The sequence below is a fragment of the Pan troglodytes genome, chromosome 11 (genome assembly GCF_028858775.2).
Source record: "Pan troglodytes isolate AG18354 chromosome 11, NHGRI_mPanTro3-v2.0_pri, whole genome shotgun sequence".
NCBI lineage: Eukaryota > Metazoa > Chordata > Mammalia > Primates > Hominidae > Pan > Pan troglodytes.
Window position 1 is genome coordinate 19,693,804 of NC_072409.2, and position 72,089 is coordinate 19,765,892.

At 38.3% G+C, this 72,089-nt stretch overlaps 1 long non-coding RNA gene across 2 annotated transcripts; it reads left to right on the forward strand.

Annotated features, from left to right (window-relative positions):
• The first annotated feature begins 10,138 nt into the window (after window positions 1-10,138).
• LOC104007998 (uncharacterized) lies at window positions 10,139-54,587 on the forward strand. Of its 2 annotated transcripts, none has more exons than XR_682395.4 (6): window positions 10,139-10,200; window positions 11,653-11,926; window positions 27,295-27,381; window positions 30,852-30,947; window positions 36,372-36,502; window positions 54,341-54,587. It is a non-coding gene; the product is annotated as an uncharacterized LOC104007998 (long non-coding RNA). The 2 variants fall into 2 exon arrangements; XR_001720987.3 differs by having other exon boundaries at window positions 30,857-30,947.
• The last annotated feature ends 17,502 nt before the right edge of the window (window positions 54,588-72,089 follow it).

Sequence of the window (72,089 nt, forward strand, 5' to 3'; positions counted from 1 at the left end):
GTCTCCTGAGAGACATTGCTGACCAAACAATATCCCCTGCATGCACAGCTCTATGACATTACTTGTTTTTCGGCTATTTTAACGCACACATTTGTTGTTAAATGAAATGATGTCTTTGTAGAGGCAAGGGAAAAGATCGACTTGAAAACACAGTCTTTTCATTTTATCTAAGAATCTCCCTCAATCTTGTTTTGCCTACATCTATCTTCTTCCCGCTGGGTTTGTTTTCCTTTTCTCTCCGTATTTCTTTCTGCCGGCTATGTCTCTCACTGCTTTCTCAACTAGTTTGATTACTTCATTTTGCTTTTTCATCCCTTTCAGCCTAACTTCCTTCCTCCTCACCTCGGGTGTCTTTCCTTTACTATGTATAGATTTTACTATTTCTCAGCTTTTCTTTTTCCTCTCCCTTCACTTTTTGTATCTCCCCGCTTCTATTTACCCTCCCTTTCTCTCCCTCTCTCCTATGTGTTTTTACTTTCTACCTCTCATTTCGTCTTATGAATCTTCCTTTATCTTTGAAATACAGACTTTTCTATCTTTATTCTTTCCTTTTTTCCATCCTATTTTCCTCTCATTTTGCTTTATTTCTGTCATCTCCTTATTATATCTCCTGGCTTTTCTTTTTTCTTCTTCCTTGTTTCTGCCTCTTCACACCACCTACACTGGTTTCTCTCCCTGGGTCCTGTGTGGGGTAGAGGCTGCTCTGGCTTCCAGATGGCCAGTAGATCAACAAAAAGCTATTAGTCCCCTAGCAGAGGAAGAAGTCAAGCTGTTGAGATGCTTGGGGAGCATCTCAAGGCCAGGCAGAAAATGAAGTGGTCAGGAAGGAAGTGGAGGTGGTGTTTAATGGAACAAAAATAAAATAGGTGAGAAAAAATGAAATGGAAAAACAGAGATTTACGACACAAGAGAATTTAGTTGGAATGAGATTGTCATCAGATCAGCTGGGGGGAGAGAATGGAAAAACAAGCTTGTTAAAGTGAATTCTTTCTCATAACCACATGAGCTTTTTATATTCAGCTTGCCTGCTTGGCTTCTCAACACAGTTTTGTTCTTTGATAACCATTTTATTTGATCCTTCCCTTCTCACCATACTTCGCTATTTACCCAGCCCTGTCTGATTTCCATTTACTGACTGATTTTCTTGAGCACTTTTGATTTCTAACCAAGAGGTTAGAAAAAGATCTAGTTTTATAAAGGTTAGAAGTGCAGATTCAGGATTCAGACAGGACTTAGAATTGGGCTTCAAAAATCAGGCTGTTTTTGTTATGCAAGAATACTATGAAATTACTTGTATCTATTACTGAGCACAGGCCTTGGAACAGATTAACTTGAATTACAATCCTGTTTCTCCACTGACAGTTTTGTGATCTTGGTAATTAGTTAACTTTTCTAATCCTATGCATTTTTATCACAGTGATAACAATACTTACTTTCACAGATAGGTTTGAGGTGATAAATAAATGAAATAATTGAGGGCAAGTGCCAGGGACGGTGCCCAGCATACGGTCAAGCTCTTTTCGTGTTTGCTGGCTCATTATTACTATTTTAATAAATAGGCCCACCACTCCTTTATTATGAGTTGAGGCCAGCTTTTCTGGATTACCCTCCCGCTGCCACTCCAGATCAAATGCTCTTTGGTGCTGCACAGATCGCCTCATGATTAAGACTCACTTTCCTAGGTTGGTGCCCAGGAGACACCATGATTTGCTCAGCAGAAAGATGTGTGTTTTGGTAGACTTCAAAATTGTGTTAAACCTCACCCACCCGCCATTTCCATGCCCTCCCCTTCTTCTTGGTTCCTACTAGGGGAAGGACAAAGGAAAGGTTGAACCATCTTCCAAGAGACCCAGCATAGCCCATGAATTCACCACTTCCAGCTTAAATAGCTATCCAGAATTCAACACACATCACACACAACTCCCTCCTTCCACCGCATTGGATGATTTTAGCTACTGGTGAGAATCTCATCATAAAAACCATTTCTTTCCATTTCTCTCCTTTCCATCACCAACTCCACCATCCCCACAACCCACCCTTTGGAAACATTCTTTACACCCACCCTGTGCATTTAAACCTGGTATTAAGAGGGTACAACCCAGCTGGAAATTTCCAAAGGTAATTTCACTGAGTCCTCCTGCATGCTTCATTTCAATACAAAGGGGCAGCAGCCTGTAAACCAAAGGGACACAGCAAAGTTTACTGCACACCTCGCTGACCTGGGATGTTGCAGGTGACTCTCAGCAAGTCCCTCTGTTATACTTTACCTCAGTTTCCTCGACGGCACAATGCCAAAGGATCTTTGCAGTTGGTCCTGGCTCCAGCATCACACGTTTAGAATTCCAAGCTGTATTCTGGTGAATGCAGATATATCCAAAGAGACTTTGTTTTTACTTCCTGTGTCCATTACCTGGATACTAGTATACCTAAAAACTTCACCAATTTCTGTCCTGTTTCCCAACTTCAGGACATGCAAATTCCAAAAGCATGCATGTCCAAAGAGGGCTATAGAGAAGAACCACCTTCCTGGGAAATGGTAGCAGCATTGTGTGACGGTGAGTTACAACTGGCTCTCTCCAATGCCAAACCATTGAATTTGAAAAATAAAGATGTTGGGGCCTGGCACAGTGGCTCATGCCTGTAATCCCAGCACATTGAGGGGCCAAGACAGGATGATCACTTGAGACCAGGAGTTCAAGACCAGCCTGGCCGACATGGTGAAATCCTGTCTCTACAAAAATTAGCCGGGCAAGGTGGTAGACTCCTATAATCCCAGCTACCTTGGGAGGCTGAGGCACGAGAATAACTTGAACTCAGGAGGCAGAGGTTGCAGTGAGCTGAGATTGTGTCACTGTACTCCAGCCTGGGCCACAGAGTGAGACTCCTTTTAAAAATACAAAAAAGATGTTGGGGGCACCATTTCTTCAGATTTCAACTGTAAAACAAATTCTGAAAAATGATTTTGCAGAGAAAAAATGAGGGATGATCTGTAGTTTGGTTATTTGTCTCTGTCCAAATCTCATGTTTAAATATAACCCCCAGTGTTGCACTTGGGGCCTGGTGGGAGGTGTTTGGATCATGGGGGTTGATCCCTCATGAATCACTTGAGCTGCCCCCTTGGTAGTAAGTGGGATCTCACTCTGCATTCTCATAAAATCTGGTTGTTTAAAAGTGTATGGCACCTCTCCCTCCGCACCTTCTCACTTGCTCCTGCATTTGCTGTGTGACATGCATGCTCCCACTTTGCTTTCCACCTTGAGTAAAAGCTCCCTGAGGCCTCCCCAGAAGCCAAGTGACATCAGCACCATGCTTGTATGGCCTGCAAAACTGTGAGCCAATTAAACCTCTTTTCTTTCAAACTTACCGCTTCTCAGGTACTTCTTTATAGCAAAGCAAGAACAGTCTAAGACAGATGAAGAGATAAGAAAGGGAAAAAGGAGTTTGGGTAATAACGTTCTGACAAGCAACCAAGGTAATCCAGTGCAAGCATGGGTCTCTCTTCAGTGTATACTTTATTCTGAGTGCTTCTTTTAGCTAGGAATTGTAATTTCATCAGATGAGCGTCTCACATGTTGAAAAGTAGATACCTGTTGTAATGCTGGCTGCATATCTCCAAATGAAACAATAGGCAATGAAAGGGAAAACATGGTTGTAAACAAAGAGACTCAATTATAGCAAATAATTTTATGTTCTAGAAGGAAAAATACATTTAAGGTGATAAAGAGATGCCAAAGAGGGGTGGTTAATAAAATTTAAGAAAAGAAAGAAATAGGAGAGGGATCTTACAAGGTAAAAATTGTTGTATAATAGAAAAGAACATTGGATTGGGAATAAAGAGACCTGGCATCTAATCGAAATGGCACAAACTACCTCATGATGCTGTGAGCATCTATGAACCTCAGTAGACTCATGTGTGAAATAGGGAAACAAAAGCTTTTCCTATCCTTCCCATGATAAAAAGTTGCTGTGAGAATCAAATGACATCACAGCAATAAAGGTGCTTTGTTAACTGTACCCACCTAAGGGACATTTTTATTATAAAATGTCGAATTCATTCAAAGCTTATTAAGAGTGGTGCATCCCAGAGAGTCAGGTTCTCAGGTTTAAAATGAAATAACAACTTGTGAATGAGTCTTCTTAATCTTCTTCATGTGGCAGACTTCCTTTTGCCTGAGCAAAAGACTCTGGAGGACTAGAAGTCGCCAGGTTGGATGTGAACTAATGGAGAGACCTAAGGCACTCCCTCTGTTTTCTCTGCTTGACGGGCATTGCTCAGGAGGAGGCATGGGTTTGCTCTTCAGGCAATCTGAGCAATTGATCATCCTGCTTCTTTCTGTGCTGGTCTAGAGCCTTTATTGATAAACAGAAACATGGCCTTTTCTCCCATCTGACAGTAGAAAAATTCTTATAATACAGTCATAGTGTGATAAATACCATTTGAAGTAATGTTCTCCAGTAACCTCACTTTACTGGGAGTTCCTGCCAACCATTTTTAATTATGTGACTATATACACATATTTCTCATGCTGATTGGATTAAACAGAGATGCCTGATCAAAATTCGTCTAGTTACAGTTTCTTCCTGAGAGTTTGGGGTGGAGAGAGAGAGGGAGAGATAATTTTGGGTTATTAGAACTTAAATCCAGATTCTATGATGACATGGGTATCTCCCTCTTTCTTATTCTTTCTAAGTGGACTGAAAAAGTGAGGAAAGTTATTGGTCTGGGAGAAGATTAAACAGATCAAGATAAAATTAACATGGTTTTTTTCACCTGAGTCCCAGTATCAGGCTGTCTTAGTTGTATCTTTACCTCAAGGAAACATGACTCTCTCTTTTATGCTTATAATGAGGCTTCTTTTCCTTTAAGTTATCTAGAATTAGTTGCTGTGTCTTGAAGCCAAATATATAATTTATTCACAAATTCATATTGATTACATGCAAAGAGATCTGATATTAGGAGCTAAGCAGCAAGAGTTCCAGTCTTGACTCTCATGTAATATTTACTATGTGTGTTAGGCTGTTCTTGTATTGCTATAAACAAATACCTGAGACTGTGTAATTTACAAAGAACAGAAGTTTAATTGGGTTATGGTTTTGCAAGTTGTGCAAGCATGGCACAGGTATCTGCTCTGGTTCTTGGGAGGCTTCAGGGAGCTTTTACTTATGGCAGAAGATGAAGCAAGAGCAGGCATCTCACATGGCAGAGCAGGAGCAGGGGTTTGCGGGGAGCTGCCACACACTTTTAAATAACTGGACCTTGTGAAAACTCACTCACTTTGGTGAGGACTGCACCAAACTATAAGAGATCCTTCCCTATGACCCAAACTCCTCCCACCAGACCCCATGTCCAACACTGGGGATCACAATTTAACATGAGATTTGGGCAAGAGATATATCCAAACTATATCATTACACCCCCTGGACCCCCAAATCTCATCCTTCTCACATTATAAAATATAATCATACCTTCCTCCAAGTCTTAAATCATTCCAGAATTCATTTGAAAGTCCAAAGTCTCATCCAAGACAAGGTAAATTCCTTCCACTTATGAGCTTGTAAAATCAAAAACAAGTTAGTTACTTCCATGATGCATTGGTGGTATATGCATTAGGTAAACATTCCTGTGCCAAAAGGGAGAAATTGGCCACAAGAAAGGGGCTATAGTTCCCATGCAAGTTTGAAACCCAGGGTAGTCATTACATCTTAAAGCTCCAAAATAATCTCTTTTGACTTAATATCCCACATCCAGGGTACACTGGTGCAAAGGATGAGCTCTCAAGGCCTTGGGCAGCTCCATCCCTGTGGTTTTTCAGGGCTCAGCCCTTGCAGCTGCTCTCGCAGGTGCCTAAAGCTTTTTCCAAGCACAGGGTGCAAACTGCCAGTGGATCTACCATTTTGGGGTCTGGAGGACAGTGGCCCCCTTCTCACAGCTCTACTAGGCAGTGCCCCAGTGATGACTCTGTGTTGGGGTTCCAAGCTCACATGTCTCCTCCATACTGCCCTAATAGAGGTTCTCAGTGAGAGCCTGCATTTGCAGCAGGCTTCTGTTTGGGCATCCAGGGTTTCTCATACATCCTCTGATATCTAAACAGAGGTTGCCAAACCCCCTTCACTCTTGCACTTTGTGGGCTGGCAGACTTAATATCACATGGAAGCTGCCAAGGCTTATGGTGGCTTGCCTTTTCCAAAGCAGCAGCCCTAGCTGTACTGGAGCCCTTTGAGCCACAGCTGAAGCTGAAGCTGCCTGGATGCAGGGAGCAGTATCTCAAGGCTGTGTGGGACAGCACCATCCTGGCCCTGGCCCACAAAACCATTTAGTCCTCCTAGGCCTCCAGGCTTGTGATGGAAGGGAGTGCCTCCATCACACTTTGAAATGCCTTCAAGGCCTTTTTGCCATGTTTGCGGCTATCAGCACCTAGCTTTTTTATTACATAAATCTTATAGCAAGTGGTTGCTCCACAACCTGCCAGAATTCCTCTCCTGAAGAAGTTTTCCCTTTCTCTGCCATATGGCCAGGCTGCAAATTTTCCAAACTTGTACACTCTTCTTTTCCCTTAAATATACCTTCCAACTTTAAGTCATTTATTTGCTTCCACATCTGAGTATATGTTGTTAGAAGCAGCCTTGCCACTTCTTAAACACTTTGCTCCTTAGAAATTTCTTCCATCAGATACCGTAAATCATCACTTTCAAGTTCAAATTTTCACAGAAACCCTAGGGCATAAGCAGAATGCAGCCAAGCTCTTTGCTAGCCAAGCTCTTTGCTAAGCCATAACAAGGGTGACTTTTACTCCAGTTCCCAGTAACTTTCTTATTTTTTGTCCGAGATTTCATCAGCCTGGCCTTCACTGTCCATATGATTATCAGTATTTTGGTCACAACCATTTAACCAGTCTGTAAGAAGTTCCAAGCTTCCCCTCATCTTCCTATCTTCTTCTGAACCTTCCAAACTCTTCCAGTTTCCCATTTTCCAGTTCCAAAATTGTTTCCATATTTTTAGGTATCTTTATAGCAATGCCCCACTCCTCAATACTAATTTTCTGTGTTAGGCCATTCTTGCATTACTACAGAGAAATGCCTGAGACTGGGTAATTTATAAAGAAAAGAGATGTCATTGTTTCATGGTTCTGCAAGCTGTACTAGCATGGCACAGGCATCTGCTTGGTTTCTGAAGAGGCCTCAGAGAGCTTTTGCTCATAGTGAAAGGTAAGGCAGGGGTAAGCATGTCACATGGCAAAAGCAGGAGTAAGAGAGAAAGTGGGTGGGGAGGTGCCACACTTTACAACAAGCAGATCTTTCAAGAACTCATGCACTATCACAAGGACAGCGCCAAGCCATAAGGGATCCACACCCATGACCCAAACACCTCCCACCAGGCCCCACCTCCAACATTAGGGATTACATTTCAACATGAGATTTGGGTAGGGACAATTATGCAAACTCTGTCAGTATGCAATAGTTGGAAAGTTGATTACCTTTCTTGAGCCTCAGTGCCATCATGTACAATCAGCAAAAATAGTCTGAGTTATATCAAGGCTGGTTGGAGAATAATGGATTTAGAAGAGTTTTATGAATTATGCAAACATTAAAAAATTATTATAAATTATATGTGTTTTTGTTTTCTTTTAAAATGCACTCTTAGCCTAAATCAGAGGCCTTCTAACCTCAGGTTCTAAACTATATTTTGAATGTTATTCTGTACAATATTTAAACTAGATCTCTCTCTCTTTCTCTCTCTCTCTCTCACACACACACATGCCCTTCTTTAAAATGTCCTGCAGTTTCCTGTCATTGTTCATACCTATGCTCTCTCTCCCCTTTGCACTAGTGTCTCCAGCACTGCTTCCCCAATTATCACCATATCTTTTTTTGCCCATTTCATTTCTGTGCTCTTATTTTTGAAGAAATAACTCCAATGTCCTAGCCTTTATAATTGCTTCTTAGATACACCCAATGCAAACTCTTACCATTTTCATGAAGAACTTGGGCATGTTATGACACATCTTACAGCCTGCCTGCTATGGTAGTCTGTGTCATCAACTTAGGGTGGAAAACTTGGGCTTGACAGACTAGCAGACACAGATTTGAATCTTGGCTCAGCCTCTAATAAGCCATATAATTTGAGGAAGTTCTTTCGTTTTCTTTAACTGTTCCAAGGAAGTTTCCTCATTGAAAAAATAAGACTGATAATAGAACTTATCTCATGAGTCTGTTGGGAGGACGAGATAAAATGGGATGCAAAATATTTAGCATCCTCCTTTAGCACATAGTAAGTAAGAAATTGTAGCTATTATGACAGTTTCTGTCAGTCCTGCCTGGTTTTCATAAGCTTAATACTTTGTTCTTCCATATCTCTGTTCTGTAGAATATAGCCCTGTATACTGCATGGTCCAGAATCTCATATGAAGAGATACATAGATATTCAAACAACAGGAGCACTGAAATGGTATTGGAGGGTGAGAGGACGGGAGAATTCAGAGTATTTGTCCCTCAACACCCACCTCCACTTCCACCTTAGGTGATGTCTATACTCATGGCTGGTTCTCCTTTGTTTCTCTGTTTAGTCCATTGGACAAATTTCCTGTGGTTCTATGAGACCTTGTCTCAGAATCTAGCAATATCACGATTTGTCTCCTTTCCTTTTAAAAGTTAGGGATGGTTGTGTAGTTCAGCTGTTGATAGTCTTGGGGTGCCTCCCTGACCCTCATTGTCTTCTCATCTCTTCCATCACTTGTGTAATAAATTCCTTGTACTAGGTTTCCCCTCAGAATAGTTTTTATTTTCCTGGTTGAACCTTCATCAACACTGGCCACCCCTACCCACATTCCAGGTAGACTGGAAATTTATTTTAAATAGAACATATATCTACATTTACTAGATTTTCTTATAGAAAAATATGTACTTGAGTAATGCTAAACACATATTTATTGAATTCAATATTTGTACACAGTGATTTACCAACTTTTGCCTGTCCCTTTTGTCAATTGTATCACGCCACTTGTGAGGTTAGGTCTAAGCCTGGAAAACTGAATGAGCAATATCTCCGTCTATTCTCTGATGCCCATGTACTAATGACCAGGAGACAGGTTCAGGATGATCATGGGTTGTAGACTGTGTTCTATGCAGTTTGCTCCTTTTATTCCCTCCTAGATGTAATAAAGACTTTATGCATCAAATTCAGTTCCATCTCATTTCATTTGTCGTGTTAATTTTGTCTTAATTTTTTCATTTACTCTGCCAAGTCTATAGGCAAAAATTGCAGAATTGGAGAAGCCTATTAAGTAAACCCAACTTTTAGTAGTACAGGGTAATATGGTACAGATACAGGGCCAAATGCAGTCTGAAGGCTACCTAGCCATGCCTTGTCTTTTCTGGATTCTAAATAACTGGATTTCGAAAATCAGGCAACATATGTTTCTTCTTTTTAATATGCTTTTCTGCTAAGTCAAGAGTTGCAAACACATGGCATTCAGGCTGCCTTTTTCAGTGCCTATTGTACTCCAGTCAATCGAAGCTAGTTCTCAGGATAAACTGCATTGTCATTTCTTTTAAGTATTTGTTCTTGCTTTGTTTTGTCTTTTCATGATATAGCCATGATTGCTGTCTGCCAATACCCATGTTTCTCCTTTTTCATTGGGAAGCAGCCATGGGTTTAGAGGAGATTAAGTGTCCCAGCTCTTCTTGTACTATTTAAAATTTATCTAATCCCATAGGGAACCCCACCCCATTGTTATAGTGATTAATTCAGGTAACAGAGGCTTAAGCCAGTCAGAGGACAACATGCCCATGGTCAGTGGCATTGATATAAAAATGTGTATGTGATTAAAGTTGAATCAATGAGTCATGGGAGAAGATTTTCTAAGGGCTTTATAGAAATAGTTACTTGCCCTTCCAGGTAAGCTATCAAAAACCAACCCACTAGTAGTTACTGGGAAATTGTAGTACAAGAAGTAGCTTAACAATCTTGACCCCAGGAGTGAAGCCAGCCTTATAATGATGTTGAAATTGGCACAAAGGAAGGCAGAGTAGAGAGACAGAAGAAAGCTACTTGCTTAGAGAGACCACTGAGCTACTGAATGAAACATACTGAAGACCTTCCACTTTATGAGGTCATAAATAAGTCCTCTTTGTTGTTTGAGTCACTTTAAGAGGACTATTCCTAAAAGCCAAATTTAACAACACATCCAGCCTCAGACTCAGGTAAGTTCTGCTTCAGCCACCACTTTCTCCCTACATAGTCTCCAGCTCCATCTCTCAGATCACATTAGGCCCATTTTTCTTCTTCATTGTTCTTACTTTAATTGTCCCTTCTTACAGATCTCTACCACCTCGCAGCACCTGACTCACCTTCACAGCTGATTTTCATTTGTTTTACTGCTCTTCATAAGCCATCACTTATTACTCTCCCTCTTTTTGGTATTCTAATACTCAGTAGTGACATCCTTTGGAGAGGGGAAGAAGATAGTTTCATATAGGCTCTGATTTAAATTTCAGAGTTGCAGGCTCGGGGTCAAATTGACTGAACTGACAATTCATTATTTTGCTTTTCTTCTTTTGTGTGTTGTTTTAAATGAGTTTCGGAGAATTTTATAGATAAATGGGACCTTGAAAGATGTACTAGCCAAACCCCTTTATATAATAGCTAGAGAAATGGAGGTTTGAAAATGTTAAGTGGCTTGCCCCATATCACACAGCTGGGGATCTTGAGGAAAGATTATAGCTCAGGTATGCTGACTCCCAGCCAGTGCCTTCATTCTGACCTCATGCCCACTTTCTTTCATAACACAGCATTTTACTAGGGGCTTTAGTTGCAGATATCCTGCACAGAGCTCTGAGATTTGGCTGCTCCCAGACGGCACATCAAGTAGACACAGAAATGTTGCTGCTGTCATTCACCCACTGGACAAGGACCTGGTCAGGCAGCCTGACAGGTTCAAGATTCACCCATAATTCCCCAGATCAAGAACTGGCTGCTGTTGACAGCAGGGGAGGCCAGAGTGGTTCAGAGTTTCAATCCAGTCAGATCTATTTTCAGAATGATAATGTGAAGTGAATTTTCTTAGAAACTGGTGAAAGAGTAACAAAGAAAATTTAAAAGCTATCTTATTTTATCATAAAATCCAAAGCTCTCCAAAGATTCCGAAAATGCAGAAAAGATGGAAGGTCATATATAAATTTTTTTAAATGAGTGAAAAAGAGAGAAGAGGTGAATAAATGTGAGAACCAGGGAAAGCAGAATAAAAAGGATACAAGGAAAGATGAAGGGGAGAATAAGGAGAAATGGGAGGTAGGAGGCAGAAGTGAGTGACTCATTTGTTCTACTCACATACACTGAGGACCAGTATTTGACCCAGGTACAATGTTTGTTCCAGGAGTAAACCTTCTTCCTAACTGAACAAAAACAAAAAACAAAAACACAAGATTACTGTCTTTTGTCTTTATAAGAAAGACAAAAACTAAACACAAAAATATAATCATAACTTTCTGTAAAGGCTACATTATGTGGTCAAAGCAGGCTTTCCTGAGGAAGGGACATTCACCAAGAGTTTTCTATAACCTAAGTATCAGGCATATGCACATATATTATTACAATTCTATTTATACATTTAGTTTTTCATTTATTGCTTTATACACTCATCCTTCATTTTCTAGCAACTATACCCCGGACCATTTGCATCATGCTTGGAGTATACTGTTAGAATACAGAAAGGCAGCTGTGTAAAGAAATAAGGGTCATGAAATCTGATGAAGAGTTTTGAGGTCATGTACAAGAAGGTGGGAAAATAAGGAGATCATCAGAAAAAAAAAAAGACTCAGAAGAAAACTAGTGGTTTTTTGTTGCTGTTTTGTGTTGTTTTTATCAACTCTGTGCCAGCCACTCTGACAATTCACAGATGCCATCTCATTTGTAAAACCATCTCATCTGGTAAGTCATGAAGATTCTAAAATTCAACATAGAGAAAGGGCTGGAGTCCAGGCTCAGAGTCTTTCTCTTCTAGGATAGTACATGGCACTGGGCAGAGGAGGGTTTCAGTGGAAGACGCCTTGCTAATAAAAGGAGAGAGAATAGCACGCTTGGCTGCTGTAGGGAGAACCTGTCCAAGTTTGTCCCTAGAGAGGTGGTAGAACTCTGCCATTAGACAGAGTGGTGCAGAGAGCTTTACACTGTGCTGTCACCTCTCATGCCTACAGCAATCAGGCTCTCCTACTTCATTTCTTTCTTCTGGCTTCTCAGCCAAATCATACCCTCTCTTTTTCAAAGACAGTGTTCTAGCTCTTTATAAAGCTGATGTCAGATAATGCGGCTAGCATACTTACTGTTGAACAACTGCCATATTAGGCTTGTGGCGGGTGTCTGGACTAGAAAAGTAGAGTGAAACTGAATCTTAGTGGTGTGGACCCATTCATGGCTGGGTTGTAGGGAGTACACGCTTCTGCTGAAATTCAGGACTTATTGTGTGAGCATGTGTTCATGTGCATTTTTATAAAAAGTGAGGATTTGTAGCTATTCTCACATTTTCCAGGAATCAATGACAATAACATGCCTAGTAATTAAATACTGATTATGCATCCACCTTTTACAGACTAAGACCATTGATTGACTAATAGACCAGGTCATGTTTATAAAAAAGCAGAAATGAAAGAGAACACCTGTTCATCAATATATGAATTAGTGCTGTGCAAAACATATTATCATAGGTGAATATAAAAAATAAAAGCTTTATTTTCCTTATTTCCAAAACTTTGGAAATACCAACAGACAGATTGGGCAAGGTCGCACAGTACAAGGTTGAGTTTAAAGTAGTATACAGATGTCCAGGCTTTCAGGATTATATTTTTTTAAGTTTTTAACATTCTTTCATCTTCAAAGGATTAAAGTTATAAACAATTTTACCTATGGGAACTATAAAAATTGAGGGTTCTATGATTTTAGAGTAGCATGAATAAAGTATGAACATATTTCTCTCACTTAAATAGGTTGTATTCTGCTTCAAATACATTGTATTCTGCCACTTTATCAACACAATAAGTATGCTATATGTGTTGATAAAGAGCAAATTTTACTATAAAACTATGATATGAATATAAAGGAATCAATTTGAGCATGGCAATAAAGTACCATTACGCTACCCAGAAAGCTGGAGTATGACTAAACTTGGTAAATTCTGAAATTTTGGAAGTACTAATCTGGGCTACAGAGGGCTCTTCCTATAGTCTAATCAACATAATGAAGCCTGTTTTAAGGATGGAGAGAGCTTTTTAATATATTATTCTTGCCCTTTCTTTCTTACTCCTTTTATTTACTGACTTGTCCAGGCTTCATGATAGCATGGAAATAACATAGAATTCAAAGAGAAATAGGCTCACATTTAAATGTTGGAGCCATCATTTCATTTTGGTAGTAATAAGAATAAAACTGTAAAAGCTTGTTACATTTGCAGCGGTTGTTTTGTATCTGAAACTGGGCTAAAAACTTTATATCCATTATCTTATTTAATCCTCATAGTAAACCATCAGAGTTGATCTTCTATTATTCTCATTTTATATGCTTGGAAATTAATACTGAAAATTTGGACTGGGTATCCAAGGCAAGACGGCTAACTAGATGCCACCAGGAAGAACATCTCCCACAAAAACAGACCAAAATATCCAGTAAATCAGCATACTCAGAACAGATCATCTGAAGGAATGAACTAAAAGAGATTAGAAAGACAACCCAGACACCAGGATGAAAGGGAGAGGAAGCTGGGAATCCTTCTTGGGGTTGCTGAATATGGGACATGTTCCAGGCCCTGAATGGCTCTGAGTTACGTAAGTCACTAGACCTGGAGAGAGCAGGGCTGTCTGTCCTGCAGGTCCAGGATGAATCTCATCTGTGAACCCCACTGTCCACCAGCCCCTTTCGGAGTCCCTGCCTAGCCATGTCTGCATGGAGCACAGCCTTAACTACCCCACCAGAGCACTTTTGCCAATGTCCACCACCATAGTGGTTTTGTCCAAGCACCCCTGCTGCCCTACCAGAGCACTTTTGCTGACAGCCTCCCATCTGAATGTGTTCTCCTGCAACCCTATCACTACCCCCTTGGAGCACATTTGCCTATGGCACCCCTGATGCTCACGTTAAGCACTTCCTGCCTGTAGTACCCCTTCTGTCCCTGCTGGAGAGCTTCCTGCCCCCAGTGCACCTGCCACTGCTGCCATGCTTCGCATCTATGGTGCCCCTCCCACCCCTGCTGGAGCACTTACACCCATGACCCCCCACTCGCCCCTACAGAGTGCTGTTGCCAGCAGTCTGGGAGCATCCTAGCCCATCAAGCTCAGGCAACACTCAATCTTGATGGGCTAAAGGACAAAGCTGCAGACCCGGTCCCAGCCACCCAGGGTTAGAGCAGGCAACCCAGGAGTGCAGAGCTGAGCCTGAGCCCCCTGAAAACATCCAGAAATAAAGTCATTCAATTACACCAAGCTTGCACCACAGTCAAACTCTCAAGACTGGGCATGATGGCTCACACGTGTAATACTAGCACTTTGGGAAGTAGAGGTGGGAAAATCACTTGAGCTCAGGAGTTTGAGACTAGCCTGGGCAACACAGTGAGAATCGATCTCTACAAAATTTTGTTTTAAAAATCAGCCAGGCATGGTGGCACATGACTATAGTCCCAGCTACTTGGGAGGCTGAGGTGGGAGGATCAGTTGAGCCCAGGAAGTCAAGGCTTCGGTGAGCCATGATCATGCCACTGTACTACAGCATGGGTGTCAGAGTAAGACCCTGTCTCAAAAAGAAAATTCAAGGGAAATAAAGATCATAAAAACATAAAACCAAAAAGTCCCATTGGAAGAACAGCAACTTCAAAGGATAAAGGAACATCAGCCCTCATAGATGAAAAAGAACCAGCACAAGAACTTTGACAACTCTAAATGCTAGTGTCTTCTTATGTGCAAATGATCACACTAGCTCCCTAGCAATGGCTCTCAAGAAGATTGAAATGATTGAAATGACAGACATAGATTTTAGAATCTAGATGGCAATGAAGCTCATTAAGATAGATATAAGAAAAGATTGAAACCTAATCCAAAGGATCAGTGAAATGATCCAAAAGTTGAATAATGAGATAACCATTTTAAGAAAGAACAAAACTAAATTTCTGGAAATGAAAAATTTACTACAGGAATTTCAAAATACAATTGGAAACATTATCAAAAAAGTAGACCAAGCTCAGGAAAGACTCTTAGAAGCGGTAGGCTGCTCCTTCAAAGCAATACAGGCAGACAAAAATAAAATAAAAAAGAATTTAAAAGAAGAATAAAACCTCTGAAAAATTTGGGATTATGTAGAGACCACCAAATGACTCATTGACATTCCTAAAAGAAAAGGACAAAGAGCAAGCAACTTATAAAACATATTTGAAGATATAGTCCATGAAAATTTTCCCAATCCCACTAGAGGTCAACAAACAAATTTAGTAAATTCAGAACACCCTTGCAAGATACTATGCAAGATGACCATCTCCAAGACGCATAATCATCAGATCCCCCAAGGTCAAAGCAAAGGAAAAAATCTTAAAGGCAGCTAGAGAGAAGAGGCAGGTCACTCATAAAGGGAACCCCATTAGGCTAACAGTAGACCTTACAGCAGCAGCCTTGTAAGCCAGAAGAAATTGGGGGCCTATTTTTAACATCCTTATGGAAAAGAAATTCCAGCCAAAATTTCATATGCCATCAAATTAATCCTCATAAGTGAAGAAGAAATGAAGTTAATTTCAGACAAGCAAATGCTTAGGGGATAATTTACCACTAGACCTACCTTACAAGAAGTCATAAAGGGAGTGCTAAACATGGTAATGAAAGAATGATACTTGCCATCATAAAAACACACTTAAGCACAAAGCCCATTGACATAATAAAAGAGCTATACAATCAAGTCTACATAATAACCAGCTAACAGCACAATGACAGGATCAAATCTTTACATATCAATTTTGACCCTGAATGTAAATGGGCTAAATGCCCCCACTTAAAAGGCATATAGTGGCACATTGAACAAAGAAGCAAGACCCAACTCTCTACTGTCTTTGAGAGATTCATCTCACAAGTAATGACACCCATAGGCTCAAAGTAAAGGGATGGAGAAAGATCAGGTAAATGGAAAACAAAATAGATCAGGAGTTGCTATTTTTATACCAGATAAAACAGACTTTAAAACAATAATGATCAAAAAGGACAAAGGCATTACATAATGATAAAGGGCTCAACCCAACAAGAAGACTGAACTATACTACATATATATGCAACCAACATTAATGCACCAAGATTCATAAAACAAATTCTTAGACATCTATGAAGAAATATAGACAATCACACAATCCTGGGGGACTTCAACATCCCACTGACAGCATTAGACAGATAATCAAGGCAGAAAACTGACAAGGATATTCTGGACTTAAACTAAACACTTGACCAATTATATCTAATAGACAGCTACAGAATACTCCACTTGACAACAACAGAATATATATTCTCATCTGCACACGACACATATAAGACTCTAAAACTGATCACAGCTCAGCTATAAAGCAAGTCTCAATGAATTCAAAAATATCAAAATCATACCAACCACACTCTAAGATCACAGAGCAACAAAAATATAAATCAATACCAAAAAGATCTATTAATACCGTACAATAATTTATGGAAATTAAACAACTTGCTTCTCAATTACTCTTGGATAAAGAATGAAATTAAAGCAAAAATTAAAAAATTCTTTGAAACTAATGAAAACAGAGTCACAACATACCTGAATCTTTGGAACATAGGTAAAGCAATATTAAGAGGAATATTCATAGCACTAAACCCCAACATCAAGAAGTTAGACAAATCTCAAATTAACAACTTACTGTGCCACGTACAGGAGCTAGAAAAACAGGAGCAAACCAATCCCAAAGCTAGCAGAAGAAAAGAAATAAACAAAATCAGAGCTTAACTGAACAAAATTGAAATGTGAAAATCTATACAAAACATTAGTGAAATCAAAAGTAGGTTATTTGAAAGACTAAACAAGATTGATAGACTAGCTAGATTAATAAAAATATTAAGAGAAAAGATACAAATACACACAGTCAGAAATGATAAAGGGGACATTACCACCAACCACACAAAAATGCAACAACAACAAAAATTCTCAGACACTATTACAAACACTCTATGCACAAAAACTAGAAAACATAGAAGAAATGGAAGAATTCCTAGAAACACCCAACCTCCCAAGATAAAGCCAGGAAGAAATTAAAATCCTACACAGACAAATAACAAATTCCAAAATTGAATCAGTAACAAAAAGCCTACCAAATAAACAAAGTCCTGGATCAGATGGCTTCACAGCTGAATTCAACCAGAAATATAAGGAAGGCCCAGTACAAATCCTACTGAAATTATTCAAAAAAATCAAGATGATGGGAATCCTCCCTAACTCACTCTATGTAGCCATCATTATTCTGATACCAAATCCTGACAAAGAAACAGCAAAAAAAGAAAACTTTATGCTGCTATCTCTGGTGAACATAGTACCAAAAATTTTCAACAAAATACTAGCAAATCAAATCCAGCAACACATCAAAAAAGCTAATTCACCACAATCAAGTAGTTTTTATTCCTGGGATGCAGGATTGGTTATGTGATTCACTTCGTAAATAGAATTAACAACCAAAATCATGTGATCATCACAATAGATACAGAAAAATCCTTCAATGAAATTCAATACTGCTTCATCTTGAAAGCCATCAACAAATTAGGAATTGAATAAACATATCTCAAATAATAAGAGTCATCTATGACAAACCAGTGGCCAACATCACACCAAATGGACAAAAGCTGGAAGCATTCCCCTTGAGGATCAGAATGAGAGAAAGATATTCACTCTTACCACTCTTATTCAACATAGTACTGGAAGTGCTAGCCGGAGCAATAAGGCAAGAGAAAGAATACAAGGCATCCAAACAGGAAGAGAGGAAGTCAAAATATCTCTTTGCAGACAGTATGATTCTATACCAAGAAAACCCCATAGACTCCACCAGAAGGCTTCTAGAACTAATAAATGACTTCAGCAGTTTCATGATACAAAATTTACGTACAAAATCAGTAGCATTTCTATACACTAGTATTATCCAAGCTCAGTCAAGAACACAATCCCATTTATAATGGCCACAAAAGAGAATAAAATACCTCAGAATACAGTGAACAATAGAGGTAAAAGATTTCTACAACAAGAATTAGAAAAAACCGCTGAAAGAAATCAGACATGAGACAAACAAAAGAAAAACCATTTCATGCTCACTTAGGAAGAGTCAATATTGCTAAAATGGACATACTGCCCAAAGCTATTTATAAATTCAATGCTATTCCTATCAAACTACCAGTGATATTTCACAGAGAATTAGAAATACTATTCTAAAATTCATGCAGAACCGAAAAACCCTGATTCAACAAAGAAATCCTAAGCAAAAAGAACAAAACAGAGGGTATCACACTACTTGACTTCAAACTATTCTACAAGGCTACAGTAACTGAAACAGCATAGTACTGGTACAAAAACAAACACAAAATGGAACAGGATAGAGAACCCAGAAATAAAGTCACACATCTACAACCACCCGATCTTTGACAAGGTCAACAATAACAAACAATGAGGAAATGCCTCCCTATTCAATAAACGCTACTGGAATAACTGGCTAGCCATATACAGAAGACTGAAACTAGACCCCTTCTTTTCACTATATACAAAAATTAACTCAAGATAGATTAAATATTTAAATGTAAAGCCTAAAACAATACAAACTCTAGAAAAAAACCTAGAAAATACCATTCTGGACATCAGCCTCGACAAAGAATTTATGACTAAGTCCTCAATAGCAATTGCAACAAAAACAAAAATTGACAAGTGGTACCAAACTAAACTAAAGAGCTTCTGCACAGCAAAAGAAACTATCAACAGAGTAAAGAGGCAACCTACAGAGGGGTGAAAGTGTTTGCAAACTATGCATCTGACAAAGGTCTAATAGTCAGAATAAGGAACTAAAACAAATCAGCAAGCAAAAACAAATAGCCCCATTAATAAATGGGCAAAAGACATGAACAGACACTTCTCAAAAGAAGACATACGTGTGGCCAAAAAATACATGAGAAACTGTTCATAGTCACTAATCATTAGAGAAATGCAAATCAAAACCACAATACGATACCATCTCTCACCCATCAGAATGGCTGTTATGAAAGTCAAAATTCAACAAATACTGGTGAGGTTGCAGAGAAAGGGAAACACACACTGCTGGTTGGAATGTAAATTAGTTCCACCACTATGAAAAGCAGTGTGGGGATTTCTAAGAGAATTAAAACAGAGCTACCATTTGACCCAGTGATCCCACTATTGGGTATATACTCAAAGGAAAACAAATCATTCTACCAAAAAGACACATGCACTCATATGTTCATTACAGCAAAAGCATGGAATCATCTAAGATTCCCATTAACAGTGAACTGGATTACAAAAAATGATATATATACACTGTGGAATACTACATAGCCATAAAAAATAATGAAATCATGTCCTTTACAGCAACATGGATGCAGCTGGAGGCCATTATCCTAAATGAACTAACGAACTAACGCAGGATCAGAAAATGAAATACTGCATGCTCTCACTTATGAATGGGAACTAAAGGTTAAATACACGTGGACATAAACATGGGAACAATAAACAAAGTAGGGCGTAGGAGGCAGGTGTGGTGATGAGATTATTCACATACACGAAGTGTCAGCATCATGCAATTTACCCATGTAATAAGCCTGCACATTACCCCCTGAACCTAAGATAAAGTAGAAAAATTAAAAAACACAAAACTATAAGCCTTGGGGGGAAAAAAGGAATTTGCTAAATGTACATGCACACACACACACACACACACACACACACACATGCACACACACACAACTTGTTCAAGGTTACCTAATTCTATGGATAATGCCTGGATTCAAATCTTTTCTGGACAGTTCCAAATTTCAGGGACTTAGCATAATAACCAGTTTCTCTCACTTCTGTTTCTGTTCCTTTGAGCCAATCATTTGTCTCTGATCCTCAGTTTTTCTTCATTTAAGAAAAAAATCAAAAGGACTAGGCATAATCTCTTAGCATTGTTTTGAGAATTAAATAGGAGCATGCATGTAAAATGTCTGGGCCATAGAAACAGGCTTACAAAAACTTGTTCCCTTCCTGCTTCTGAATCATCAATCTTCTCTCTCCTTGGAGTTCTCCTCTGCTATCTCTGCTCCTCTATCCTTTCCTTGCCCTGCCCTGTTGCTTGGGCACAGATGGCAAAGAAGCCAAATGACACAGGCCGTGGTGACTGGTAGCTACATGTCTAGGGTCATGTAATTTCTTCATTATCTTTCTTGATTGAAAACAGCATTTGTAAGATAAAGTGTCCATTAGTAAATACTGATGCTGGCAGGCAGGGCGTATAAGCTGTCAAACAGCTAAAATGAAGGATTGTCAGTTCAGCAACAAGAACATGGGGAGCCAGTATAAAGTAAAAATGAATAAAAGAGTTTAATGTAACTAAAAGAACAAGCAAACACTCATCAATGATGAACAAAGGCCAAGGAGGTCTCAGGTTGTTTTGTATTTGGAGTGAGTGTACAGCTTCAAGAAAGCTTATGCTCTAAGGCGGAATTTAATTTAAATCAATTTGCAAAGGAATAAAAAAAAGCATGATGCCTGTCACGTGCAATGTGTAGGGAATCAAATATAAGCAAGATGCAGTTTTTGTTTTTATAACTTTACTAACAATAAGGAGATAGTATAGTGTGGTTATGGATTGAACACAGGTTTCACATTGAGAAATATCTGGATGTAAACCCAGGTGATATGACCTTGTGTTCCTTATGCAAATCTTAATTCCTTCTCATAAAATGAAAACGATAACGCCAGCACCATAGGATTGACGTGAAGGTTAGGAAAGCATGTGACATTATCTTTAGCCCCCAGTACATGCGCTCAAAATTACTGATTTTTAAGAGTGATAAGATATTATCGCATAACATTATAAAACAGAAAATTCTAGGAATAAAAAAGATAGGAGTTCAAAAATAACATCTGCTTGTTTAGATTAGAAATAAGGAAATGAAGCAGGGATGCTGAAATTGTTTGTTGAGGAAAGGTTAGTATTTGGCCATGATAATTTTGTAAAGACTATTAGATTCAGGGAGAGCAGCAAAAACAAAGGTTGTGAGGTTGGGGAGCTTGAAGCAGAGCAGCAAGCAGGAGACTTTTTTGTTTGTCTTTGAATATGGGGTGTGATGATGGGTACTGTCAGGGAATATGACTGTGAGAAAAATTTGGATCTAGATATTGAAGTCTTAGATGCTTGGCCAATAAATTAGGACTTCAATCTCTAGTAATAAAGTTACCAGAAGGTTTCCTTGAGCAGGTTGAAATGTCATCATTTATTTTTATCAGGCCCTAGTTCCATGTCCAATCTTAAATTTGTGTAGCATGCTTGCAATGGACTGACCACATCCTGTTTTCTCCATGCAAGGATACAATGAGAAGATGGCAGTGTGTAACCCAGAATAGGGCCCTCACCAGAACCTGACCATGTTGGCACTATGATCTCAGCCTTCCAGCTTCTAGAATTGAGAGAAATAAATTTCTATTATTTATAAGCCACCCAGTCTATGGTACTTTGCTATATAGCAGGCCAAACTTATGAAGACTAATATTCAAGAGCATTGGTTCAGATGTCCCGTAGTCTGATTTTGAGGATCAGGTGACTATGGCATCTCAGTCGAATGATTTCATCTCTTTCTACCTCAGTTTCTTAATTAGTAAGATGGGATAATTACTAACTCACAGTACTATATGATGATTACATGAGATAATATGCTGCATTATTTACAATAGAGACTGGTATCATCATCACCTAGGTCAATGAGCTATTTAATAATGCTTGGTAAAACATAGCTATTATTGAATAATGACAGACCTGGGTGGTAGGTGATGATGATGCTGAATCAGTCTTTCTCCTACAGCTGGCACTCTACATCCAATTTCTTCTTTGACAATGGGTATTGCTCAGCTATGAACCCATGTATAACCATCACAGTTTACAATAGAATGGCTTTGGCTGAGTTGCGATAGAGATACCACAGCAGGAGTGATACCACAGCTGGTACATCATGAGGAAGATCCTGCTGAGAAATTAGGTCCAGGGTGGGCAGATGCAATTATCAGAGCTCAGAAAAGTGTCTGCCTTTCAAGAAAATCACTGGTTAGTTTGTTGGAGGAGGAACACTCCCATTTGAAGTTTGGCTCAACTAGCCATGAATTTGCCTGCTGACTTGTCCTAGTTGTATCTCAGACAGTTGACGTTGTTGAGTAATCCTGCAATGTTTATCCCCATGCTACTAACTTTCTAACATTCATGTGAACAAGAACGGATCAATTCTCTATTACTTTCCATTAAACCAGCCTCCTTTGTGTCTAACCCTAAAGTCTAGATACAGACTGGACTCTATGTTTCGAAGTTCCTTCTGCTGCCCTGATTGGAGCTTCACGATAACTGCTAGAGTTTAGGTAGAGCATAGATTGTCTTCCTTGTAAGGAAATAAAAAATATGAAAGGGAAAATAACTTGTTCCAAGATACACATCCAGTTAGTGGAAGCCCTGGTGCCCTGCCCTGGCTATATGAAGTCCCTGGCACTGTACTGCCTCTGTATCTGCTTAGAAATATATTTTTAAAAAACTATAGAGATGTGTGCAGACAAGACATATAAGGATATTACTCTCAAACCAAATCCTACTACTTGTATGGTACTTCTCCAAATTTTTAAAATGCTTTTCATTACATCTTATCTAATACAGCACAATCATAGGTTATTAGTCTTAATTCAAAACTTAGACAACCCTGAGAGAAAAGAGGGCTTGGGAAATAGGGCCTGTTGGATACCTGAGAAAGATTGGAACTATTTAGCTAAGAGAAGAGAAGGTGGATGAGTAACTTAATAATAATCTTCAAGGGTTATTAAAAGACCAGCTGTTACCCATTTCCACCTGGGGTAGTAGGGAATAAATTGCAGTCATGAGAATTTAGTTACAGCATTATAAAGAATTTTTTTTCTTTAGCTATAAGGTCTATTTGACACCAAACATGTTACTAAGCAAAACTGTGGACTTTTTCCTCTGGAAACACTCCAGAATAGGGTATGTGTCCTAGTCAGTGATTCCTAAGCACTACTTCTTGAACCATTAAGATCAACTCGCTTGGGGAATCTGTTAAAAATACAGATTCCTGGGGCCCACTGCAGAGCTACAGTCAGATTCTGGGAGTAGAGACAAGATTCTATGTATTTTATCAAGCCCTCAGGTGAATCTTGTGCTTGGCCACATTCAGAAATCCCTCCTGGATGTAAAATCAGTATAATTTAATGTATCAAGAGTGCACTGAGTGCCTACTTGGTGATTCTACCACTACTGTTAGATTCAGGGAGCAAAGATAATAAAAGGATACAGCATAATTTTAGTCCTTGTGGAGCTTTCAATAAGATAATTAAGCACTAATGAACTAGAACAAATGTTTGCCTTTAACTTAGTGTGACTAAGGGAAAGTTTCTTAATTCCTTTGGCCTGAGATCCTAAATTGTTGAGGAACTTGAAAAAAAATGGTTCTATAAGGTCTTGTGAATTTTTAAAATAACGTAATGCAGAATAAAGTTTATTTTGAAAGATAACAAACAAAAGCTTCTACAAGTGTGAAAGGGAACAACAGGAGGGAGACCACTTCATCAAGACAGGACTTACCAGACTAGGCCTCATAGAGAACATAAGATTCAAACTTGACATTGAAAGATGGATAAGACAGTAAGACATATGAATATGTATTCGTGGGGGCTGCAATTTTGGAACACCCACTTTATACCAGTTATTTTCATATATTACAACATTTAATATCTGTAAAGACTTTTGTTGTGATTGTAGGGACAAGTTTTAGGCTAGGCACTTAGGTTACTTTACAAGCATGATATGATTGGGTGATAATTATTGCATCATTCCCCAAGGTAGAATTATATAGCTTTCTCTGACCCCAAGAATTCTTTGTTTTCCATAGCATAGGAAAAGATTTGGGGGAAAAAAATGAAGAAAAGAGAAAGGAGCGAGGAAGGACATGCTGTGGAGATAGAAAATAAAGTACAGGATACTAAAAGAAAATAAAGTACAAGATACTAAAATAGAGTACAAGATACTAAAAACTCCAATCTAGTTTGAGTACAGGATGAATTCTCATTTATATTTTATGGTTGTGGTTTTTTATATAATTGAATTTTACTAACTGACAGGAGGGGTGACAGGAGGGGATGCATATGGATTCCAGTGAAGAATTTTTTAAAAAGGACCTCAATATTTCAAAAACAATTGTAACTGAACTGAATGTTAGTATAGTTATATTTAGGTAGTATAGTATAGTTAGTATAATATAGTTAGTACGCTTATACATAGTTACTCCAGTAAATGTTCAGGATTTTTGGAAAGGGCATAGATTTTCTAAGCAATTGAACACTTTATTATTAAACGGAGTTCCTAAAAGGTTTTTGTTTATTTATTTTATGTCCACAGAAAGAGAGGATTTTCTCAATTCCTAAAGGTTTGGGTTTCAGTAATGTCTGTCTCAAGTATTAATTCAAAAATTTGATGAAATGATCAAGTCATATTTATCTGTGTTCAGATGACACCAATTCATAAGGAGTAGTTCAGAGTAGTTGGGCTTAAGTATCAGTTAAACATAATTTGGGCTTGGGTTTGGGCCCAAGAATTTGAATTTGAAGTATCAGTTACTTAAGCCCAGAACTGGGCTTAAGTATCAGTTAAACCTAAATTCAAATTCTTATTCTGCCACTAAAATACTTTGCAACACAATAAAAATTATTTGCCTTTCTGAGAGTTACTTGCCTCATTAATAAATAAAATAATAAATTAGTAAATTATTAATGTATTTGTATATTTACCTAAATGTACTATAATTTATAAAATTTATTATTAAATTAATACAATTTAATTTTATTAAATTAAGATGTTTCTGTTTAGATTAAATGATATAATATATAGATAGTCTTACATTAAACATGCATATCTTTTGACATGTAATAACAAAGCAACTTCGAAACTATTCTAAGAGATTAGCTGCTTCTCTGCCCTTAAACAGGTACCTTTTCTACCCTGGTCATCATATAAAATATTCGAAGGTAACTAAGTTATAAAACTCTAATTTAATAATTACTATGTTCTGTCCAGTGCAATCTCACAACTTGGAACTAGATATAAAGTGAAAGCTTCTCTCCTCCTCTCATATAGGCCCTCTTCAGTCTAGTAGCCTGTAGGGGAAACAGAGCATATGGATAGCTGCACTCCTTTCTCTTTGTTTTGGCTTCTAAACATTCCATTATTGGAGCAAGCATTCAGGAGGCTATGTCAGGAAGCAAGCATAAAAGTTCTCATTGCACTGGCTGGGTATTTAGCTTCAGTGCTCTTTGTGTGTGAAAGCTGTTTAATGCTGTCCATGTCTCTCTTAGGTTTTTCTGATTCTAACATCCCCAACTCTGAGTGTCTCTCAGTTAAAGTTTTCATGATGCATTTCTATTCTAGATTACCCTCTCTGACTCAGCCCACAGCCTTCACCTATATTCTGTTCCTCATGCTTCTCCATGTAACCCTCTTAGACACTGCTAGGCAATTCCAAATCTGTGTTCTTTATCTCATGGCCCAGAGCTAGTTTGTAGGGAAGGCCAAATATCCTTTGTTCTAATAAATTTGGTGGGGATGGTTATTTCTCAAACCACAGCTCCTTATTCTGAGAACATAGGTCACTTTATCCAGGGTCTTCACTTTTATATTTCTGAGATATGACTCAGGGGTTAGATTACAAAAAACATTTAATAAGCTCTTCAAATGGTTTTCCTAAAGTCATATGTATTGATATGAGATAAACAGGGCAGATTCCTTTACTTGTTTCCTGACAGGGGCGTGAGACTTACAGCATATACAGAGCTGTCTCCAAAATTATTTCTTTAATCTTCAATTAATGAGTACTTTATAGCCTTAATGAGAGATCAGGATTGAAGTATTGTCAGATAGATTCTAATCCATTATTTTGAAATGTGTGCTTCTTGGTTTAGAACCTTATTTGGGAATATACCTCAGTCAAAATTTGCATTTTAACATTCTATTACATATATTAAACTCATAATATAATATCTAGCCATATTGTTAAAAAGTAAAAGATTCATGGTCAAGTTGAAATTGCTATAATTGTATCATATTCTTCATCTATAAGAAAAACAGGGCTGAGCACAGTGGCTCATGAGTGTAATCCCAGCACTTTAGGAGGCTGAGGCTAGAGGATCTCTTGAGCCCAGGAGTGCGAGACCAGCCTGGGTAACATAATAAGGCCCCATATTACCCCCGCAAAAGAAAAACAAATTGTTTAAAAAACTAGCTGGGCATGGTATCATGTGCCTATAGCCCCAGCTACTAGGCAGGCTGAGATGGGAGGATCACTTGAGGCCAGGAGGTCAAGCAAGGGAAAGAGGAAGAAAGAGGAGAGAGAGAAAGAGAGGCGGGGGCAGGGAGGAAGAGAGGAAGGGAGGGAGGAAGGAAGGAAGGAAGAAAGGAAAGAAGAAAGGAAGGAAGGAAGGGAGGGAGGGAGGAAGGAAGGAAGAAAGGAAGGAAGGAAGGGAGGGAGGAAGGAAGGAAGGAAGGCAAAAGAAAAGGAGAGGAAAGGGAAGGGAAGGGAAAGGAACAGAAGGGAAAAGAAAAGAAAAGTATAGATATATGGGCAGCTTGTGATGATATATTTTAGGAGAGGATTCGTAACCTGAATATTTCTCTGACAGGAGGTTTCAGGAAGAGCTGAGATCATGGAGGCATCTAATTTACTCCTCCAATATTAGGCCTAATAGTATGAAGCCAATGTAATGGCAGCCAAAAGATTGATATAACTTTATTAATTGCTACTTTAAAATTCACACATTCAGCATGTGCATATTGAATGATTCAGTACTACTTGTATAAGAAATGCTTTAAGGTGCCTAGTTTCATGAAAAAATTTTAATAACATTTAACTGGAATAGAGAGCATGCTTTCCTTCCAGTTTTCTTCCTTTCTTCCTTCCCTTCAGTGTTAACTTTCTTCATTTTCTCCCACCTTTTCTTTTTTTTTTTTTCCTGCATCTATTCCCTCCTAAATTATCTAGTAAAAAAGGCATTAGGTAGGCGGATCAAGGTTTACATTCTCCAAGGAAGAAGGTCGATGCCTGAGGGGTGTGTTGGATCTTGAACAGGTGAGAAGAATGTTTAGGGGAGATGGCTGGTGCCAGAATGCATGTGTATGTAATTTCTGTATGTATATACACACATATTCTATATATCTTCATTGAGAGGTCTTAGAAACAGAGAAACCTTATAGCAATGAACACATCTAAGATGTACATCTTTGTCTTTAAATAACATTTTCCCCTACAGGGCCAGGGACAGTGGCTCATGCCTTTAATCCCAGCACTTTGGGAGGCTGAGGCGGGTGGATCACTAGAGCCCAGGAGGTTGAGACCAGCCCGGGCAACATAGTGAAACCCTGTGTCTACAAAAAATAAAATAAAATAATAGCCAATTGTGGTGGTGTGTGCTTGTGGTCGCAGCTATTCAAGAGGCTGAGGTGGGAGGATCACTTGAGCCCAGGAAGTCAAGGTTGCAGCGAGTCGAGATCACACTACTGCACTTCATCCTGGGTAACAGAGCAAAACACTGTCAAAGGAAAGGGAAGGGAAGGGAAAAAGAAAAGAAAAGAGAGGAGAGGAGAAAAGGAAAAGAAAAGCAAAAGAAAGAAGGAAGGAAGGAGATAAAGAGAGAGAAAGATAAAAAAAGAAAGAAGAAAGATGAAAGAAGAAAAAAGAAAGAAGAAAAGAAAGGAGAAAGAAAGAAAGAATAAAAAAAGGACAGAAAGAAAAAGAAAAAAAGAAAGAAAGAAAAGAAAAGGAAGAAATGTGTGATCATTTGCACAAAAGAAAGAAAACTAATGATCCCTAAAAAGATTGCTGATTTCAATGTCGTGGAAGCAAAAGTATCAAATAAGGCGGATACATCTCAGTATACCAGAAAATACACAAGTGCAAAGAATAGTGGTGTGGTATAAAAAAGCGTAGTAACCAGCCTCAAGGACCTCCCAGTGAAATAAGCCTGATGTCAAATTAAATAATTATGGTAATGCATTATAACCATTGAGTAAATTAGGTACCTGAGAGTACATTCTGATATGTTAGTAAATAAATAGGGATAAGTAAATACCAACTAATAAATGGAGAAAGAAGGTTGGCCACAGGAAATCAACATTTGGCAACCATTGTAATAATTCATTTATCCAGCTAATATCAATGGATGCTGAAATTAGTGAGTGGAAATTTGATAAGGAATAGAATGTTTGCCCAGTCTCAAAATGTCTCCCATATAATATTAATTAATTACAAAAGTAACTTTACAGTAGAGAAACCTGACAGAAATAACCTTAATTAGGTAATCAAAGTCAGCAGTGAGACAAATGAAATTGTGTACCACCCGATAGGATACAATGAGAACACAAGACCTGTTGCTTTATATTTTTGCCAAGGATCCATAATTTAAATCTGAACATAAGTAAATATCAAACAGATTCAAACTGAGTGACATTCTACCAAATAATTGGTCTATGATAGTCAAAAGTGTCAGAGTCATTAAAGACAAGCAAAGGCCAAGGAACCATTCCTGACTGAACAATACTAAAAGGATATGAAAATTAACTTCAACACATAATTTTGAATTGGGCCGTCTTTCTATAAAGAACATTTTTGGGAAAGTGAAGACCCTTGAGGGGAATTGCAGAATTGGGTATTAGTAACGCATCCAAGTTAATTTCCTAATTTTGGAGATGGTGTTGTTGTTATGTTGGAAAATGTTAATGTTCATAGGCTTTACACACTAAAGTGTTTAAGAGTGATGGGACATCATATCCACAACTCACTCTCAAATGCTTCAAGGAAAATAAAGATGCCTTTATACTATTGTTAAGATTTTTTTATAAGTTTAAAATTACTTCAAATTTTTAAAAAAGAGTAGAGAAAAAAAGTAAAAGTTAAAAATTACTTTCTCTGGTAATATCAATTACACATTATTCCGACTCAACTGGTGCATTGCCTGATGGTATCTCTTACAGAATGATGGCAGTAGACAATTGATCAGCTCTTCTCGACTCTTCATATGCATGAGCTAATTCATATGCACAGGGTGCTTTGGTAATTTGTTTGATTTTAGATATAGAAATATTAGTGAGCTATGCCATAAGAGTACTGAGCCATGTGTTGAATGCACAGGTCATTTAATAAACAGGAAAAAAAACTACCAAAATACCATTAAGATTGCCTAATGTGGGTTAGAAATCAGATAATAGTTACATTTTCAAATAGTTGCAGCTCTTTTTGATGAAAAAGTGATTGTATTTATTTCTCTAGGCGCAGATGGTAAACCAATTGATGGAAGATTAAGGATACCAATTTTGATTCAAAAAGAGATAGTTGCCTAAGAGAAATACTGCTTTGTAAGATAGTGAGTTCCCTATAGTAAGATCTGCTCAAGCTGGTCTGTGGGATAACTTGTTAAAGATGTGGGAGAACAGATAGAGGAAGCAGAAATGAAGGAAAGCCTGATTTCTAAATTCTCCTAGAACCGAAATACTTAACATTTTATGATTCCCTGAGCAATGGAAGGTAGAATTAGACTAATCAGATGTACTCAAGGAGATAGAGTCTTAAATATGGATGTTTGTATTCCTATTCATGAGCATTTCAAAGGTGTTCCACTTCTAAGATATAAGTACAAACTCAAAATATCCATTTTCTCTGCTATAGATTTGATAACCATCTCATGTTGATGGGCCTGACTTCAAGTGGAAGAAAAAAAAAAAGAAAAGAAAACCTCCTTCTTTACTGTCAAAATAACAAACAGAATGAGATTTTAGAACATTGACTGATCTTTACTTCATAATTGAAAGATGGGCCTATTAAAGGGACACAGCAGGCCTGATGGAATTGTGTGATCATTTGCAAAAATGCTAATTTTGATATGTGGCACTTCATAACTGTAAACATAGCTTGGCTGGGTCCATATGATGTACAATGCATTCTTCCCCCAGGGGGCCTAGGCCTCAGCAAATCACTTACTGAAGGGCCATTTGCGGGGATTGAGGGATGGGATATTCACTCTCTCTTCTTGCTGTGCTGATGGACACAGCCTGTCTGAAATGGCAGGATGCTGTGCTTACAAAGGAAACCATCTTCTTCTCCAGATCAACCATCTTTCTGTGTACAGATGTACATATGAAGCCTGGAGAAAATCATTTCCTTTCTCTGGCCTTAGTTTCTTCACTTACAATGTAAAGAATTTGGAATAGTCTAATGTCACTGAAATGACTCTGCTTGACATGTATTGTGGAATGAGAGAAAGAATTTAGGCTTTTAATTAAGAGAGCCAAGGATTCAAGTCCTGCTCAGCCATTTGTGCAATCTCGAGCAAGTTTCCTGAGCTCGTTGAGCATTGCTTTCAACTAAAAACAAGTGAGAATAATAACACATTTTTTACAGGGCACTGGGTATGCTAATTGGGACGCAGTCCTCAGTACATATTTGCTGCATAGCTGAACTTTTATATATGTATCTTAATACACACCAATATGTATATGATTAAGTAATCAAATATTTACATTTATGCACTTTTACCCCTACAAAAGTCCAGGAGGTGATGGGAAACATGGCCAAGCAATAAAGATGTGCCACAGGATGAATAGAATTCACTGCCCAGATTCACATAGCCTTATCAACATAAGGTGGGTGTTATGCACTAAATGTTTGTCTCTTCTTAAAATTCATATGTTAAAGCCTTAACCACCTATGTGATAGGATTTGGAGGTGGGGCCTGGGAGGTAATTAGGTTTTGATAAAATCATGAGGTTGGGGCCAACATGTTATTTGTATCCTTATAAGAAGAAGAAGAAGAAGCCAGAGTTCTCTCTCTTTTTGTCATGTAAAGTCACAGTATGAAGGCAACCATCTGCAAGCCAGGAAGAAGGACTTCACGAGGAATTGATTCAGCTGGCATATTGATTTTAGATTTCCAAGCCTCTAGAATTGTGAGAAATAAATGTCTGTTGTTTAAGCCATTCAGTTTATGGTACTTTATTATTGCAGCATGAGCTGACTAAAACAACAAATACTCAGTAAATGTTTGTCAAATAAACACATGAATAAAAGTACCACATCCCAACCCTCACATCCATAAATGAAAGTCCATAGTGTTAACTAAAATTGTAAAAAAATAAATTTTTTAATAAAGATATGCTAACATGCCAGCTGCCTTCTATGTATGCAGGTTTTTCTTTTCTTCCTCCTCCTCCTCCTCTCTTCCTAGTTCTATCTGGTTTGTTATAATAGCAATGGAAGGAATATTTCTCATGCAGTACTCTGAGCTCAGATCCATTTAGCTTTGTATGGAAAGGTCCATAGGTCTGTGTGCAACCTTAATGTAGGTTTCTTATAAGCATTCACTGAAGTAAATTAATCAGAGCCTTGCCTTGGTCACACATAGAAAGCCTCTATGAAACCCAATGGGGAATGTAAATTTGGTTGTGGAACCTGAAAGCATATACATTTTGTAAAATCCATCTCAAATTCTTTTGGGAAAGATAATGAATTAAAATATTGGGAAATGCTACAATTTTCTCAAGCAAGAAGTAAGAGAATTGAATAAGTTGGAAAGAATGGACTTCTAATAAATGGTACAGTATTTGATGTTTTAAAAAAATCAAATAAAAGGCCACAAATTGAATAAAATAGTTTTTTGTTAATGGTGAAACTTGCAGGGCCAGTTAGAGCTCATTAAAAGGTGATGGGAACTATGCAGATTAGATCAAGTTTGGTAATTGGCTGGTTCTGAATCCATTAGAAAGGTTATAGGGCTGTTTGGGTGGGTTATGTTTTATAAATGGATGATTAGAAGTATATTAATGGGCCAAAGGGTTATAAGGATGGGATTGGTTTAGTAATATAATGTCTGGGATAACATTAGACTGGAGGCAAGGTTATATGGATAGAATTAGATTTGGGGAATAGGTCAGTTATGACCATATTAGACGGATTATGGGGTTGTTTGAAAAAGTGTCCTTTGTTTAATGGCAGTGAGAAAACAAGTATCTAATTAGACTTCCTGTGCATCTGTGGCACTTCTAATACTCTGGTGCCTTTATACGTAGAAATTACCCTCCAAAATATATGTGAGATCTTGGTCAAGATCTTACTAAGAGTTCAGGTATCAAGCCAAGCCACTAATTCCTAGCAGAGTCTGGTTTTCACTGGCATGTTACCAAAATATAAAAAATGCATACTGGGAAAAGAGGAAGCATGAGATTATGTCAATATTTCTCAAAAGTGGGTTCAAGAGGAGATAACATTTGAGCAGAGTCACAGCAAGTTGAATACATACTTGTCACAGAGATGGTAATAGGAGATTGAAAAGGCAGAGTCTAGGAAGAGGGTGTTCTATGAAAACATGTGGGCATGATAAACAGAGCAATGCCTTCGAGGAGCTCAGACAGCCTGTGTGCATCTGTGTTGGAGAGAGTGGAATAAAAGAAGGAGGGCTGTACAGATGTGTGTATTTGTGTTTGCAGTAAATGATAAGAAAAGATAAGATGGCAGGGGCTGAAGTTTGAGGGAAGAGTGTATAATTTATAAACTTTGTTAATTATAAATGTGAACTTCATCCTTTCCACAAGTCTACCCCCAAATGTATTCCACAGCAAACAAATATCATAAATACACAAGAAAACAATAAAAAATGAGGATTCTGTGGTCAAATATGTTTGTTAATGCTGTTTTAAATTCTTAGCATCTGCCACTTCTAACATGTTTAACTCACATTAGAAACTTAAAGGTTGTGGCCGGGCGCAGTGGCTCATGCCTGTAATCCCAACAGTTTGGGAGACAGAGGCAGGCGGATCACTTGAGGCTAGGAATTCAAGACCAGCCTGGCCAACATGGTGAAACCTGTTGTCTACTAAACGTACAAAAATTAGCCGGGTATGGTGGCTCGCACCTGTAGTCTCAGCTACTCCAGAGGCTGAGGAGAGAGAATGGTTTGAACCCGGGAGGCTGATCACACCACTGCACTCCAGCCTGGGTGACGGAGTGAGACTCTGTCTCAAAAACAAACAAACAAACACTAAACTTAAATGTGGTGAGGAGTTCTGCAGTTACAAAAATATGATTCCTTGCCTTCTCTAACCCACCATGTTTTAAGATTCTGGGATCATAGATACCTTGTTACCTATTCCAACATCCAACAGAATGGTTATTAATATTCCTTCGCATAAATGTTCTAAGGAATATACTGTTGGAAAACATTAGTCTGAGAAAAGGGAAGCTGTTCAAAGAAAGGCTAAGCATACTTAATTTTCTCACTTTAAAAAGAAGATAGAATGATACAGAAAGTTAAATTACTGCAAAGAAAATGGGAAAAATATTGATATTGTAGTAGAATAGTTAATTTGAATTATCTATTCCTAAATGGGTATATGACCTTTAGAAAACTTGATCTCTGTGTGTCTCAGTTTTCTTAAGTATGTGATTGGGAAACAAAGGGATTTAAGAGCACTAGATAAGATAATGCTTGTAATGATGAACAGTGTCGGGTAAGTAGCGAGAACTTGATTAATATTAAAAGTTGTAAAAATTCTATCCTTCCCCACAGTCTCAGGTATTCTGGCATGCTCAGTTTAGCCTCATGTTCCTAGGTACAAGTGTAGGAGCTCCTCCTCACTTTACGTCCTGGGCTTCCTTTTAATCTACTGTCATATTTGGAAGCATTATAGTGAGATATTTTTACCAGGTACACCAAGGGTGGTAGATTAAAGCTCATGGATTGGGCATCAGTTATCTTCTTGGCTGTTGGATAGTAAGCATACTTGATATAAATGGAAGGAGATGCTCCTATGATTAGTCTAAACATCTAACTGGTACAAGAATCAGGATTTTGAGTTGTAAGCATCCTAAATCACATGAGGAAGAAGCCACCAGCTAACAACGTCATTGTGCCAATACGGCTACTGATCTTAAATCTTGGGCTTCTAGGAAATCTTTGCCCAACCTCCATGCTCACTTCTTCCTGGACAGTCATTCCACTTGGAATCTATTGTGTCAGTTCTGAACATTTGCCTGATATTCGGACTTCCTAAATATCCCTCCCTGTCTTCACCAAGCCTCTTGGCCAAGAGATTTTATAAATTCAAAAATGTTATGTATATTTTTTCTATTTATTTCTCAATATTACCTTTGGCAAGTAATCAAACAGAGCCTGGACGTAAACCAAGTTAAGATAATTCATAATAGCTGGAGTGTTTTTCCCCTTCTTTCAGGGACTGGCGGAATTACTCTTAAGAAGAAATAAGAAACAAAACCAAAAACAGTCTGATCTCTGTTTCTTGGGGGGAGTGATGGGGTTCTGAAATCTGTTCTAAGTCAGTTTTCTGCCCATTTCTATTTCTCCATGATTTCTACTCTAGGGCAATAAGGAAACAGTTAAGTTTCCATATCGGGATAAAAATTTGAATCTCAACTCACTATTGTTATGCTGGGTGCAATAATATGGAAGCAAAATTGGTTTACTCTTAGATCTTAAATGTAGACCTTAAATGTTCTTACCACAAAAGAAAGAAAGAAAGAGAGAGAAAGGAAGGAAGGAAGGAAGGAAGGAAGGAAGGAAGGAAGGAAGGAAAGAAGAAAGAAAGAGAGAAAGAAACAAAGAAAGAAAGAGAAAGAAAGAAAAAGAAAGAAAGAAAGAAAGAAAGAAAGAAAGAAAGGAAGGAAGGAAGGAAGGAAAGAAAGAATATATGGATTACTTTCACCTTTCTTTCCCTCTTGCCTTCCTTTTTCTTTTCTTCCTTCACATCTGTCTTGCATTTTCCTCTATTTCTTCATGGAAACCCTATTGATGTCAGTTGCTTTTCTCTCTGGTACCCTCAACAATATTTTACACACAATTCCCTTTTGCTTAGGTTGTATTTTTGTTTTATTTAAAGTTTGATTTGGTACAGAAAAAAACATTCACATTTAACAAGCTAAAACAGCCAAATAAAATTTACTGCAACTTTTGTAGAATTTAATTTGTGCTACAAGACATGTTACATTTTTTTTCTTTTTCTTTCTTTTTTCTTTTTCTTCTTTTTTTTTTTTAAGACGGAGTCTCGCTCTGTCACCCAGCTGGTGTGCAGTGGCACAATCTCGGCTCACTGCAAGCTCCGCCTCCCGGGTTCAAGCTGTTCTCCTGCCTCAGCCTCTTGAGTAGCTGGGATTACAGGCGCCCGCCACCAAGCCCCACTAATTTTTCGTATTTTTAGTACAGATGGGGTTTCACTATGTTGGCCACGTTGTTCTTGAACTCCTGACCTTGTGATCTGCCCGCCTTGGCCTCCCAAAGTGCTAGGATTACAGGCATGAGCCACCGCTCCCGGCCAAGACATGTTATGTTTTTTCTTACTGAAGATTTAATGATTAAATGTGTGTCCCTCCAAACTTCAAACTACTTCAAGAGGACAACGTTGCCTTATTCTTCTGTCTGTCCCTTTTCTGGTCCATGGTTCAGTGCTGAATAACTGTTTGACAAATGATTGCTGGATGGATACGAAAATGAATGAAAGTATTTCTTCAAATCTCAGCTATGAGCATCACCCTACGCACCATTTTACAGGAGGGCTGAAGCAGTTCATCTTTATTGTCCATTCCAATTAAGACATGTTGTCTGTGGTTAAAAACAAACAAGCAACAAAACTATAAATAACCTTCAGATGAATTCATTCAGTAACCTGGCTTTATTTCCTTGTAAAAGTCAATCTAACAGATTTTTTTTTTCTTTTTAATATTTAAAAATAAAGCTTGATTTGTAGGCTGAGTCTGGGGCTCTGGTGAGTTCCTTTCATTGTGTTAGAAACCTGTGAAAACAAGGGGTTTAGATGAGGACAACTGACAGATCCTTCGCTATGAAATCACAAATGGGCACCATCATAATAATCAGGCGTATTTATAAATCAGAAACAACTTTCCCAGCAAGACTGCTTTACCTCACCTCCCACTGCATGACTGCTCCTTTCCAGGGCTGTCAACTTGCACTCCTATTGCTAATTAACTCACCACTCAAAGCAGGTGAACAGCTAAAGGAAAGAGCCCTCAATTTTTCCTTCCTGTGTTCATTCCCCTTTCAGGTCCCTGGACTTTGGGACTCATTCTGCTCAACTTGATCCCCACTCTGCCCATTGATCACATACACACGTTTACACCTGGCAGAAGAGGAAGAGGAGGCATGAATGAATGGCCTCTTCAGAATGGAGAAAAGGTAGGAATCATCTGGGATATTTACCAGAGAGAACCCCTTAGGCTGACTCAGGAGTTGAACTGAATGTGAAAGAGACCAAATAGGAAAGCCAATAAATATACTACAAAACTTCCCAAGAAAACATCACCATAGCATTCTCAACACAGATTATCTTCCCATTAGAGGATATTTTCCACTGGGAAACATATAAATCCACCCAACTATCCATGTGTACAAGAAAGTGACTTTATCAGCCATCCACTTTTCTCCATGTCTAGAACCATGTCTCTAGATTAAATCACCATGGTCTCTTGGTTTAATTGCTTTAACAGCCTCCTTCTCCAGAATGCAGCCATCACAACTGGTTTGTAGAAATGGAATTCCACTTTGTATTTCCACTTAACATCCCTGTTGGTTAAACTCTTTTTCCCATTAATTTTAAGATAAAATTCTAAGGCATAATAGCCTATGGTACCCTGCATGGCCTTGCCCCTGTTTAACTTTCTAGCCCCCTTCTGTTCTACTTTGCACTAGTTTTCAGCATAAAACAAACTTTGTCGTGCTTCAGGCCCTCCATACAGGTTACTCCTTCTGCCTGAAACCTTCTTCCTCCCACCTTTACCTGAAATCTGGCTTATCCTATCGACTAAAGCCTAGATTTCACTTTTTTTGTCAGCAACATTTCATTCTATTGACAACCCGCACCCACCAATACAAATCAGTCTCCCAGTTACACTCTGACATTTCAGCTTTTACCTTTCTGCATAACACTGATCACAATTTGTACTTATATGTATATCTGCAGATATATAAATATTTATCTCTTTCACTAGACCAGTGAATCAGCCAGAGTTGATTTTTCCCTCCAGGGGAGATTTGCCAGTGTTTGAGGTTATGTTTTGCTGTTAAAATTGTGTGCCAGGGAAGGGAATATTACTGGCATCTAGTTGGTAGAGGCCGGGGATGCTTATAAGCATCCTATCATGCACAAGACACTTTCTCACAATACAGCATTACCCAAACCAAAATGGCAACAGTGTCAATATTTGAGAAACCATGGCCTAGACTGTAAGCACCATGATCTAGGGGGAAGCCACGCCTTCCTTAAACGTTCCCATTTCCCCAGGGCCTAGACTTTACTTGATATATATTGTGCTTAATAGATGTTGATTGGATGAACACATATTCCTTATCACAAATACAGGCTAATCATTTACTGATTTACCATTTACTGAGCATCAATGATATATCAGGCCATGTATTTGTCATTGATACTATAATGATACAAGAGTCCATATTATCAGCAGCCTTAGATTATGAAAGAGGAATGAAAAAGTGAGCAATCAATTGAAATTGGGAAAAATTGTAATGCACCGCATAGTATAAAAAATTAGTTTACTTATTGAAGTAGCACAAAGGATGTTTAAAAGAAAAAGTAACATCCTTCATTCACTTAACAAATATTCATTGAAGGCAAATGTTGGAAGGTATCAATGAACAAGACAAGTAAGACCCTTGTCCTAATGGAATTTATATTCTAAAGGAAAAGACGTATAGTAAAAAGAACAGTGTAAGTCAACAAGATCATTACAGGTGAACTATGTGCTCTGAAAACAATAGGTAAGATGATGAGTTAAAGTATAGCAGAGAGAGTCCACTTTAAATAGAATAATTAGAGAAATTACCTCTGAGGACATCGTATTTTGCATGAGGTTTGAATACTACAAATTGGGCAGATGTACAAAAAGATATATAAACTCACTTTCCAAACAAATTAAACAACATATGCAACATATGTAAAAAAGACCTTTGAATAATGCAGGGAGATGAAGGAGGTTGATGAATCTAGAATACTATGAGATTCAGGGAAAAATGACATCAAATGAAGTCAGAGATAGATTTTTTAAAAGACCTATGACAATTACCTAGGTCATAGTAAAATGCATGAGTTTTTATTCTAAAAATAATGATAACACACATGGACTTTTAAACATTTAAATTTATACTTTAAATGATCCCTCTGGCTGTCTCATGAAAAAAAGTGGAAAGAATGAAGGCAGATAAAACTACTAGTGAGGTATTGCAGTGGTCCATATGACAGGTGAGGATGACTTTTTTTTTTCTGAGACGGAGTCTTGCTTTGTCACCCAGGCTGGAGTGCAGTGGAGCGATCTCAGCTCACTGCAACCTCCACTTCCTGGGTTCAAGCAATTCTTCTGCCTCAGCTTCTTGAGTAGCTGGGACTACAGGCACACACCACCATGCCCAGCTAATTTTTTGTATTTTTAGTAGAGATGAGGTTTCACCATGTTGGCCAGGCTGATCTCAAACTCTTGACCTTGTGATCCACCCAGCTCGGCCTCCCAAAGTGCTGGGATTGCAGGCGTGAGCCACTGCACCTGGCCACGTGACGATGACTTTCATATGGTGGTAGAAGTGGAGAATGGAAGAAGTAAATGAATGTGATATGATTTTCTAAGTTATCATAGATAGAAATTGGTGATAAGATAAATGCAAGAGAAAAAATTAAAAAATTAAAACAATACCTAAATTTAGGGTACAGTGATTTACCGTGGAGAGTATTATTTCAAGAGAAGATTGGATTAGAAACGATGCTTGTGTGTTTTGTTGGTGATGGTCACATACTGCAGTTGGACATAGTATAACTGCAACATTAAACATGAAAATAGCAATAGTGGCAACGCTTACATAGTACTATATGTCAAACATTCTCTGCATTTTACAGGCATTGGCTGTCTTAATCTTCAAAACAACTTCATATGTGAGATATGACTAGTCTCTCCATTTGAAAAAAGAGGAAACCAAAGTAAAGAGAGTTAAAGTAACAAAGCTTAGAGCAAATAGCAAGTATCATGGAAGTGGAAATATGAACAAGGCAGTTATGTAGAGGAATCTGTAATTCAGACTGTAGCTCTGGGAATCTTAATTTGCTATATGTAAGGAATGGTTGAGATTTGATGTCTATGTAGAAAGATAGTATTACCAACAACAACAAAAATAGCCTTTAAGCTTTGGTAATATGATTGGTCAAACAATGTAAAGAAAAGATGGAAACAGTCCAGGTATGGTGGCTCATGCCTGTAATCCCAGCACTTTGGGAGGCCAAGGAGGGCAGATCATGAGGTCAGGAGATGGAGACCATCCTGGTTAACACGGTGAAACTCCGACTGTACTAAAAGTAAAAAATTAAAAAAAAAAAATTAGCCAGGCATGGTGGCATGCACCTGTAGTTTCAGCTACTCAGGAGACTGAGGCAGGAGAATTGCTTGAAGCTGGGAGGCAAAGGTTGCAGTGAGCTGAGATTGCGCTACTGCACTCCAGCCTGGGTGACAGAGTGAGACTCCATCTCAAAAAAAAAAAAAAAAAAAAAAAAAAAGGCTTTAAGCTTTGGTAATTCGATTGGTCAAACAATGTAAAGAAAGATGGAAACAAATGAGTAGGCAAGTCTAGCTTCTGTGGTAAATTTATATTCTGTTATGTTGGAACGTTTGGAAAATATAGGAAGTCTTCAGATTTTCTGGGCTTTGAATGCCAGGCTAAGTAGTTTTATTTTCTGTATGTATTCTGAAGTCTTAGAGAGCCTGTGAGAAAAAAAGTGGCAGCATAGAGTGGTACTTACAGATGACACATCAGGCAGTAGTAGGTGGAACAGTTAAGAGTACTAGTGAATAGAAGTTTTGAAATCATTTAAAAGGTAAGCACAATACCAAATTTCCTCCCAGGGACAAGGAATAAAAGAGCAGAGTAAACAATACATGATGTTAGCAAAAGGAGCATCACAAGTGGCTGATGCATTCATTTTAGGAGAGCAGCCCAATGTCCCCGGGGATTCTGTCTCTCAAAGTGATATTTCTCCTTCATGCCTCCAATGTGTCCCTTCTATTTCACTTTCCTTGAGGATAGGTAATTTAAGAGCTGTTGGGATTTTGTCAAAGAAAACATTCTCAGTGTTTCAGATTCTTAGCAAATGGGGTTGGAGGAGAAATTTCAATCTGGCAGAGATATGATATAGTCTGTATAAATCTCTGCACATAGCATTGAAGATCTAAAATATGCACATCAAAAATCTTCAAACACCCAAAATCCATACTTCAGTGTCCAAATAGTTACTGATAGTTCCTTTTTTTTTCTCAGTTAATTATCCTGTGGAGTGCTCTGAAGAATGTGGAGAGAAAAGTAAATAATATTTCTGATTGCCTTCTATCTTTTAGGCTGTATTAGGCATATTGCCCTACAAGTACCCTGAATGGTGATTAGAGATTGTTTATTTATCTAGCATAATTAACTTTTCTACTTATCTGAATTTACCATTAAACCACATGTTTCCTTGGGCCAAGAATCAAAGCTTGTATAACACTGACATTTGAGAACATGGGCCCAACAGCCATGTTTTCTGGGTTTAAGTTCCAACTTTCATTCTATAAATAGGTGTATAAACTTTGACAGATAATTTAACCAATCTGGGCTTAACTTCTTCATTCAAAACTAGAAAATGTAATAGAAATCATGATGAGGATTAAGAATTAATAAATTTAAGCTGCTTGTCTTACTTTGCATCAATAAATGTTATTATTGACATATCTCCCATATATAATTGGAGATCAATAAGTATTTGATGTTGGTATTGTTGGATATTGTGATGGTCTAATGGGGGTTGCTTAAGGAAGTGTTTTTGAAGGCTATGTGAGGCAGATCAAGAAATGCTTAATGTAGTGTGGCTGTACTGAAATTGTATTGGTTGTTTTAGTGTACTTGTGTTGAAGGTGGGAGGCAAGTTCAAAGGAAAACAGGAATTCAGGTCCTAAAAAAGTGTGTGCAATGAAACAGTGTTCAATATATGAAATTAATGAGTGACAAGGGGTGCTTAGTGCTCAAGTGTTCTATTCAAAGGTCCACGGAAATATTGTGAGACTTTTGAATTTATAACTAGAAACTCAAATATTGTTTAAAAAACATTATTTCTGGGCCAGGCATGGTGGCTCACACCTGTAATCCTAACATTTTGGGAGGCTGAGGTGAGAGGATCCCTTGAGCCTTGGAGTTGTGTAACATAACTCCAGATGGGTAATATAACGAGAACCCATCTCAATAAAAAATAAAAAATAGCCAGATGTGGTGCTGTGCACCTGTACTCCCAGCTAGTCAGGGAGCTAATGTGGAAGAATTGCCTGAGCCCTGGAGGTTGAGGCTGCAGTGAGCCATTATCACAGCACTGCACTCCAGCCTGGGTGACAGAGCTGAGACTCTATGTTAAAAAAAAAAAAAAGATAAAACAAATGGGACAATTTCTCACCTAAGATAGTAAATGCGGTCCATAATTCAACAAAATGTACAGTTGGAGATTATGAAACACAAAGAGGAGCTTTTTTTTTTTACATGAGTGCATGAAAAATATTTGTAATAGAAGCAAAGACAAACTAGAGAATTATGACATAACCTCAGAGACCATGAGGTGGGAAAGAATAAGCAAGCTTCAAGAAAGAGTTGTCAGAGGAGACTTAGCTTTATAAAGACAAGAGGAGAAGGAACATTTGGTGACAAGGTTCCTGATATAAAGGAGGCATTTATAATGGTGATTAGGTTATAACTGGCACAGAAATAAAGGTCAAGGAAATTTTCAGAAACTAGGAAGCATAGATTTTAAATGAAAGGTTAAGGTAGGATGTGTAACTATATGTGTGTCTGTGTTGGAAGAGTAGAGATGGGTGAAAAGACTTACATTTTAATGGTGGACAAGGATGCTCAGGATGAGAGGCAAAACTGTGTCAACTGCACTTTTGATTTCACGACAATTCAGTCTGAGAATCCAAATCCTTTTGAAAGCAACGAAGCGAATTTGCAAATTTCTAAAAAAACTGAGAATTTGATGTGACAGAAAATGTATTATACATAATGGTAAAGTAATGGTTCAAAGTCCTCAAAATTAAATAGATATATAGGATGGATATAAACAATAAATAATTAGTTAACAGATATAGTTTAAGAGATTATTTAAAACAACCTTTCCAGAAGGCTTAGGATCTTGGTTAAGACTATGAATGAGCTTTGAAGAGAGGCTGCCTGGATTTGAGTTTCAGTTTTATCTTTTCGCAAATATGGGGTCTTAGGGAAGTTAACTAAACCTTATGTTGCTTCTATAAGATGACTATAACAACAATAGTCATCTTATTGAAGTATAAGACTTATACTTCTATAAGATGTATAGAAGTATAAGTATAGCTGTATAGACGTATAGAAGTATAAGTCTTATACTTCAATAAGATGACTGTAACACATCTATAAGATGGCTATAGGGAGGCCAAGGTGTGCGGATCACGAGGTCAGGAGATCAAGACCATCCTCACCAACATGGTGAAACCCCATCTCTACTAAAAATACAGAAAATTAGCTAGGCGTGGTGGCACATGCCTGTAATCCCAGCTACTTGGGAGGGTGAGGCAGGAGAATGGCAAGAACCAGGAAGTCAGAGGTTGCGGCGAGCTGAGATCGCTTCACTGCACTGCAGCCTGGTGACAGAGCGACACTCCGTCTTAAAAAAAAAAATGACTATAACAACAATACTAACATTATAAGAAATTTTATACTTATAAATTATTTAAAACAATTCTTGACAAATAGTAAATATAATTTACAAGAGTATTTGTTAAAACACACAAATGCCACAATTTATTTATTCATTCCCCTACTGAAGGACATCTTGATTGCTCCCCACTTCAATTCTGAATAAAGTTTATGCATTCATGTGCAGATTTTTGTGGGGATGTTTTCATCTCCTTTGGGTAAATATATAAAAACACAATTGCTGAATCATATGGTGAGAGTATGTTTAGTTTTGTAAGATACTCCCAAACTCTCTTTCAAAGTGTCTGTACCATTTTGCATTTCCAGTAGGAATGAATGACAGTTCCTGTTACTCCACATCCCCATCAGCATTTGGTATTGTCTGTGTTCTGGCTATCGGTCATTCTAATAGATGTGTTGTGGTAACTCATTGTTGTTTTAATTTGCATATGATGTGGAATATCTTTTCATATGTTTACTTGCTATCTCTATATCCTCTTTGGTGAGGTATCTGTTAAGGTCTTTGGCCCACTTTTAAATTTTTTTTTTATTTTACTTTTGAGTTTTAAGAGTTCTTTGTATATTTTGGATAAGAATCTTTTATCAGATGTGTCTTTTGCAAATATTTTCTTCTAATCTGTGGCTTGTCTTCTCATTTTCTTTACATCTTTTGCAGAGCAAAAGTTCTTAATTTAAAAAAAATTCAGATTGTCTATTATTTCTTTCATGAACTGTGCTTTGGGTGTTATATTTCAAAAGCTACCCCCATATCGAAGGACATCTAAATTTTCTTCTATGATATCTTCTAGTAGTTTTCAAGTTTTGATTTTACACTTAGGTATATGATCCATTTTGAGTCAATTTTTTGTGAAAAATGTTAGGTCTTAACCTTAAACCCAAAGGTATCGGTATTCAGAAGTGAGTCTTTGAGAGATGATTAATCCATGACAGCAAAGCCCTCATGGATGGGAATAGTGATTTCATAAAAGGGCTTGAGGGAGAGAGTTTGTCTCTCTTTTTTTTTTCTTTTGGCATGTGGATGTCCAGTTGTTCCAGCACCATTTGTTGAGAACATTATTTTTGTTCTGTTCCATTGTATTGCCTTTGCTCCTCTGTTCAAGAACCAGTTGACTAAGAGCTCTCTTTTCTGTTCCACTGGTCTATTTATCTATTTCATAAATACTGCACGGCCTTGACTAAAGTCCCTTCATGGTAAGACTTGAAGTCAGGTAGTGTCAGTCCTCCAAGTTTGTTCTCACTCAATATTGGATCAGCTATTCTGTGTGTTTTCCCTCTCCATATAAGCTTGAGAATCAGTTGGTCAATATCTACCAAATAACTTACTGGAATTTTAAATGGAATTGCATTGAATCTATCAATCAAATTTGGAAGAACTGACATATTGACCATATTGAATTGTCCTATCCATGAACATAAAATATTTCTCCATTTATTTAGTTCTCTGATTTCTTTTCTCCAATTTTTGTAGTTTTCCTCATATAGATCACACACATATTTATTAGATTTACATGTAAGTATTCAATTTTGGGGGTTATATCTGTGGTACACTTAGATAATGGAATATTATTCAATGCTAAAAAATAAATGAGCTATCAATCTATGAAAAGACATGGAAGAGCCTTGTGATGGTTAGTGTTGTGTGTCAACTTGACACACATTGTTCCTGGGTGTGCCTGTGAGGGTGTTGCCAAAGGAGATTAACATTTGAGTCAGTGAACTAGGAGAGCCAGACCCATCCTCAATCTGGGTGGGAACCATCTAATTAGCTGCCAGTGCAGCTAGGATAAAAGCAGGCAGAGAAATGTGGAAGGACTATACTGGCTAAGTCTTCTGGCCTCCATCTTTCTCCTGTGCTAGATGCTTCCTGTCCTCGAACATTGGACTCCAAATTCTTCAGCTTTTGGACACTGGGACCTACACCAGTGGTTTGTCAAGGGCTCTCAAGCCTTCAGCCACTCACTGAAGGCTGCACTGTCGGCTTTCCTATTTTTAAGGTTTTGGGGCTCAGACTAGCTTCCTTGCTCCTCAGTTTGCAGATGGCCTATTGTGGGACTTGATCTTGTGATCATATGAGTCAATACTCCTTAATAAACTCTCCTTTGGGTATACATCTATCCTATTAGTCCTATCTCTCTAGAGAATCCTAATACAAATCTTAAATGCATATTACTAAGTGAAAGAAACCATGATGAAAAGGCTGCATACTATATGATTCCAACAATATGACATTCTGGAGAATGTAAAACCATGGAAACAGTAAAAAGATAAGTGGTTGTGGTGGTTGGACAGTGGAAAGGGAAAATAGGCAGAACACAGGTGATTTTTAGGGCAGATAACATAAATGATCTGTATGATATTAGAATTGTAAATACATGTCATTATACATTTGTTCAAACCCATATAATGTACAACACTAATATTAAACCCTAATATACACTATGAACTTTGAATGTTCATGGTGTCAACGACAGTTTAATTGTCATCAATGTACCACTCTGGCAGCAAGTGTTGATAATGAGGGAGGCCATACACGTGTGGGGTCAAGGGATATGTGGGAAATCTGTACACCTTCATCTCAATTTTGCTGGGAATCTAAAATTGGTCGAATAAATAAAGTCTTTAATAATAATTTTAAAAAAATCCATACCACTATGGTTTGAATGGATGCATCTTTTTAAAATTCCTGTGTTAGAACTTAAACCCAAAGGTGTTGCTATTCAGAAGTGAGCCTTTGAGAGATGATGAAGCCATGATGGCAAAGCCCTCATGGATGGGACTAGCCCCCTTTAAAAGGGCTTGAGGAAGTGAGTTTGTTTCTTTTTGCCCCTCTGCCATTTGAGGACACAGTGTTTATCTCTTCTCCTCCAGAGGACTCAGCAAGACAGTTCCATGTTGAAGCAGAAAGCAAGTTCTTTCCAGACACCAAATCTACCAAAACCTTGACCTTGAACTCTACAGCCAATAGACCAATGAGAAAAATTTCTATTGTTTATGAATTATCTAGCCTAAAGTATATTTTTCTAGTTGCCCTGATGGACTGAGACATTTACCAACTGTTTGACTTTGGGCAAATTATATAACTTCTATAAGACCCAGTTCTCATATTTATGACATAAAAATAGAAAAATACGTGCCTCAAAGTGTGATGATTAAATAAAAATTAAATAAGAGCAAGTATAGCACATAATATAATACATTGCACATAGCGGTCAAAGGGTATTTTTTATTACCTGTTACAACCTGATATAGTTTGGATATTTATCCTCACTCAAATCTCATTTTGAAATACAATCTCCAATGCTGGAAGTGGGGCATAGTGAGAGGTGTTTGGATCATGGGGGTGGATCCCTCATGAATGGCTTGGGCCATCCTCTTGGTGATAAGCAAGCTCTTGCTCTGAGTTCACAGGAAATCTGGTTGTTTAAAAGTGTATGACATCTCTCGCCCTCACTGTCTCTTGCTGCTGCTTTCAACAAGTGATGTGCCTGTTGCCCTCACCTTCTGCCATGATTGAAAGCTCCCCGGGGCTTCACCGGAAGCCAAGCAGATGCCAGCATCATGCTTTCTATAAAGCCTACAGAACCTCTTTTCTGTAGGTTCTGTAGGTTTTCTGTAGGTTTAACAGCCAATTAAACCTCTTTTCTTTATAAATTACCCCGTCTCAGGTGTTTTTGTTTGTTTGTTTGTTTGTTTGAGACGAAGTTTCGCTCTGTCACCCAGGCTAGAGTGCAGTGGCGCGATCTCGGCTCGCCGAAAGCTCCACCTCCCGGGTTCACGCCATTCTCCTGCCTCAGCCTTCCAAGTAGCTGGGACTACAGGCGCCCGCACGCCCGGCTAATTTTTTTGTATTTTTTAGTAGAGACGGGGTTTCACTGTGTTAACCAGGATAGTCTTGCTCTCCTGACCTTGTGATCCGCCCGTCTCGGCCTCCCAAAGTGCTGAGATCACAGGCGTGAGCCACCGCACCCGGCCTCAGGTATTTCTTTAATAGCAATGCAAGAACGTCCTCATACAGTGCCACTATAGTAGCAACTATTTATAAAATCACAGCAATTATTTTGAATTTAAGGTTTTTAGACTTCATGAAAAGCACAGATTATCTGGAAGGAATTGCTTAATTAATAAACTTTAAAAATATTTTGCAGTATTTTATATTTTAATAAAAATTAAAGTTTCTTCCTCAGTTGATCATCTTTTAACAATTCCTCATCGTATATTTATATGATAAAAAAGCATATCTAAACATATTAAATATAAAATAAACAATAACAAACATATTATTCTTAGCAGAAAGCAGGATGCCATATTATTCTTAGCAGAAAGCAGGAAAGAGAAATCAATTCTGTTGTAACAGGGAGAGGGACTTTTAACTTTACAGACATTAAAAAGCTACTCAGGTGTACAGAAGGAGGTTACAGAATTCAATGAAACTAGGCACAGTATATATTTTGTACATAATGCATGCAAACAAAAATCAGAAGAAAACCAGTATTTATTTACTTTCTGCCATGAGAATGTGTTGCTCTTGACCAACATGATTGTCTGCATTTTCCCAACAGCTGAGTTTCTATAGGATATGCACTATGCCTTGGACACTCTTGTGGACTTATTACCTATCAAATTTCCTAAAATATAGGAGGCATTTAATAAATATTTGACAAATGTATGTGTTCATAAAGAAATCAACAGAAATCTAAAAACAAGTGACTACCTTATCCACAGGGAATGGATAGAGGAAGTGAACATCACACATTTTAAAATCAAGATTGTATGTTTGTCGCATACTAATCTGAAATATTTTGTAATTACTATGTCTAGGGCATTATTCACGAAGAAACTCTACTATTTAGTTGTCCTTTACCTCCTGTCTCTTTAATAAAAACTGAAGAACTGACCACAATTTTGCTACTGTTTATGATTTTTGTGTTAGAAGACAATGGGGGCTCCTTCTTCCCTTATGAGACCAAATTCTCAAAACTATTTTTGCTACCCCATATGTAAATTTTACTTCCTCCAATGTGCCTTGACGCATTTACAATGACAACACTGTCAGTCTCATTTTCCCATTCTTTCATAATTGTCTGAGTACCTCCTCTAATATCTTCTATTTGTTAGTCATTGATAATTACCTGCCCCCACCCCTCATTTTTTTCATCTGTATAATATCAATGTCTGCCTCAGAAGGTCTTTTTATACTTTCTGGGGTGTCAATTTTTGAATTCTGCACAAGTAATTAAGATTTTCCCTAGTCCTCTTTTTAGTGCATTTTCTTCATTTTAAAATCGGTTGTTAAAATTCAAGATGTCTTGTAACAACCCCTCCTGCAATTAAGAGACAGACGTGTGTCTGGATGTTTTAGTAGGAGAAAAAAAATCATTCAGCAGACAGCTGTGGTTCAGAAAAGAGCAATTCTGTGTTGTCCATGGTGCTGAATGTGATTTTCTGTGGGTATGGCAAGGCATTAATGGCTTGTCCAAGAATCCAAATAGAATTTGATTTTTACCAACCACATGAGCCAGTCTGGAATGTGTAATAGAAAACTGAATGCATATAGATTAAAAGTAGAGTACATGTCATAGCATTAAAATATGACAATTTTATTCATTGTTTTCCCTCCATAATTGGAAATGTTTTAAGTAATACAAACAGATATAATGCTTGATTCCCATCATTTAGAAAGATGTTTCTTCATGAGTTTTGGATGTTCAAATTTTCCTGTATTACTTAACCTATGATATTTGTTTCTTAGCTCATTACTTACTGGTCAAATAAAGCATAAATTAAAATAAATTTTATTTATTGCCAAGGCATTTGTTGAAGACCTAATATGCACAATGTCTTGTATGCCATATGTTTTCGCAATACATATTTAAGTGTTATAATACATGTCAATATCATTTATTTTTAAAGTTTACTTTTGTGGCGAAGGCATTTGGCTGCAACATCTTTAACTATATGTACAACTTCTTAGGCCTTGATGAATAAAGGGATATGAAATTCTAAGTGTTAGACTGGTCAGATTCTGACTTCAGCACTGAAGCAGAATGTGAAAGAGACTTTTTAAAAACTTATGCTAGTGGCTTGCCCATTGCTAGATAATCCTATCAGGATCTAGGGACAGAGAAAGATAGGATGGAGAGAAAGATTTAAATGCAATTGAATGCCTGAAATTTGTCTACAAAAGGGCAGATATGGCATGTGGATGCTCCAGTGAGATCAAGTGGTTTAAGGAATGTTCGATGACTGTTGGTGCATTACCCATGGGTTCTTTCACTTTGAATTATTCCACTATGAAATACTCGTCTGCTGGCTGCAGAGAGAGGATGACAGAGAGAAAAGAAACATGTTTGCCTTGTCTAAACTTTGTAGAGAGGCTGTCGCACATAGGGCAGGCTGTCTTCTCTCATTTGTGTGAACAGGCCCTAAATCACTCTTTTCAATTCACTGCCTCTTACTATGGAGACTGTAGTGCTTGGTTCTTCCACGATGCCATAGTTACAGAGGGCTCCCATGAAATATTTCAGTAGGTGCATTGTAGGATTTCAACAAGCCCTCCCCTCCCAGCTATTCTACTAACTGTTACTTTCTGGACACATACACTCCACCAAACTAACAAAACTCAGAGTAGCATTGGCAGTAAAATTCTCATGAAATTTGAATGTGCTAGTTAACATCTACCAGTGTTAACATGTGAGATTGACCTCTGTGAACCTTACAATTAACACCTTTCTCAAGAGTCTATTCTGAGTATGCATTTTCTTTGGACTTCACACCCTGACCTTTTTCTTGTATCTTATCGGTGCAGTTTATGAAGTAATCCTTTTCCCTGTTGTTAAAAGCGAGTGCTCAAGTCACAGAGTTGCATATCAGCACTCCAAATCACCATATGCATGACCTACCCCAAAGATTCTCACTGAGTGAGACTTTGGCAAATTTAGCAGGGTGATTCTAGCTTGTACTGTACAAGTCATTCATTGCAGAGAATTTAGAATTTTTGGTTCCCCAATATTAATTTCCTATTGAATAGTAGTAGCATAACTATGGAGAAGGCACCCTTATGCATTTCCAAATGCATTTGGGAGAGATTTACCACCTAAATTGACAGCCATTGATAACCCCTTCTTACAGTGAAACTAACTTATGAAATAACTACAAGGGTTGTAATTACAGCTCCAGTGTCCTGAATTCAATTCTTAGGTTATCTTGGTCTCATGGGAGTAATATATAGAGGAGGTGAGTTTAGAAAAAAATAAAGTCAGTACAAAGTAGCCTCTGAATATTTAGATAGGTATGGTTATAATTTTTTTCATTTGTTAAATGTGTATAATTGCATCTGTCTTACCTAGAGTTGGGATTATTTTTCTCTTCAGTGAGGTTTACGTTTATGAGAAAAACACTATAAAATTCTAAGAACTATTACAAATAAAAATGTGTTAATTGATTTGATAAATTTTTAGAGTGTGTGCCAAAAGTATACTATTTTAATTCAGGAAGTTTTTTTATGCTTTATTTTATTGTTTCAAGTTTAAATCTCAAAAATTGGCTAAATACCTCTCTAAGCTGCTTGTTCAAACCAGTTACCACCAGAACTCATTTAGAAGAAAGAAGTACTTTGTAATGGATCTGAATGGAGTTTATGGTATCACGTTCTTAACAGACAGTTGTGCAACCCTAGGCATGATCGACACAATTGGTGGGTGCTCTCTGGAGATCCCCTAAAGATTCAATAAGTGGGATAAATGGGCAATGGAGAATGAAGTGAGTTGGAAAAGTGCCTGTTTGACTTAATAAATACTAGGAAGGAAAGATAGGGCAGGATTTATCTTCGACGAATAAATCTGATTTACTTGGACTGTATACACACATGCATGCATGTATTTTTGCACACATGCATGCACACACACGTGTGCACAAACATGCTGCAATTTGTCTTTTACTTTAAATATATCAAGCTTTCTTGGGCTTCATTCTGACAGTAAGTTGACCCACCTTGACTTCAACTGTAGTTAAAGAAAACCCTACCTCATCCAGAGCATAATTTGTCTCTGTCTGTTGCTGTAAGAAGCCATATCTCTGGTATTTGATAGTCAACCAAAGAGAGAGAAGACAGCCTAAGGGTTCTCAAGCTGAAATTGCTTCCATGTAGAACTGTTTATCAATGTGCTCACTCCACTTTCTCAGCTTTTTTCTTCTGTGGCTTACTTTCATAATGCAAATACCTTCAAGCTACCCCTGGGAAACCTGAATGTCTGAATTTGATGCACTCTTATGCTAACCTGGTACCCTGTGTCCTTTTAATTAATATGTAATTGGAATTACCAATATTTAATGAAAAACGATTTGATGCTAAATACTTAACAGACATAATTTAATTTTTATAGCGAATCTATGAGGTAAGTATTGGTATCATTCTTATTTGATAATTGAAGGAACTAAGACCCACGGAGGCCAGTAGAGATAATAAAAACCAGTCATAATAAAGGTAGAAACTGAGACTTAAGCACAGTAACCCAGTTTTTCTTGATTTAAAAAATATTCCAGCTTTCTTAGGAATTAAATTCCAAATGGTATCTCCTCTCTTATTCCTATAATACCATGGCTTTCTACATTAAATTCAAAACCGTAGGTAATGCATCAAGAACATCAAGACAAATATTGAATGTCTTCATTCAATATTTCTTGTTAATTCTAGGAAATTTTATACAATCAAATAAGTTCTGATTTCTGTCTATCCTAGTTCATGTCTATGCAGCCTCTTCCACCTCTAGGGAATCATCAGTATAAGCACTGGGCTTATTTGCAGCTCACAGTCTGCAGCTAAGAAATCTCGAGACTCAGGAATTATCTAGGCTCAGCCTGCCAGCACCACTGCATTCAACTCACTGAGGTCTGTATTTTGAGAGCGGTGGATTCCAGTTACTCTTCCTTCTTCTAGTCAACATTTTCAGTACTGTTGTGCTACATCTGGTTTATTTTGTTAGGAAAGGGAAGGGTCAGGGGGCTCTCTTGAGAGAGAATGAAGGGATTTATAACCCTAGATTCTGCAAGGGAAGGATAATATTTAACAAAAAGAAAACAATCAATAATGATAATTCCAATACCATTGCATCTTCAGAAAGTAAGATTTTTTTAGTAACTACATATTTGTAGAAAATGTTTAAATCATGTCCTTTGATTGAATGTCAGATTCTTATCTGGGTAGGTCGAATCTAATTACATGGGTTCTTAAAAGTAGAGAATATTTGCTGACTATGATAAGAAACAGTTGTGACTATGGAAGAATGGTCAGAAAGATGCAGTTATCATTGGCTTTGAAGATAGAAGAAGGGAGCCATAAACTAAGAAATTAAGTGGTCTCTAGAAGCTGGAAAAAGCAAGTAGACAGATGTTCTGCTAGATCCAGATAGGAATACAGCCTTCCTGACATCTTGATTTTAACCCAGTGAAAATCATATCAGACTTCCGACATATAAACTGTAGAATAACATGTTTGTGTTAACTTAAGTCACTGAGCTTATAGTATGTTTTATGACAGTTATGGAAATACAATAAAGTTGACTACTTAGACATCCAGACAAGCTGAAATCTATGCTAGATTTCCCAACTCAGGCTCTCTCTAGATGTCCTTATCTTTACTTTTTTTATGGCCCCTAAGGCCATAAGTTTAGGTCTACTACAGTTTCTAAACAAGACTTGTCTGGGTAATGACGCTGCAGCCTTGATTCCATGAATGGTAAGGTTGTGATAACAGTCCTAAGTTTAAGTGCTGACATCGGCAAATCATAGACATTCCACATCCATTGTCCAAGAATGGCCTAGCCTGTAAGACTACACTTCTTGATTTGTGGAACAAATATCTATTTTATACCCACTATGTGCCATTGTTATGCTGATGCCAGGAATCCAGGAGAAAACAACATGTGGAGTTTATACCTTAGAACAAGGGTCAGCAATTGATGGCCCATGAATCAAATTCAGTCCACCACCTATTTTTATAGTTTTCTATAATACAGGCATGTGTTATAAAAAAAAATTCATTCGTTTATTTTCAATGCTGCTTCTATGGTAAAGGGGTAGCGTGGAGTAATAACAACACACACTGCATGGCCCACAAACCCTATGATATGTATTATCCAGCCATATCTAGAAAAAGTTGGCTAATCCTCACTCTAGAGGGAAAACAGACAATGAAACAAATATGTACAGATATGAAGAGTATTACGAAGAAGTATAGGGTGCTCTGGAAGTACCTTAGGGTATGGAGATGACATTTAACCAAATCCGACGTAACTAACACTTGAGTTACAGGTCATCACACTGGCTTGGTATCCCCTGCTTTCAAGTGTCTCTACCCTCATTCTGTCAGATCCTAGTTTCCTATCATTTAATGGAACCAGACAAACAAATATTCAAACAGAGAGACAGACAAGCATTATCATGACCTCAAATGCCAGCTCTCCAACATCCTAGCTGTGTGGTGTTAAATAACGACATTAAATGGCTTCTGAGCTTCTTATTTCTAAAATGGTCATAATTTCTATAAGGATTGATTGGAAAACTATACAGCAGTAGCTTGATTGCATCAATGATCCCACTAAAGACATCTTTGTATCCACAGCCCCTGGTGTCTGGACCCACTCTGTAACCTTTTGTTCCCTCTTGTATTAATCAGGGTTCTCTAGAAGGACAGAACTAATAGGATAGATGTGTATATAAAGGCAAGCTTATTAAGGAGTATTAACTCACACGATCACAAGGTCTCACAATAGGCCATCAGTAAGCTGAGGAGCAAGGAAGCCAGTCTGAGTGCCAAAGCTGAAGCACTTGGAGTCCAATGTTCAAGGGCAGCATGGGAGGATGCATCCAGCAAGGAAGCATCCAGCATGGGAGAAAGATGGAAGCTGGGAGGCTAAGCCAGTCTAATCTCTCCACATTCTTCTGCCTGCTTTTTATTCTGGCTGTGCTGGCAGCTGATTAGATGGTGCCCACCCAGAATGAGGGTGGGTCTGCCTCTCCCAGTCCACTGACTCAAATGTTAATCTCCTTTGGCAACACCCTCACAGACACACCCAGGAACAATACTTTGCATCCTTCAATCCAATGAAGTTGACACTCAGTATTAACCATCACACCTCCCATGCTGACTTCTACCTTGGCCCTTTAACTTTCTTTGGTCAATGGAGACATAGAAAATGTCATACAAGGAGAGACTCCAAAATGTCCTCATGTGTTAATGCTTCCTCTTTTACTTCTCAGCCTTCCCCATGAGAACATGCCTAAGACAGACTGCTGAAGAAGGCGGCAAGTGGAACAGCGTTGAATCAGCCTGGTCATCCCAGTCAAGCCTCCAGACATGTAAGCACCCTCCTCTGATCTGCAGAGCTGCCTGGCCCAAATACTGTTGACCACTCTTGAGTAAGCCCCACCAAGATCAGCTGAGAACAGTAGAACTGACCAGATGACTCTAACCTCATGAATAAATCCAAGTGTTTTTTTATTTGCCTCTGAGGTTTCATGGTTGATGTTTTCATATATATATATATATATATATATATATTGCAGCAGTTAACTGAAGCATACAGGAAATGGGATAAACAATGTGCCTAGCATGTACTCAATAAATGGTACCTCCTACCTTCCCAACACTGTCACCTGTATGATATAAATATCAGCAGGTGTCATTTCAGAGTATGCTGTCATTATTACACTGATTGGGGTGATGTTTCACTTCTCCTGGGTTTCCAGGTAACAGCATGCTTGCAAACACACACACACACACACACACACACACACACACACACACACACAGTTAAATAAACTGTGGGTTTCACCATCTGCATTCTTAAATAAGTACCTGCCTGTTGCATTCTAAGGGGACCAAAGTCCCCTCCAAATCTCAACTTGCTTTCTCTTTAGGGCCCACTATATCTCACACATGCTCCTTTTCCCAGAAGAACTGAGCAAGCTACATCACGTCGGGGTCAGCACAGCCGGGCTTATGAAGTAGGTCTGGAGATGGTTTCCAAAGAGACGTGTTATTAAAGAAACAATGCCTTTGTCTCAGCAGCAGGGCTAAGTGCTGTTTATTTCCAGATGCTTTCCTGGAACACAGGGAAAGGAGTGCAGCTGCACGTCATTCATGGAGTGGCTGAAGCAGGATGGGGACAACACTCAGAGGAAATGACCAGGCTCATTCAGGGGTGGGGACATGATGCAATTTGTTGTCCCTGAAAGAGAAAGACTCAGTTTCCTTCTTCATGGGTCTGCACCTGCTCCAAACTTCAACACTCTTGTTTGTTTGAATGACACCATCCATTTCTCCTTCACCTAATCTTCTAAGCTTTAGCAATTTTTAATTTATCCATATAAATATCTTCTTAATTCTTTTTTCTCACCCCTATATTATTCATTCTGATTAAAATAGTGGCTCTGAATACAGGCTCTGGAGAAAATCTGATTCAGTCAGAATCCATCTCCATTTGTTTTTGGACAAGCCTTCTTCAAAACTTGCTTTTCATTAGTGGAGATGGTGATGTGAGCCTGTAATCCCAGGTACTTGGGAGGCTGAGGCAGGAGGGTCGCTTGAGCTCAGGGGTTCAAGTCTGCAGTGAGCCATGACTGAGCAACTGCTCTCCAGCCTGGGTGACAGGACAAGATCCTGTCTCAAAAAATAAAAGAAATAAAAAGGAAAAAATGAACTTGCTTTCCTTATAATGGCAGATGTAAAAAATAGTGCTACATTATAGGCATGTTTTACAAAATAAATAATTCAGAATTAAATGTTCATCTCAGTATTTGGCAAAGAGCAAGCAGTTAGTAAATACTTGTTCTTAACTATCATCACCATCATTTTATTATTATTGTTATTATTATTCTGGCTGAATCCTGGTGTTTGTTGGACTAAACATCTCACAGCTCTTCCGTTTGTCTATCTGAGTCCACTGTCCCTGTACTCACTATATAAGTCACCTTTCTGGCTTTCCAACTAGCCTTACCAGTTTCTCTGTCTTGCTCCTAATCTTTCTTCACTGGCCCATCATCTTTTTCTAGGATAACTTCTACTCTTTGTAACATCATGTGTTAGTTTCCTAGAGCTTCCACAACAAAGTGCCACAAACCTAGTGACTTAAACAACAGACGTTTATTTTTTACACAGTTCTGGAGGCTGTACGTTTGAAATTAAGGTAGTGACAGGGCCACGGACCCTCTGAAACTTTTAGGGAAATACTTCCTTGCCCCTTCCTACCTCCCGGGAGTTTGCCAGCAGTAGTCGGCAATGGTTGGCTTGTAGATGCATCATTCCAGTCCTACCATCTCAGGGAATTCTCCTTATATGTCTCTGTCTTCACAGGGCCATCTTCTTATAAGAACACCAGGTGTGCTGAATTAGAGGCCCACTCTCCTCCAGTATGATCTCATCTTCACTAATCACATCTGCAATAATCCTATTTCCAAATAAGGTCTCATTTTGAGGTACTGGTAGTTTGGATTTCTAGATGTATTTAGGCAGGAAGGGGACAATCTAAAACATGGCTCTTCAGAACCCACCTCAGTTTACCTCTTAGGCCCTGTTCCTTGCCACTCCCTCAACACTCTTCTCTCTGGCTATAAGAGTATTTTTAGTGAGTTGATGATTCCATGCCCTCTCTGTTTCCTCAGAGCCTTTTCATAGGCTGTGTACTGTGGCTATCCCATAGCCAATGCCCTCCCTTGGTTGATTTTCCACCTAAGGTTTACTTGTTCTTAAAATCTCAACTTGGTCATACCATGTATTATAAGAAGCCTGAACTAAACCCTCTGGGTAGTGTTAGGTATCCTTCTGTCATTCCTGTATAGCTTTTGAGGGGTTACTGCCTCATGGCACTTATTACGTGGCTTTCAAACACTTAATTACTTTTCTGTCTCACCAACCAGGCTGGCTATGTCTGCCTTTTGTATGGCCAGCTCCTAATGCATTGTCTCTTACATAGTAGATTTCCAATTATTGTTAAATGAATGAATAGCCATCCATTATGATGACTATTAACTTAAAACATTAAATAACAAATGTTGGTGAGGATGTGGAGAAATTATAACCCTTGTTACAATCTCACATTGCTGGTGAGATCGCAAAATGGTGCAGCCACTGTGGAAAACAGTGTGGTGTTTCCTCAAAAAAATAATAAAGGTAGAATTACCACTTGAATTACCACGAAAGAAGTAATTTTACTTGTGAGTATATACCCAAAAACATTGCAGGCAGGCACCTGAAACAAATATTTCTACACTTATGCTCATAGCAGCATCATTTACAACAGTCAAAAGATGAAAGCAACCCAGTGTCCATAGATGGATGAAGATGAATGAATAAACAAAATATGATATATACATACAAGGGAATATTATTCATTCTTAAAAAGGAAAGAAATTCTGACACATGCTACATCATGATGAACCTTGAAAATGTTATGCTAAGTGAAATAATCCAGGCACAAAGGGGTGAATACTGTCTGTTTGCATTTGAATGTAGTACTTAGAATAGTCAGATTCATAAAGACAGAAAGTAGAATAGGGGTTCGTAGGGGTGGAGGGGAGGAGGAAATGGTAGGTTATTGTTTAATGGGTATAGAGTGTCAGTTTGGGAAAATTAAAAAAGTTCTAGAGATAAATGGTGGTGATGTTTGCACAATGACAAAAATATATTATACTTAATGCCACTGGCCTATAAATTTTAAATGGTTACAATGGTAAGTTTTATGTTATATATATTATCACAACAAAAAATAAAAGCTACCCCAAGCACCTCCCCCAGCAAATAAGTGAATGAGTCCTTTCTATGTATCCTGAAATGTCTGAATCAATCATTTTTGAATAATTAACTGAAACTTAATGCATCTATATGCTGGTCACTGTCCTCAGCACTATGCAAATATTAATTCATTTAATCTTCATAACACCTTATGCTGTAGGTAATATTATCATACCAATTTTATAGATGGATATACTGAAACATAGAGGCAAAGCAATTTTCTTAAAGCTAACAGTTCGTATGAGGCAGAACAGGGTTAGAACAGAGGCAGCCTGGCTCTCCAGTCTGGACTGTTAACTCTCATAGCTCAGATCATGTTAACCACTGCCATACTCACCATATTCAGGGATCCAGGTTATGGGCACAGCAATGTTCATACTACTTAGTTTTCCACGAGGGCACTTAAATCAGCCCCATACAGGCTTTGTTTCTCTAATATTCTTCCATGTTCCTTACTCCAGGAAAAAGACCTCCCACCTATATTTTTAACATTTTCTGAAGTTTCTTGCCTAAGTGATTTTCTCCACATTATTTTTCCTGATTTCTATGATTTCCTGATTTCTATGTAAAAGCTATCCTGTAACTTTTAGTACTGCAAAACCGCCAACTGGCTTTTCTCACAATTTTGTGTGTCAGAAATTTTGAAGGGCTTGGTTAGGCAGCTTTTCCCTGATGCATGTGATACCCACTGGGGACAGCTTAGGGTGGAGGATGCACTTCCAAGATGAGGGCTTCTTCTTCTTTTTTTTTTTTTTTTACTATCATTTTCTTTATTTTTTGAGATGGGGTCTCACTCTGTCGCCCAGGCTGGAGTGCAACTCCGCTCACTGCAAGCTTCTCCTCCCGGGTTCACGCCATTCTCCTGCCTCAGCCTCCCAACTAGCTGGGACTACAGGTGCCAGCCACCATGCCCAGCTAATTTTTTTGTATTTTTTTGGTAGAGATGGGGGTTTCACTGTGTTAGCCGGGATGGTCTTGATCTCCTGACTTCGTGATCTGCCCGCCTCAGCCTCCCAAAGTGCTGGGATTACAGGCATGAGCCACCATGCCCGTCCGAGGGCTTTTGAACTCATAGGTTGGCACCTCAGTGCTTCTTGTCCTCCCCTCCCCTTCCCTGCCCTTCCCTCCCCTTCCTTTCTCTCCTGTTCCCTCTGCTTTTAACCTTTTTCTCCTCTTGTTCTTCTTCCTCCTCCTCATCCTTCTTTGTCTCCCTCTCTCTCTTTCCCTCCCTTTATATGACTTCTTACCATTCTAGTATACGGTGACTTCACTCACTTGGGCTTCTTAACAGCATGGTGGGTGGTCTCAGGGCAGTGGCATTTTTTACATGGTGACTGGATTCCAAGACAGGGATAGCAGAAGTTGCCTAAAGAGTTAAAAGATTTGTTTAGAACTGGCACAACATCATTTCCAACATATTCTATTAGTCAAAACAATCACAAGACCAACCCATATTCAAGGGGTTCAAGAGAGAGGCTCCACCTTTTGATGGAGTAATGGCAGTTTCCATTGCAGAAGAGCGTGTGGAATGAGAGGTGTCATTGTGGCCACCTTTGTACAATATTTCACTATCTGTAGTTACACTGTATCTTTATCTCTATCTCTATATTTATATCTAGTTGGAATCAGATACAAAACTTGATAGCTAGATAGAGTAATATAGATATAGGTAGCTGTATCCATCTATAGGTGAGTTTGTATGTGTATTTATTAGATAATACTTCATCCCAGTCAGTTGTATATGTAGCAGAATCCCAATTTTAATTAAAGATAAAGATAGTATGCATTGACTCAACATCCAAAGTGAAGAAGAGGCAAGGAGAGATCTTGCTCGTTTTAATCATAACTGAGTCCAGGCAATCAGATGCCTTGGAACACTGTCTTTTCTTACCTAAGTTTCTTTTCTACCTACATTTACTTGTGTATGTTGGCTTCAGAATTTCTCTGGGAAATTCTGGGAACTGGGAAGAAACATAAAACAATTATAAATACATAGCAGAAGCCTGAAGAGAGATACCAGAGATGAAGATGACTGTCCAAGGATCATCTACATAGAGACAGACCATTTTTTGCAGATGTGAAATGAATGAGGTCTTTAAAAAAGATAACAGCCCAAGTAAGGAGAAAAGACATTTAGATCACAGGGAAGTCTTGATTTTCAGGATGAAAACTTTTATATTATAATGTATGTATGAGTGTGTATGCGTGTCTGTCTGGCCAGGGAAAGATTTAATAGACCCTTGACTAGAGTAAGTTACTAGTAGGAACTGGTAGTAAACACACTCTCTGCCTCACCTATTTCAAACTGAAGTTGTAACCTTAAGAAAGAAATGAGATAACACATTGCTTATTGGGAAAAGACTGCAGTTGAACTTAGCAGACATGTTTCTGGTTCTCCATTTTCAGCTGATGGAAATGGGTACCTGAGGCAAGTTTTCTAAGTCTTTGGAGGTTGTTTCTTAAAGTTATAAGATGAGAAACCTGGGTTATATGAGTATTGGAGGCTCTTCTAATTCTAAAAGATTGCGACTCTATAAAAATGCTTTTGCGAAGTATATAAAATTACACAAAACAGGATTTTATGACTTTTAAAGGTTGATTTATTTACAGTGCCTGTCTACATTGATCAATTTGCCCATATAAATGTCAACCATTTCATTTTATTTGCAATGATGGACCTAACCAAGGTTATCAGTACATTCTGACCATATCCACAAGGCCACAGCCAAATGGAAATTCCTGTTAAACATCATCAAAGGGGGAACTACAGATAAGCTTTTCTTCATGCAGCTGCTGTGGTTGTGGCAAGCTTTTGGTAAGTGAAGGTTTTATAAATTTAGTTGCTTCTTAATTACACTAGAAAAACTGTTATTTAAAAAAACTCCATGGTGACTCACATATATATGTGTTTCTATATATACATATACACATACATATGTAAATACACACACAAACACATACATAAAGTGCCTTTGTAATATGAATCCTAATGGCTTAATTAATGTTTTGCAAATTATAATTTGGGTATCTACAGTGTTCTTAATACTCAGTCTACCCATATTGCATAGTCAAATACTTCTATGATATTTCCTCTATAGAACGAATTGATATGCAGGCTGATATCTTCCAAACAGATCAGCCAGACATATTTTTCAAGTGGAATTTTATCTCAGCTGTCCAAGTCAATGTTTCCACTGCTCAAATTCATCAGATAATTGCCACCATATCAGTATGACTTTGACAGCCAGTCCATTTTCTACTGCTTTTCACTGCTTCTTTCTAGTCAGTCATGTTATCAGTTTCTGCCTGACTCACTTATTCTTCAATAATTTCTTTTCTTTTAGCTAAATGTATATGTGCATGTTTTGTTGACTGTAAATAAATTCATTCTTGCTATAAAAAAATTTAAACAGCACCACCATTTATAATGTAAGATATAAATGATTTCACTGTCTTACACTTCAAGCCTCTAAGACGACCACTGTTCATAGTTTGGCATATATTTCTTTCAAATTTTCAAATTTTAGTTTAAAATTTGATAAATTATATTCCTCTGTTAAGAAAGCACATATAGAACCACATTCCACATTATTTTCTGAATTTGTGTCATAACCTATAGAATTATTTTCAAATCATTTATGAAATTGACACCTCGATTTTAGATATATTAGCTGCTTTTATTTTTTATTTCAATATTGTGTTGAACATATTCACCCCATCTACTAATTGTTTACTTAATGTAAATTCTTAAAATTAAAATTCTTAAGTCATGTGGACATTTTTTTTTAGGAAATTATAGTCAGAACAAAAGTGCATAAGGATGCTTGTTTAACCATATCCTTGCTAAAACTAGACTTAGGAATCTTTTGAAATATGTTTTTCTTTCTTTCTTTCTTTAATTAGTATTGGTAGGCATCTTTTCATATTTTTCTGGTTATTTATAGTTTACTCTTGATAACTATGTAATGCCTTTAGGTTTTCTTATTCTGATGCATTTTAACTTTCAACATAAAGTTTTTCTAAACAATTTAAAAGTGTTGAGGTTAAGTCTTTTGAACAGACCTCATAATGAAAAAAATTCATGCCCAGTGTAAGTTTTACTCACTTATCCAAACTTACTCCCTGCTTTTCCTCACTATTCCAGCTTGAACATTCCTTCCCATCTTTCTCACACACTGTGCTCATCATAACTATTTGATAATTACTTATTTATCCTTCAAAAGCTCATCTGCCCCATAAAGCTTTTCTGTCTCCAGTTCAAGCTCTTCCCCCATCAGTGCCTCTCATAGCTGACACCTTTAGAATCCAATTTTGTGACACCTTGCATTTCCTTCTCTTGTTGCCTTCAAAAGCAAATAATTCCTTCTGGTCCAGAATAAAATTTAGTTCATTTGAATATTATTTCAAATCATACAATGGATTTAGAAAATCTCAAGGAATCAATAAGTATTGGTAGAATGGTTTATCCATTTCTAATATTTTGCCTTTCCCATAAGCCCTCAAATGCTAACTCTTCTTGTCACTCCAGTTTTGAGCTATTGTGCTAGCTAGTAGATACCAGCATGCTTCTATCTCGTTCCCTTTCATCTGCTAATGGATTGCATACTCTCAGCTCCCGAGAGTGAATACATAACATGGGTCTATGCAAAACAAATAAACAAATGCATAAATGAAGAATGAATGAATATTTTCCTGACCACATAATTATTTTGGAAATAGATACATGAATCAAGCCTTATCATGCTTCCCTGGGACTTTTCTGCCTGGAAATACTGCTCCTTTCTTTGGAAGTCATGGTAATACAAAAATGTCAACAGGGCTGGCAGTAGCATTCTTCAGAACACTATGAATGGAACCCATTTAAAGATATAGAAGAGCCAATATATAGACAGAGAAAGAACAGGTGTGAGGAGGAGTCTAATGGACAAATCATTTGAGCTCTGAATCAGGGCATGCCTGCTCTCTGTATTTCTTCTGTATCTCCCATATATGAGAATCTCAAGAACTGGCTTTAATATCTTTGGGTTCCTCTACATATTATGGAACTATTCCTAATAAAAACTATTAGTCCCTTATACTTCCCTGCCAATCTGGAATGTTCCCTTTGGATTTTCCTTCTTAATTTACCAATTTCTGAATCCTAGATTAAGATTCTTACCCCTAGTATAATACCTTCCTTAAGCCTGCCACTAAATGCTTGTCTAAATGCTTGGGGGATTTCCTGTGAAATATTTTTCATTTGACTGAAGGAGTGGTTGGAATAGAAGACAAAATAGAAGAGAAAGAAAAGTTTGCGGTGGTAAGAGAAAGTCTTATTGAAAAGTAACAGTTGCCTCCCTCTCCCTCTCCGTCTCCACGGTCTCCCTCTCCCTCTCCACGGTCTCCCTCTCCCTCTCTCTCCACGGTCTCCTTCTCGCTCTCTCTCCACGGTCTCCCTCTGATGCCGAGCCGAGGCTGGACTGTACTGCCGCCATCTCGGCTCACTGCAACCTCCCTGCCTGATTCTCCTGCCTCAGCCTGCCGAGTGCCTGGGATTGCAGGCACGCGCCGCCACGCCTGACTGGTTTTTGTATTTTTTGGTGGAGAAGGGGTTTCACCGTGTTGGCCAGGCTGGTCTCCAGCTCCTGACCGCAAGTGATCTGCCCGCCTCGGCCTCCCGAGGTGCCAGGATTGCAGACGGAGTCTCGCTCACTCAGTGCTCAATGTTGCCCAGGCTGGAGTGCAGTGGCGTGATCTCGGCTGGCTACAACCTCCACGTCCCAGCCGCCTGCCTTGGCCTCCCAAAGTGCTGAGATTGCGCCTCTGCCCGGCCGCCACCCCATCTGGGAAGTGAGGAGCATCTCTGCCTGGCCGCCCATCGTCTGGGATGTGAGGAGCCCCTCTGCCTGGCCGCCCAGTCAGGGAAATGAGGAGCATCTCTGCCAGGCCGCCCATCGTCTGAGATGTGGGGAGCGCCGCTGCCTGGCCGCGACCCCGTCTGGGAACTGAGGAGTGTCTCTGCCCAACCGCCACCCCATCTGGGAGGTGAGGAACATCTCTGCCCAGCCACCCCGTCTGAGAAGTGAAGAGCCCCTCTGCCCGGCAGCCGCCCCATCTGGGAAGTGAGGAACCCCTCTGCCCGGCAGCCGACCTGTCCAGGAGGTGGGGGGCAGCCCCCGCCCGGCCAGCCGCCCCACGCGGGAGGGAGGTGGGGGACAGCCCCCGCCCGGCAGCCGCCCGGTCCGGGAGGTGGGGGGCGCCTCTGCCCGGCTGCCCCGTCTGGGAAGTGAGGAGCCCCTCTGCCCAGCAGCCACCCCGTCTGGGAGGTGTGCCCAACAGCTCATTGAGAACGGGCCATGATGATGATGGCAGTTTTGTCGAATAGAAAGGGGGGAAACGTGGGGAAAAGAAAGAGAAATCAGATTGTTGCGGTGTCTGTGTAGAAAGAAGTAGACATAGGAGACTCCATTTTGTTCTGTACTAAGAAAAATTCTTCTGCCTTGGGATGCTGTTAATCTACAACCTTACCCTCAACCCCGTGCTCTCTGAAACATGTGCTGTGTCCACTCAGGATTAAATGGATTAAGGGCGGTGCAAGATGTGCTTTGTTAAACAGATGCTTGAAGGCAGCATGCTCTTTAAGAGTCATCACCACTCCCTAATCTCAAGTACCCAGGGACACAAACACTGAGGAAGGCCACAGGGTCCTCTGCCTAGGAAAACCAGAGACCCTTGTTCACATGTTTATCTGCTGACCTTCCCTCCACTATTGTCCTATGACCCTGCCAAATCCCTCTCTCCAAGAAACACCCAAGAATGATCAATAAATACTAAAAAAAAAAAAAAAAGTAACAGCTAAGGAAAAAAAAAAAAAGAAAAAAAAGAAAAGTTTGCAGAATGTGCAAAGAAAAAAAGAAAAGGAAGGGTCACAAAATTGTAGCACATTTGTTCTTGGATAATTATGTGCACATTTCATAGTGATGAACAGTATATCATGACAAAAATAAATGCACATAAAACATTTTAACAAAACAGGACACAGTGCTGAATACATACTGTAATTACAATATAAAATAATAGGTATTAAGAGTAACAGAGAAGAAAAAAATAACTTTTTGCTTTTAGTGTGGTAAAATTATAGGTGAGATTTTTTCCCTGCAAGTATTTACATTAATTTTACAGTTTAAATAAAATTTTTTTCCTCTATTTTCCCAATTTTCTACAATGTGTTCATGGTGTGTGTGGTGGGGGCTGAGAAGTGTGGGATGAAAGAAAAACATGTGGACCCAATAATCTCAGCTCCATTACTTCTGTATGGGATCTTGTCAAGATGCTAACATCTTTAGTCTTAATCTCACCTTCCGTAAAACGATGAAAAAACTGACATGAGGTTCCAATGCAAAAGCCTACTTTTTAAAATGTAAATTACGTACCTTAAGTGTTGGCTTATTAAACTTCTAAGGCTATTCTTTACTTCCCCAAAGAACGTATCTGCTTCCATTTTCTTGATGCATATAAAACACTCATTCTACCACCACCAAGATTTTAATAGAGCCACGTTTTTTTTTTCTGCTTCAAAAATGTCAGCAGGACAAATATATTGAATTCTGATTCCTTAAATTGGTCTCCTGTGTTGAGGAGACAATATAGAATAGTTGAGATATGGTGAACTGAAGCATGTATATTTGGCTAAAGAATAAAGCAACTATTTATCTCCAGAAAAAATGTATCAAGTCCCATTACAATAAAGAAACAAACTGTATACGTCTTAGAAATATACATTTTTAAAAATAAATCCACTCCTTGAGCCATGAATATGCAATCTCTGAGCTACATGAGATGTAATGGATCTTTCAGTTCTGTGGTTGATTAGAATTTAATTAGTTATTATGTCTTTGAGGTCTAATAGAAGGACATGTTCATTGAATACAGTTTGTTTTTGTTACCCAGCATTCATTTACTCTTCTTTTGCAAAAATCTCAGATTTTATTTGAAGAGTGGCATCTTTCCTCCACTCTCAATCTATATATTCTGTTGGAGTTGAGTCCATCTGTAGCTCTAAGGGGAGCTTAAGGAAATAAAATGCTGCATACTGCTAATAAGATTGTTTCAGGGATAGATATGTTGCTACGTCAAGCTAATCAGAGACAAAGGACTAAATTCTGGGGTATATTTTAAGTTATCAGAAAAGCAGACTCACTCTTTTTTTTTTCCTGTTAGATAGGATTTAAAAAAGAGGTAACCCCAGAAGATACTGGAAGCAATATTAGAACCATGGGAAAACAAAATTCTAAGAAAATAGAGGCAAAATGGAGAAAAATACATGATTGGGAAGGAAATGATGAAATATCATCATATCATTTGTGCCCCTATATCCAGCATTGTCAGAAACTAGTAACCTTGATTTTTCAAACATGGGATCCATTAAACATTTTTAACCTATGTTAAGCTAATTTGCATCTGGGTTTCTGTTAATGGAAACCAAAACACCAAGCTGTTACACAGAGGGAATGATTGGGGTGGAATGAGAAACATCTTTAGTCCTGAATATCATTATTTTAGGAAGGAAGAAAGGAAAAGAAAAGAAAAGAGAAAGGAAGGAAAGAAGGAAGGAAGGAAGGGAAAGAAAGAAAGAAAGAAGAGAAAGAGAGAAAGAAAGAAAGAGAAAGAAAGGAGAGAGAGAGAAAGAGAGAAAGAGAGGAAGAGAGAGAGGAAGAGAGAAAGAGGAGAGAAAGAGAGGGAAGGAAGGAAGGAAAAAGAAAGAAAGCAACCCCGTGATAGCATGCGTCCGCACCCTCTAAGATGTTGAACGTTTCACTGAAGCATGGCTGGGCATAATGTCACCATGTCCCAGCACCATTTCTAGATGTTGCTCTTTTGAATAAACATCATCAGCACCTTCTCTTTTTACAGTGGAAAAAGAAATGTTATTTTTCTTTCATCCCTGTTGCCATATTCCCCTGCGGAACTACTTCAATTTAGTGGAGTAGAGAGGGACCCAGCGGTTTGCGACTACTGTTATGAATGTGGTACTTGAAATGCCAGAGTCAATGACATGAGACGCAGGGCTTCATTACTTCTCAGCTCACCCAGACTCAGGCTTCCCAGGACCCAGAGATAGTTTGCTGCCAGAAAGATACATTTGAATTTCAATGTGTCAAGTCTTTCTTCCTGTACTTTCTATGTTGCAAGCTGCAAATGGCTTTTAAAATCTTGAACATTGCAGTGACTCAGCTCTCTGCCTTTTACCTCTGCCTAGTACTAAATTGGATATATTTATTTCCAAGTTGCTATAATAAATAAAGAAATACGTAGTCTAGGGAAGAGCATGAGTCTACAATCACAAAACATCCAATACATAAGAACATTTCATCAAGACAGTTCACGCTTTAGAGGAGGAAACATGGAGAAGGTGAGGCACAGAGCACTTGGACTGTGAAGGCCAGTTCTGAGGCTCGGTTCTATCTTTTCCTAAATGAGAACATTTGATGAAATGGCTGAACCTTTCTCCAGCCTCAGTGTCATCATAAAAGAGGAATGATAATAATGCCTCTTTCACAAAATTGTGATAATATTTCATTATTGAGAGCTATTATTAATCATAACCAGTTTGCAGTGAAGAATTAGGACTAAGAAAGGGAAAATTTACCCATTCATTCAAGAAATATTAAAGGTGTGCCATAACAAAGGAAGGAAGGAAGGAAGGAAGGAAGGAAGGAAGGAAGGAAGGAAAAAAAGGAAGGAGGAAGGGAGGGAGAAAGGGAGGGAAAGGAGGGAAAAAAGAAAGAAAAGAGAATAAAGAAAAGAAAAGAAAGAAAAGTAAACATATAGCATCTAGAGTCAACCCAGTCATACCAGAATACAAGTTTTTGCCCTAGCCTTTAATAACTTTATGACCTAGGGCTTTATTTGTTCTGCCTCCCATTCCTTGCCTATAAGAGGACTTACCTCATTGGGTTATGGGGAAGACTTTATGAGATTAAAAGCAGTAAGTTGTCAGGGCGATAGCAGTCCTGTAGTAAGTACCTAAACAAGTGTTAGCTGTTTTTATGCCTACTGATACTGTTGCTGTTTAGTAGCTGCTGCACTCTGCAATTATCTGAGGGCGTGTTGCTAAACAACAGACATTAGAATGTGGCTGCTTTGAGTTGAGGTTTTGAATTTGTTTTGGACAACATGAATTTTCTACCCTAGCTCCAGGTCTCTGCGCAGATTACATCACCTCACTATGTCTTGGTTTTCTCATGTCTAAAATTGGAATATTAACAGCACAAAATTTATAGGGCAGATAGGAAGACTATAAAAATGTTATTTCATGTAATGCACTTAAGATAACTGATATATAATAAATAATACTCTATTATTCAGTCTATTATTAATAAGAATGGCTTTTTTTCAAGGTCATATGGGAAATCAAAGGCATAAATGGGGAGTTTGCTCATATCATTATACGAAAAGCTGTTGACCAACAAGCCTTCAAATGCTTTCTGACTCCAAAATCCACATTCTTGCCATTACACCATATTGTCTCTCTTTTTAAGTTAAGGAACATCAGAGCAAAGCCAAGGGTAATATTAGATTTATTTTACTATCATTTCAAACATAATCATTGTGGGGTGCCATATCACTTTTGAAATGTATATGTTTTTAAAAAGAAACAAAAATAGCTATGATAACCAACAACTGCTTGCAAAGTAGATTTTGCTAACCTCTCTACTCCCCATTTGCAAACATATTTGGATTACATCTGGAACAAAATCATTAGTGGCAGGAAGACAGATGTTCTACAATGTTCGGGTGTGCATATAGACGTCGAATATTTATGTAGATGTTATTTACTCATTTGCTTCTTTACTGTTCCAAAAAGATGGATGTTGAGCTTTCTCAAGATTTATTTCTTCTTTCTTTGGTTCCCAAGGTGACAAATCAAAGTTCACCCCAGGAACTTGCAAAGTATATCATGGTGGGAGAAATCCGTCAGACGTGGAATAATATTAATAACTAACATTGTGCAGATGTCAATCAGCATAGAGTCTTTTCTCAGGAATAATTTAAAGATCTTCTTCAAACCAAAGCAGTATGTATATGGTAAAGAAAACACAGTGCATACTTCCATTAATAGATTGACTAATATAACAAATTTTACTCTAGAGTTTACTTTTAATTATAATTAATGGCAGGCGTGGTGGCTCATACCTGTAATCCCAGCACTTGGGTGGCCAAGGCAGGAAGATCCCTCGATGCCAGGAGTTCCAGATCCACATGGGCAACAAGGCAAGCCCCTGTCTATACAAAAATTAAAATAAAAAAGGCCGGGAGTGGTGGCTCACGCCTGTAATCCCAGCACTTTGGGAGGCCGAGGCGGGTGGATCACGAGATCAGGAGATCAAAACCATCCTGGCTAACATGGTGAAACCCCGTCTCTACTAAAAAAAAAAAAAAAATACAAAAATTAGCTGGGGGTGGTGGCAGGCACCTGTAATCCCAGCTACTTGGGAGGCTGAGGCAGGAGAATTGCTTGAACCCAGGAGGTGGAGGTTGCAGTGAGCCAAGATTGTGCCACTGCACTCCAGCCTGGCAAAAGAGTGACACTCCATCTCACAAAAAAAAAAAAAAAAAAAAAAAAAAAAAAAAAAAAAAAAAAAATTAGCTAGGCATGGTGACGTGCACCTGTAGTCCCAGCCACTTGGTAGGCTGAGGCAGGAGGATCCCTTGAGTTTCCTTGTGGCCTAGGAGTTCCAGGCTACAGTGAAACATGATTGTTTCAGCTAACTCCAGCCTGGGTGACAGAGCAAGATCCCATTTCTAATATATATATGCATCATATATCTCATATATATATATATATGTACACACGTATATATATACACACACACACATATATATGTATATATATGGTATCAGGTTTATTTTGAAGGCACATACTTAAGGGAGGGAATGCATGCAATATGATTGCCTATGACTAAAAACGTACATAATGTGCTATGGATGATACAAACAAATAGGAAATTTGATGAGGGTAAGTGTAGAAGAATAGGAGGCTATGTCCTTGAGCTATACCTATTTAGAGTGCTATAAAATTCCTGCATTTATTTAATAGAGTATATTGGAATTTGTATCACCTTGAGATAGTTAACTACAGAAAGTGAAAAAAGATTGTATTCTCAAAAGGAACATAACACTTTAGCTATATTGCTTGGTAAAGCCCATTTTGAAGATACCATATGAATTTATTTGTGGACCCTAATCAATATGTGTAATCTCTAAGTCTTCTCTGCTTCTATAGAAAAGAACTAAATTCAAACTCACATAATAAAATGCTTTGGAATCCATGGAAAAAAGAAAGTGGTTAATGTCCAATAGAATGGCTATTATAGATAAAGTGTGTCCCTCCACAGTTCACAGTCTTAACCCCCATTGTGATAGTATTAGGAGGCAGGGCCTCTGTGAAATCATGAGGGTGAAACCCCCATTAAACGTAATAGGGCCCTTGTAATAAAGACCCCACAGAGCTCTCTTGCTCTCTTTCTGCTATGTGAGGGCACAAGGAGAAGAGGGCTGTCTGGAAATCAAAAAGAGGACTCTCACCAGGCACCAAATCTGCCAGCACCTGCACCTTGAAATTCCTACGCTCTATAACTTTGAGAAATAAATGCTTGTTGTTGAAGCCACCCCATCTATGGTATTCTGTTATAGCAGCCTGAACTGATAAGACAGAAGCCAAATCCAAGTATTTATTTGTTTGTTTGTTTTTATTATGCATTACAGGTTTCCTTTGTATATTTTCTCATGCTGTCACTAAACGTAGAGTGTACTTTCCACCCATATCTGCCTGTCTAATGTATTCCAATTTTAAACTTAAGCTGCATTCCCAGCTTAAACTTCACCCCACAGAAAGCTTGCTCCAAATCTCTTATTTGAGTTACAGCCTCCTTTATCTTTGTTTTCAAAGCACTTTGTCTATTCTTATATTTTAAGATTTTGTAAATTGTATTTGGGTTTTTTGCTCACATCTTCCACAGTCATCTGTAACTTCCTCAAGAAAACAGGCTATGATTTATTCATCTTGCTCAGCATGTCACATAGTAGATATTCAAGGAAACCTTGTTGAGATAAAGAATACATCTTTTTGTTTGTCTTTATGTTTAATCTCTGACATCATCTAGCCCAGTGCCCAACATATAAAAGGAACTAAATGACTGTTAGGTAAATATTGATATTTGACCAAAATCAATTTTGCTTGTTTCACAAATGTTATGATTGAAATAAACCTTTTTTTTTTTTTCCAGTTTATCATGATCCAAATCACAAAATTACCCATTTTGGACTTTTGGTTTTTGTCTTTGACTTTCTCACATCTACTTCCACGAGTCCTTTTGTTCCACCGAAACACTTGTTATTCTAGGAAAACAATGTCCTACGGTGATTAATTATGTAATAAATGAGAATGACCCAACGTGGTCTTTTTCACACGCACTCTAGTACCAAGTGTTTTCTCTTGTAATCCACTGCACTCAAAACGCAAAATAATTGTATTAACTGGGGGCTGTTGAGGGTATTTTTTTTTATTTAAAAGAAATGTTAATTTGTCATTAAATCTCTTGTTGAAAGACTAATAGTTTAATGAACGCATTAAATGTGTGCAAATTAGTTTTTTTTTCTGAATGCATTACTTAGTTTCAGATTGAAAGGGGGTGATACATCATCGTCATCTCTGCGGGAATTAATGAGGCATTAGGCCATCTCCTGTCATGGAGGCCAGACTTATGAACGATTCGCTGTATTGCACATGCAAACCTTGTCCTATCCTCTCTCTCCACCCACCGCATACATCTTTTCTGGGCTTTCTGCTTCTGCAGCCTAAGCTTTGGTACTTGAAATACAAATGCCAGCTCACCATCAGTTTGGAAGTGAAAAGTAGTCTATTGCAAGTGACAAATGTTGTTTACCGTTACTGGAAAACAGGGTGGAACAATGAGTGCATATATTAACATCACAGGGGATGGGTTTGGTAGTCATTCAATTGCTATCTTGCCCTGTGAAGACACATAACCTCTCTCCATTTCCCTCAATCACCCACTCACTCTCAGACATCTACATTAAAATAAAGAGCCTAAGGCAAAGCAAGCTATCTTAACTATAATAAGTGACAAGGTGTTCTCCACTCAACAGCTTTTCTCACCAGCTCTCAATCTCTCCCCATCACAAGCACAACTTTCTCTGCCTGCATCTTTTGAT